Genomic DNA, 57,168 nt, shown 5'->3' with positions numbered 1-57,168 from the left:
CAAATACTGAGGACATCTTGGCTCTCCTTTCTGTTAACAGGCCATGCATCTGTCCCAGAGTCACCTTGTAGCCACCAACAGCTATTGGCTGTTGGTGGTGCATGCCCGTTAGGTACTCACCAACAATCCTAACCACATCCTGCCTATGCATCGTCTCCCACAACCCATCAGTAGCCAACACCAGGAACTTATCCTGTGGCCTTAATCGGTGGTAGGTTACCTCTGGCTCAGCAGTGAGGTAAGGAGGTGTATGATAATTAGGAGGGATGAACTTGGTATATTCGTTGTCATTCAACTGGTCTGGGCCAGATTCTATCACTCTCTTTTGAAGGTCAATGCTCCATTTGAACTTTACGTCTCCAAAAGCCCTAAAAGGCATCAGCAAGCCAAGCAGCCGATCCTGTTTCACCACACTCTTGGCCTCATTCTTTGGGTGTTCCAATTTTAGCCGTTCCAGTTCCCTCTCATTCTGAGCATTGTGGTCATTAGAGAGAGTGACCGCTGACCAAGAGCCGTCCTCTTCCTGCACACCCAGCATGGCTCTGCTATCGCCAGTATTGGCCACATGAAGGTTGACACCATCCACATGGGCCACACAAGCGGTGGCCCCAGAAAATGCTACTCGAAGCACCAGGTAATTGAGGAAAGAATTGGGATCACCGACTTGAGCCTCCAAGGAGATGTCATTATCGAGCCTCTTGAAAGCATTAATTAGAGCCTCCTTCACATCAACATCAGCCGACTCCCCTGTGTTGAGGTCTATAAGCTCTTGCCAGTAAGTCCTCAAGCTGTTGAAGTACAATTTGGAGGCCTCCTTACTGAAGTAATCGTTGGGGTGCTTGTGCCACTGTAGAATGGGTAGCAGTGCCCGCCCACTCTCCACTGCATTTTCAATCTCTAGCAAAGTCTCGTGTGGTAACAAGGAGACAGCAATATAATAAAAGAGTCTTTCACTGACTGCTTGGGAGCAAGCACAGCCTGCGTGGCCATCAAAAACCCCCAGGAGCATCCCTCTGGTCTGCAAGCAGGTGGCTGCACTTCTCCGATCCTCAATGGGTGCATTTGCAGGTAGCTGATTGCTGTCAAATCCAAGGACAGAACTGACATTTTTGCCATCAAATTCTGGTACTTTGAAACTGTATTCGTTGGCTTTCAGGATGCTATTGACTTGTGGGGGTGTGAGGTAAAATTTCTGAGGTGTGGAAGCGTATCTCCTTCCATGGGTGTACTGCCACCAGTTCTCCTTTGGCCTGCAAAAGGTCGCATATGCTGGATGGGGTGCATACCTCAGGTGGCTCTGAGGCATGTAGGGGGGTGAGCAGCAGAGGTGTTTGTGGTGGCAGTAGCATGCAGTGCCATAGATTCTGCTCAGTTCACAGTTCCGAATCAGAGGAAACAGCAGCTGAGTTGGTGCTGGCATGGCATCAGAGAACAGCGGCAGGCTGGCACTTCTGACTGGGATGCCTACAACACAAATTACACAGGCACACACAAAGAAAAAGTTATACTTCAGATTACTTAATCTAGCTTTGCTTTTACAGCGAATATTTAGCAGGTGAACCTACTTACTAAGCCCTGTGCTAGGAGGCACTGTATTTTATACCCACATCACGTATTATTTCTACAAGGTATATTCTGCTGAGCACAGTTCCCAATCACTAATGGAGCCAGGACTGAATGGTAGTCCAGCTTTACTTTCCTCTTTTCATCGTATTTCTCTGTGTAGCACAAACTGTGCACCATGCATAATAGATTTAGCTGGGAGAGCTGAGGAGATGAATGTTACATAACACTATGCAGTGGCAGTCTACCTGGCCAATCACCCTTCTCACTCTCCATCCTTAAAAAAGGCCTTGGATCTTCCATACTGCTCAGGAAACTCTCTCCCATTTACGAACATCCTATTTCTAGACCTGTGGTCAACTGTCAGCATTAGATTACACATGGCTATCACCAAAAATGTCTTAGGATGCACCCTCAACATAAGTATATTCATGCACCACTTTTAAGTTATACACATAGACTACTGTATCAACATAATGTTCATTATAACATGCACAAACATTTTTACATAATGAATGAAGAGAAATGCCAATGTTCCCTTCCTACACCCCAGGGAATGGCCTTGCAAATAACCCTTTCTAGACCACTGCACCAATCTGGTGAGCTTAGGGACACAGGTCTTCCACCAACCTATGGTGGAAAAGCTGGCTCACTTCTTTGGGCCTCGCTTTCCTAAGATGTAATGGAACACATCGGAACAGATGCTATCTAAGGCCCCTTCCAGGAGTCTATGCCTTTATAAGTGTTTGTTGGAGTAAGGCTCTGAAATCAAATGCAGGTTTCATCTATTCATTAATTTTACTGTGTCCTTCATAAAAAAAGTTTAAGTATTTTAGTAGCTCCAAAACTGGAAGTAACGTAGTCTCAGTTCTGGAATTTAGTTTACTTGCTAGCATTTTTTCTGCTTATCAGCCATAAGGGAAAGCTACAGAAATATTACTTTCATCAATTATGGATCCCAAATAGAATTCACCACTAGAAAAATATTTCCTTTTCCATTAAAAAAGAAAAGTATTTGTCCTTGGGAAGCAATAAACAATAGTAAAATAATACCCTAACAGTCTAAGGTTTAGATAAAAAAGGTACAGAATTATAATCTATATCATATCACTCAGCATATGACACTGAAAAGATTTTGTGGGGCATTTATGTAGAAAATTTAATCGTTTACCATTAACCCAGACAATTTATGCAAGAAAAAAGTCTTCCTTCTTCCTCAATAACATTTCCCCTGAATTCTTAAGGTACTGCCTCAAAGTATTCACTTGGCCTATAAAGAAATAAGCTTTACAGATACTTTATATAAGAAAATAAATATAGTAAACAAAAATAAGGAAAATAAAACCAAGTGAATCTTATATCACCTATTCCTTCCGAAGGTTAAGCCCATTAAGGAACAAAAAATTGACAAACATCACAGAGTGTTAGCTATATATTACATTATTTTTTGCATACCCCCTTTTGAAGAGGAATTAGAGAAAAAGTGGTAAGGGGGGGAGCAGAGAAAACCAAACACTGAATAATAGCTGATCCTTGTTTGCTTCCGTAATAAGCGGTGCATAAGCCAGCCATACAGAGCCCTTTTTGCAAGTGATAGAAAGCACTGTTATTTTAACTGCACTACTGAAGAAGGGATTTGTTTACAAAATTGAAGACAAGAGCAAGCAATAAAAGGTAATGAGTAGAATTTTGGAAATAAGATCAACAACTAAGCAAGCATTCTAAAATGCATGAAAAATAGAAATTCCAGAAGAGCAATCCAACCAATTAAATAACAGTACTTCAAACTGAATACCTGAAAGTCATCCAAATTAAGTGTACATGACTGAGCCAGGAGATACGCTCAAATGCTGGGCCTCAAGATACTGGTTTCCAGACATAAACCAAATCTCTTGTTAGGTTTGCACACAGAAAGCACATTAACTCATTTCATGCTCTGTATAAAGATTTTCTATTATTAAAAATGTAAACAGATGCTAATCTTAATGAAAAGAAAGTTTCTCCGTAACTTTAAGTTTGTATTTGTGCTTACTTTAAAACTTAATCCTAGAGGAAGTAAGTATGTTTCTGATGGAATGTAGACTGAATCAAAATACTGTGTGTCTCTGGAAAAGGGGTTTGATAGATATATAACAGGATTTCATTATACAGGGTGGGGCAAAAGTAGGTTTACAGTAGTTCTTATGGGAAATAATAATGATTAGTAAATAACAACACAAGAACAAACTCTGTATTTCATGTATTCACACCGTAAACTCACTTTTGCTCTCACCCTGTACGATGTCTAATTAGGAATAACAAGTCCAGGAACTGTACTTTCCTTAAATTGCTTTGTTTTGAAAAATTTGCTGCTTTTGTAGCTGACTGCAAAATGAATGAAATACTGTGGCAAAAGAACTAATGGGTCGTGCAGTAAATGCCTGGAATAACACTGTACATTCAAACAGCGAGCACGAAATGCCCAAATAATACACAACCTTCCTTCAATCAAAGGCTCTCGAGATTGAAAACAAAAGCCAGAGTGAATTTTATCAACTGTACCTTTCACTTATCCAGTTTAGCACATGAGCTGAGCTTGCATCCCAATCCCCCAACTCCCAACATGCCTTCAAAAGGCACATTCTTAGGAAAGAGAAAATTCACAAAAACCTGCTCTGTGATTGAGTGTCCTGTCATCACCAGTACAAGTGATAGTCTCTCTCCAACAGATTAGATATCCCTTAGAAGTCAAAGTACTTTCAAACGTTTTCAGAAACCATACATGAGCAAACACTGAGCATCTTTCTAATTTTCTAAATATTAGGTGATTCAACAACAAAGAACCCATGAAAACAACTTCTGTTGAAGAACTAGCTAAATAAACAAAGTAGAAAGCCCTTGAACAGCAACAAGGTCCAGCTATTGGTGTCTAATTTTCAAATGATTTCTGACCATGTTTCCACTGAAAAGTTCCATCCCGTGATCCTGACCTAGCCATGTTATATGCAGCATCTTTGTCCTGGGCAGATTTTGCCAATTTCGCCAATGACTAATAAGGAAAGATGTACTGCAACCAGAAACTGGAAAGAGACCCATTCTTACTGATGTGCTCAGCAGAGTCTGTGCCAAGAAATGATTCCACTTCATCATTAAACCCCCAGAACAAATTAATTAGGCAATGCCGTCACCGCACCGATCCTGGAGCTCTTTAGCCTTGTAAAGCTTTAGGACAAAAATTAAAAAAAAAAAATCTATACTGGTTATTAAATGTCATAACCTCAGTTTATGTAATCCTATTGCATTCAACACCCTGCATAAAGACGGCGATCTTTCAGCATTTTTTTAAACATGCCTACTAGCCATTTCACAGCTCCCGTTATCCCTACGTGAACGAAGAAACCGGTTTCCCGGGGAAGACGCAGAGCCCCAAGCCAGCACTTGTTTGATCGGTTCCCTTTGTCCTACCTGCAAACTGTACTCCGAGAGGCATCAAGGCTACCCCGGTTCGCCCTCTTTCCCATCTACCTCGCCCCTTAATTCCACCCCGACCCGCCTAAAGCCATCCACACACAGAGTCAGTCACCATCCTTCCAGGGTACCCAACGCAGGTCTTTTTTTAAAAATTATTATTGATTTTTTTTTTTTCTTTCTTCTTAGAGAAAAAAGACCCGCGGGCAGGTCTGTAAGTGAATACCTACCAATGCGCCTGGGCCCGGGGCACACACACATTCTCCTGTCATGACAACACGGAGCCGACAACATCCACAACCCGCGCGGACAGCAGCAGCGACAGCAGCGGCGGCCCATTGAAAGCAAAGCAGAGATGCTCATTAGAGGAGCGGGCGGGGCGGCGGGGGGGGAGGGGGGGAGGGGGGGAAGGGGGGAAGGGGCGGGGGAGGGGCGCGGTCTGGTCCGGGCCGGGGACGCGGCTGGGCTGCGGAGGGGGAAAGGGAGGCCGGGAGGGGGACAAGGAGACCGAACCAACCAGCCGAGCCCGCGGGAAAGGCAGAGGCGCGGCCCACGGCGGGGGGGCCCGGACGCGGGCAGAGGCGCCCGGGCACCAGCCCCTCCATCCAGCCCGGGCGCCGCGCCCACGGGCCCGCGGCAACCCCCGCCCGCCGGGCCCACTGCGCCCGGCTCCAGTGCAGACCGGGGGCGGCCGGCGGGGGGCTTCCCGCGGAGTCACCCGGGCCCCTGGGTGTGTCCGGGGGCGACCCTCGGGCACAGACGCCGCACCTCCTGGGAGCTCGCCCCCCCGCGGGACCCAGCGCCGCCCCCACGGCCCGCGCACACCTGGCGCTCGGGGGCCTGTCCCTGCCCCGCTGCGGCCGCCCGTCCTCCCTCCGCGCGCTCGCGGCCGCCGCGCCCCACGCGCCCCTCACAGCCGCGCGGGCGGAGGAGGGTTCCAGCGGGCGGCGCGGGCCGGAGGAGGGGATACGAACCGGGCACGGCAGGCGCGAGCCGCTGCTTCTCCCCGAGGCGGCGGCCGCGGGCACCACCCGACGCTGCCTCCACAAAGCCCGGCGCCGCTCCCCGAGGCCGTCCTCGCCCCCGCCCCGCGCCGCGCCCCCGCCCGCCGGCCGCCGCCCTCCCGCCGCGCTCGCCCCGCCCCTGCGCCGGGCCCGGGCCCCGCCCGGTTCGCGATTGGCTGCGCGGCGGCGGGGGGCGGGGCGGAGCGCGGGCCGGCGGGGGGCGGGGCGGAAGGCGGCGCGCGCCCCGCGGCTTTGTGACGTAGCGGGAGTCAGACGAGCCCTTCCACTCGGCGCCGGCCGCCCATTGGTGCGCCGAGCCCGCCTCACGTGACCGCGCCCGGCGGGGCGGTGCCTCCCCGGGGACCAGCGCCCTGCGGGCCGGGCGGGGCGGGGCTGGCGGCGCGCCGGGAGGGAGGCGGGGCTTGGGCGGCCGCAGCGGCCCCACGCGCGCGGGCCCCGGGGACGCGCCGCTCCCGCCGGGCGGCCTTCCGCGAATCCCTGGCACCTCGGCGGGGGCCCGGCCGCGGGCCTGGCGGGTGGGCTGGGGCTCCGGGGGCCGGCCGCGGGGGGCGGCGCCCCGCCCGACGGGAGACCAACGCCCCGCCGCCCCGTCCGGTCGGTCGCCCCCCTCCTTTGGCACTTTGCAGACTTTGGGAGCGTTCACTCGGGGGGTGTTTAATGGACACCCCTCGGGTCCCAGGGAGAGGCGGCGGCGCAGGAATCGTGTCCCGCCCGCGGGCGCGCGCTCACGTGTCCTCAGGGCTTTAAACTAGGACCGCGTCGTGGGCCCCGGGCGGTCACGGGGAGGGGCAGGGCCCCGGGCGGTCACCGGGGAGGGGGCAGGACCAGCTGCGGGAGCGGGAGGAACGCCCGGCGAGTCAGGACCTGGCTCCCAGTCATTTCCGCCTCGTGAGACGCGGTTTCCGCCCCCGCGGGCGCGCCTGGGTCTGGGGCGGCGCCGGCAGCCCGCAGACGGGGCGGCGTCTCGAGGGGTCCCGCCGCATCCCCGCCCCGCGTTAGGGGCCGAGGCGTCGCGAGGCTCACAGCGGCAGCCGGGCCGCGCGCCCCCCTCGCCCGGCGTCCCCGCGAGCCCCTTGGGCTGCCCGAGCCTGGGCACTGGCGGGCGGGGGTCCCCGGGCGCGGGCGGGAACCGTCGTGGGCACCGCGCCGCGGAGCTGACCTTCGTGGATCTTGCATTATCTGGTTTTTATGTAGTAAAGGAGGAACTTTATGTACTGAAAACAGTGCCAGGAACCGGCTCCTCCCAACCCGGGTCGTCCCCGCTGCGCCTCCCTCCTCTAGATAAAGGGGCGCGAAGCCTCCCTCCCGCCCCCGGGCCGCCCGGGGCCCGCGCGGCTCCGTCCGTGCGCGGGGTCCGCGGCCTCCCCGCCCCCCGCGAGGCTCCCGCTGCCGCCGCCTGGGCGTTGGGCTCCCGCGTCCGGCTTCCTCGTGTCCCGCGGGGGCCGCTCGGGTGGCGGGTCTGCGGTCAGGCAGCTGAAGCCCGACGCGGGGCCCCAGCCCCCGCGCGCTGCTTGGTCTCGGCAGCATCCTTCTGGCTCAGCGCTCCTGCGGAAGATAGGAATAGAAGCAGTAATATGAATAAAGTAAAAATAGCAAAAGTATTGCATTGATATAAATGTGTATCATGCTAAGAAAGTGCAAAGTAGGTAGTAGTAAGGGTTGTCTCAGTAGGGCTGTTATTAATAGGATAGACGTGTGTCCAGGTCAGTGTGTCTGTCTGCCAGATTAAGGACTCGGGAGAGGAGGAGACCCCCAGGTGCAATATGACTTAGGTTGCGCATCAGTAGACATTGTTAATAGACTGGAGAGTCTTAGGGAAGGGGTGTCACTACCTTTTAGCTCCTCCTCGACGTGGAGACCAGTTAACTGAAGCTAAGAATTCATTTGAATTTTTAAAGTTTCTGCCTGAGACTCAGAAATAAGGTTTATGCTAGGTCTGTCTGTTTTCTGTAACCTTTTTTCTAATGATTGTGAGAAATAGTGAGACTCCAGAATGTCATCCCTCGTTACCAGCAGGTTGGTTCCAGGTACCCCCTCCCCATGGATACCAAAATCCACTATGCTCAAGTCCCTTACGCAAAATGGCATCGAGTGATGTATACAGTTGGCCCTCTGCACCCAGATTCCCAACTGCAGATCGAAAATACTGTTTCCAACCCGTGGTTGATGGTGAAGAGGAAACCCGTGGGTATGGAGAGCCGGCTATGCGTCCACATCAATGACCTCTTCCAGGTTGTCACCTTGGTAGCATATACCTTATTTGACACCTACATTGCCATTATTCAGATCACTTTTAAAATTACCTTTTCAAGTTGTTTTTTGGGTCTGCATAGGAAACTCCAACTTGTTCTATAACCAGCATCTTGGTTTTTATACCAAAATAGTATTGATTCCCTCACCTTATGATTCTTAGTTCTGAGTGACCTGGCTGTTTCTGAAAATGATACCCACTCTCAAATAATTGGTATTTGCCACCACTAATTATAGTCAAAAGAATTTGTCATGAGTGAGGAAGGCAATGCCAAGATATTTCTGGAATCAAAGGTTGCCCAAAGTAATAGCTTTGAAATACTCAGAGGTGTGAGTTTTGCCTTTAGCTGCAAAGTTGTATTACTTCGTAATATGTATATAATAAAGTCCCAGCCCTTCTGCAGAGGAAGTAACTGCTGGTAGCACTGGGGGAGGGGGGGGGCATGATTCTTAAGCATCTCAACCTGGCCTCCGCTCTGGCCTGGCTTTCTTCCTGTCTCGGCGGAGCTCTGTTTGGCCATCCAGTAGGCTTGCTGTTTGTCATCATCACATGACCATCTGGCCAGGGTTGCGGCAGGTCCTTGGGTTTGGTGCTCTGACCCCACGGACTCTTTTAGCCACCAGAACACCTGTTGACACTTCAACATGGGGAGGTGTAGGAAAGTAGCACTGAAGCAGCCCAGGATTGTAGAGAAGGGCAGACAAGGAGAGAGGAAGGGGCCTCAGAAATAGTACGGTACAGAGGAAGCACTGTGTGAAAGTACCTGTTTGTCTGCACACACGCTGCCTGTGACGACAAAAATGCAGGCAGTTCCTGAATGACCCTTAACACCTAGCCGTTTTCTTGCCCTAGAATAAACCTGGAAATGAGCAGGGGCTCAACCAGTTTGGCCTGGTGTTCTTGTGGGCGGGTGATAAAACCCTGTGGGTACTGGAGGTTAGCTGTGATAACATGGAGATGGTCCAGCAGAGTCTCGGTGGTGCCAGCCAGGACGCTTAAAAAAGACCTGCGTGGGGGTTTGAGGAGTTGTCGGGCTGCTGGTTAGTGACCTGCTGTGGCCTTTGCCAAAATCAGCAAGGGAGGAGAGGCTGGCCTGCCACACTCCTCTGTAGCTCCGACTTCGCTGCAGGCCTTGGGTAGGGAATCAGCAAGTAATTATGAAGCACATCAGGGACAGGTACCTGGTTTATTACCATCCCAATGTTGAGAGTCACTTCTTTGAAACTAAGCTCTTTCAAGCTATGCACTGAGAATGGCTATCATCTATAAGAAAGGCATGTGTTCCAGGGCTGGGGCGATCGGGGGCCCCCTTGGAGGCTGCCAACCGCGACGGGTAAATGATGAAGATGCACCTGCATGACGATGCTCTTACAAAGGCGTTGACTTCAGACATGCTCAAAATGGGCCCCCACAGCGGTTTCTATTCCTTTCATCTTGGAGACCAGGAGAAAGCACCAGCAAGCAATGAGGTTCTGGGCTCCCAGCTTCTTCCTCTGATTCTGCTTTTATTTAAAAAAAGTTTTGATTGATTTTTAGAGAGAGAGGAAGGGAGAGGGAGAGATAGAAACATTGATGAGAAAGAAACATGAACAACTGCCTCCTGCACGCCCCTACAGGGGATCGAGCCCCAAACCCAGGCATGTGCCCTGACCAGGAATTGAACCCATGACCTCTTGGCTCTTGGCTCTTGGGAGGATGCTCAATCCTCTAGCTATACCGGCCGGGCTGGGCCCTGCCTTCTAACTGCCAATGCTGTCACAGTTTCATCCACACAGCTTTGTGTAGCCTCACAACTCTACTTAATCACTACCAACGGTAAATAAAATTTTATCCTTAAGGTGCTAACTTTTGGATAATTTAATAAATTTGACTGTTGGATAACTTTTGAATACCACTAAGGAGTTAAGATAATACTTAACATTGTATATGCTGACAGTCTCTGAATTTGGTAATGCAAGAAATGATTATAACTTTAACTCCTTTCACTTTTTATGTTCTTTACTGCATATCTTTACTGCATTGCTGAACTGTAGCCACCTTTTGTCAGGGAAATAAGTTAGGACATGTTTTCCTGGGTTCAGGGAGCTGCCGGCCCAGCATTCAGTCTTCAGATCACAGATCCGTGACACCAGGAAAGCGCTGGGATAAATGACACGGGATCTCATTTGCCACTGGCTAGTACCCTGCCTTCCGATGAGCCCACTCTGCTTTGCATCTGAAAGTTCCATTTCCATTTGGTGTCTGTATAAATCAATGTCCCTATCAATGTTTAAACACACCTTGGCTAAAAAATAATTTCTCAGCTGAGATTGTTTTCTTAGAACAATGGTGTTGACTAATTATTTCAACTTGTTTAAATTTGCAAGTCACGGCTGTGTGCCAGTGGCACTAGAATGTTCCTATGACTTTATTTACGTAGGGTCTCGTGTTATGCCAGTTTGCAAATATCATCAATTTCATCTAAAGAGAGAGCCTCCTCTTTCCATTGACAGACTTATGTACAAATTAATAAACACTTAGGATGCTGACTGTTCTAGGCTTTGTGCTACGTTCTGTCAAAGCATAAAAGGGTTAAGACACAATCTTTGTGCCTTTAAGAACTTGTGGTCTTGCTGCTAGATAAACATTAACAGGAATAATAATGAAACCATGTGATGTAACAAGTATTCACAAAATACTTGAGAAAGGAGAAGGGATTTCGTTTTTCCTGGTGGTAGAGGAGATATGCTAGTGTTGATTTTTTTTTTTCTGTGAATAAAGTGAATTCCGTAATCTACCTTAGAGAATTTAAAACAATTCTCTAAGGGGACATCTCTAATATTTTCAACAGTAAAGATAAATTTTTAAAAAGTCTAGCCTGAAATTATGTACTTACATGTCTTTTTCTGTTACATTGCCCTTTATTTTATGAAGTATGTATTAGTATTTTCTTAAATTGCAAAATAAAACTTGTCAGTCTCAAAGCAGTCTGTATTTTCTTGCATTCATTCCTTTACGGATCCTTGAAATCTAAAAGGTTAGGAGCCCTTGTTAGAAATCAGCAGCTTTCAATCATTGCGCCGCGAGAATTTTTAAAACATGCAGAACCAGACCCTTTAGTCAGGGGCACTGACATCTTTTCCCCTAGGTTGTCAAATAAAAAAATCACAACAGCCAACACAACAATAGCCATCCGGTGTGAGTGAATCAAAATTATACCAATTTCTTTGTCAGATCTGCAAAAAATATGATTTTGGGTGTGCTGCAGAATTTTAGTAATTTATATGCCATGAAATGAAAAGGGTTGAAAATCGCTGTTGTAGTTACATTTGAGCTGCGGTTGGGCCAGAGATGCTCCTGTGTAAAGGGGTCCCTGCTATCTGCCCACCAGCAGTTTAACCACATTGACTTAAAAAAATTACAACTGGTTTGGAGTATTTTCCTTGAGTGTATTTGGGGGAGTGTGGAGTTGGGAAGGCGGGTTGAAGAGAGAAAACCTGTGCCCACAGGGGTACAGAATCTGAACCGGAGCTTTGGAAAGCTGCTGCTGCCAACAGGAAGACTGGTTTTAGAAGGATTTCCCCCCATAACATCGTATGAAGTTTAGATATAATTAGGCTTGATTAAACCTACTTCTAAGTGTTAGGTTAAAAAGTAAGAACCTTTGTATGTATAGGCCCCTTTCCCCCCTAATTTTTTGCAAGGGGATGGAAGCAACACTGGGCCACCAGGTCTGTGCGTCCGAGCAGGGCAGCGATGATAAAATCTTTAATGCCACCAGGCTGAAAGCTGGCTGCTCCGGGAGTCGGCTTCGTTTCACCTACACTAGCAAAGCTTTTTATCTACTTGCAGAGGGATGCCCCTCAGGAATTGAACCGTACCCAAAAATTGAGGGATGCAAGCAGAGTGACAGATGATAAGAGCACTGAGTAATATCAATAGGCGTTTGACAGGCATATAGGGATTCCTCCCTCTGAACTCGGGGGCCCTGATCTTACAGCTGCTCTGTCCTGAATTTTTCCTAGCATAAGTACTTTAAGAAATGATCAAAGAATTCCTTGAAAACTTGCCAGACGGCACTTGCAAATATCAGGTTCTCAAGCTACAGTGGGCTTGGAAGCGCTCCCTGTGTATAGAAAGGGAAGGGCGCTCGGAGGTCAGGTGTGCTCCCTTCAGATCCTTGCTTGACACCTTACTCCTGTTACTTACAACCTTGCTAATCCTCAGTTTTCTCCTCTTTACAATGGGAACAACAGTTCTTACTCTGTCGGGCTGCTCTAAACAAAGTAATAAGCATGCAACAAGCACAAACTACTACCATTCTTATATTTTAGTTTTTTATTATTGCTATTTCCTTCTGGGAGTAAAGCCTCTCTCCCGCCCCTTCTCTCCTCCTCTGTGGTGCACTGTCTACCATCTTTGAGTCTGGAGGGTCCCGATTCAAGAGAGAACATGTGGCCTGGCCAGGGTTGCTCAGTGGTTGAGCACTGACCCGTGAGCCAAGAGGTCACAGTTCAATTCCTGGTCGGGGCACATGCCTGGGCTGAGCTGTGGGCTCGATCCCCAGGAGGGGGTGTGCAGGAGGCAGCCAATCGATGACTCTCATCATTGATGTTTCTATCCCTCTCTCCATCTCTCTGAAATCAATAAAAACATATTAAAAAAAAGAGAACATGTGTACTAGTTGACTCTTTCCTTGAAACAAAAGCATCTGTACATGAACAACAAAAAAAATAATGTATATAGGGCAGGTCATTTACTTTGGTTAACTGTCATATATTTAAGCAAATTAACCAACATTTTAGATCAGAATATTCCTAGACAAAATCATGTGGAGAAAAATGTTAAGTATTTAAGGAAATTATACATTCTATTAACAACCCACAGACTTCCTTCCCCACAACCTTCAGCAACTCAGCAACAGAAATATTGGAAGGAGGTAACACACTAGTGATGATGGGACAATGGAACACTACACATCCTTTCTGTTTCCTGCTTTGCAAAAAACAAACAAACAAAAAGAGAGAGAGATCCGTGACCTCTAGGGGTAGGACCATGACATGATCTGGCACACGGGTGTGCTTGACACCTGTCTGTCCTGCACGACCAGCTGAGCTGTTGGAGATTGAGACGGAGACACTATGAGGGCCCCTTTATGCCCACACTCCTGAGCAACACATTTTGTAATTAAATTAAAAGGGGGTCACCCAGCCTGGGTGGCTCAGTGGTTGAGCATTGACTCAGGGACCAGGAGGTCTGTGTTCGATTCTTGGTCAGGGCACATGCCCTGGGCTGCAGGCTCAATCCCCAGACAGGGGCGTGCAGGAGGCAGCCGATCAATGACCCTCATTATTGATGTTTCTGTCTCTCCCTCCCTGAAATCAATAAAGACATATTAAAAAAAAAATTAAACGGGGGTGAAGAGGTCACAAGGTTCTATCTCTTCCTCAGAAATGTTGAACTGACCCAACCTTGAAGAACACACTTGTGAGTCATTCATTCATTCAGCCAATTTCTGGACACCTACTGTGTGCCAGACCCTGTTCTGAACACCGAAGATCAAACAGGATGGAGCCCCTGTTCTCCTGGAACTTACAAACTCGAGGGGAAGAGAGTGCAGAAAACGCCCACAGGCACTCATAGCCGGGCCACCGCTTTCCCGGCTGGGGGCGCCCCTGGGGTGGGCCTCGTGGCTTTGCCCCTTTGTCACCACGCTTAGCGCTCGTTCAGAGACTCGGGGTCTTCTCCTTCCATCACACTAATTAGAAGCAGCAACTTCCAGTGAAAGCCACGAGGGTTTCTGGCCTCTCGGAGGTGACTGGCATGGCTCTGGAGATGTATTTTTGTCCTGCAGTCTCAGGTTCATGTCCTTCTTGGTGGCCAACAAGGAACCCAGCACCCGGCCACCTCCGTGCGAGCCCCGTGCTGTCTGCGATACTTGAGCGACCCGTGACTCCGACGTGCTGAGAAGCCAGCCTTTGATTCAGAGAATGGAATGTGCTTTGAGCACGGGGTTTACCTGCTGAGGGCTTTACTCTTTCGCACATTTAACTTTTTTTCGGGATGCCTTCTTATGTTTCAGTGTAGATTTTAATGAGCCAGAAAATCTTGGCTGAGGCCAAAACCTGGGTACTATTTACGTGCTGGGAAAGCCGAGAATGACCTTCAGGCTTCTGCAGGCTGGTGGTTTGGAAAGGGGGAGGGTTAGCTTTAACCTTCACCCCCCCCCACCCTCCGCTGCACCCTTGAAAAAAACACGCAGTAAATCAAGCAGGGCACACGAGGTGCTGCATGTCAGCTACGGAGTGGTATCTAGTATCGAGTCAACCCGTGTTCACCTCTGGACGCACTGCATTAAGTAGAATGAGTTTTCTCTCAACCAACCCGCAAAGATCACCCATTAATTACAACCGGAAAAGTAGTATCTTTACAATGGAGATACCTGCAGATGCCACCATCAGCAATAATGGTGATTTCCTGTTCTTACACGAATTAAAAGTAGTCACTTCCAGTTGAGCTGATCTCATGCCCTCATCAGTGACGGTGATGACTGACGGACAGTAGGTCCTCTGTGAGAGGGAAATACGCAGGGTCACCTCCGTGATACTCTTGCCAAAGGGTGTGTAACCGGAACCTAATCAGGAGGAAAACAGCAGCCCCACCCAGATGGTGGGACCTTCCCTTAGGCAATTGGCTTGGACTCTTCAAAACTATTAATGCTGCGAAAGACAAAAAACAGGAGAGAGAGAAAAAGGGTGTGAATTCTGGAGATGTGGCAGCTGAGTGATGGGGGTGCTAAGTCCAAAAGTGAAGAAAAGGCGAGCAGAGTTTGGGAAAGGAGAGGAGCAAGGAAGAAACATCTATTAAAGGCTGTTTGGGCCCGGATGGTGCGGCTCAGTTGGTTGGGTGTCGTCCGATGCACAGACCGGTTGTCGGTTCGATTCCCGGTCAGGGCACAGGCCCGGGTTCGGGCTGGATCCCTAGTAGGGGGCGAGCAGGAGGCAGCCGATCAATGTTTTGCTCTCACATGAAGGTTTCTCTCCCTCCCCCTTCCTTTCTCTCTAAAAAGCAATAATTTTTTTAAACTGATATTTGGGTGGAAATTGGAGAAATTCGAATATAATCTTTTTACTAGATAATCCTTTTGTATTGGTATTAAGTTCCTTGAGTCTGGTTGTCATGAAGGAGAATGTCTTTGCTTTTAGGAGACACGTGCTGAAATAGGTGCGACGCGATGAGACCTGCAACTTTCAAATGGTTCAAAACAAAGTAAACATATATGGAGAGAGAAGACATGGCAAAATAGTAATTGCTAATCTAGGTGAAGGGAATGTGTGTGTTGATTGTATCATTCTTATCTGTAGGTTTAAAATTTTTTAAATAAAAGGGGGGGGAGATAAGGAAAGTCTATCTGAGGGTAATTATAACAGAAATCTAGAATGAAAATGTGAACCTAACAATAACAGGCCTTTCAAAGTGAAAGGCAACAAGCATTTGAGGCCATGGAAGAACTATCTGGAGCGCACTGATTCACGCAGAAGCCCAAGTGAAGTTCCGATTAGGAGACAAAAGCCACGGGTATTTATGAGGACGGGGAGGGGAACCATTATTTCAGTGGAAGGAAGGCGTTTCTATTGGTGCAGGTAACGTAGCGATGTTTAGTCTAAGGAATGCCTTTAACTCTGTCTGCTAGGCCTCGGTAGACACAGCATCTGCTTGTTTTTCCTGCGAGCTTCTTTGGGACACAGTGTTGCCTGGGTTACCTTGCTCTGCTTTAAACATTCCCAAGGCTTGAGGCATACGATGGGAAAGGCAGTTTCCTCTGGGGTGGCAGCTCCGGCTCCATTTACTATTTTTTTGCAAAAGCCAAAGATGTGAGAAAACACACACACGCGCGGTTGAGTTGCCACACCTCCGAGGAATAAACCGGGGATGATGGATGGAACTTCGCGGCGGGACTCACGAGGGTTTTCCTTCTGGTGCGGCCTCTGTCACCACCAGCCGGAGCTCTCCGCCTCATGTCCTAGGGCTCCCGTAACGAACTAGGTGGCCTGAAACAACAGAAATGCATTGCCCCACAGTCTGGCTGCCAGAGGGCGAAATCCAGGTGCCATCGGCTGGCCCCGCTCCCTCTGAGACCGGCGGGGGAAGATCCCTCTTCAGCTCTCCCGCGCTGCTGGGGATTTGCCAGCGGCCCCTGGCTCGCTCGCAGCTGCGGCCGCTCAGCGTCTTCCTCTGGGCTTACACAGCGTTCCCCCGCCTGCGCCCGTCCCTGTTGGACTAGGACTTCAACCCAGCGACCTCATTTAAGCTCGATTACATCAGCTAAGACCCTATTTTTAAATAAGGTTATACTTAAAAATACTAGGCGTTAAGGCTTTGACATATCTTTTCGGGGGACACAATCCAACTTGTAACACTCTCCATCCATGTTTCTCCAGCTCCCAAACGAGGGCAGGGATGCAGCCCCGGCCGGTGTGGCTCAGTGGTTAGAGTGTCAGCCCGAGGACGGAGGGGTCCCGGGTTTGATTCCGGCCAAGGGCATGTACCTCGGTTGCAGGCTCGATCCCCGGCCCTGGTCCGGGCTCGTGTGGGAGGCAGCCCATCGATGTGTCTCTCTCACATCCATGTTTCTCTCTCTCTCTGTCTCCCTTCCACTCTCTCTGAAAAGCAGTGGGGAAAAAACACCCTCGGGTGAGGGTTAGAGAGAAAAATCTCAGAGGATGCAGTGGAGCTGATGAAAAAAAGTGAAACCTGAGGCCCCTCTGCTCTGGGAGCCTGAGGCTGTGCGTCCACGGTCCTCAGCTGGGATGTTAGCCGGGGAGGGACACCGAGGGAGTCGGGGGGGGGGGAGTCCCAAGTCCTTACGAAGCAGGAGAGGCGCCCACTCTTGGCCTCACAGGCGGTTTATTTTGCTTATCACGGCTCTTCTCTTTGCCCTTGTTTTTATGTGTCTCAAGGATCGCTGGCCGAAGTTTTTAATTGTACAGGTAACGGGACATTCCCATCCTGTGGCCCATGAAATTACATAAAATAAGGTGCTGGCATTAAAGAAAAATGATCATATCACGGGTGACTTCAGAAGGTGGCCGGGCCGCCGCTGGAGCAGGTTAATGACAGTCAGGACTCTTCTCTGCCAAAAGCAGGCAGGCCGGGAGGCCAGGGTGGGGCGGGGAGGGTGGCCTGAGACAACGGGGCGGCCGAGCCCTCTCAGGGGCCGCCCCCTGCGGGCCAGCTCTGGGTGCCCGGAGGAGTCCGCTGAGGCCCCGGCGGGGGCAGCAGCGACGGAGACGAGGACAGTCCCCGCTCTCCCGCACGTCCCTGTGCTTCAGAGAGGAAACTGCCGGAGCCCTGGGAGCGGAGAGCGCCGAGCCGCTTTTCTGGTGTACAGGACGGGCCGGGGCTCCAGCGACCTGAGCCACACCGGCCAGGGCAGGACTTCTCTGGAGCTTAAAGCCGTCTACAGGCGGTTAAGTCACCGGGTCCATAAGTTTAGTGCCTATGTTTTCTTCTATGTAATTTATTGTTTCAGATCTTATATTTAGGTCTTTGATCTATTTTGAATTAACTTTTGTACATGGGGACAAACTGTAATCTAGTTGTCTTCTTCTGCACGTTGCTTCCCAGCTTTCCCAGCACCACTTATTGAAGGGGCTTTCTTCACTCCATTGTGTGTTTTTGACTCCTTTGTCAAGAATTATTTGCCCATATCCATGTGGTTTTATTTCTGGGCTCTCAATTCTGTTCCCTTGGTCTGTCTGTTTTTCTACCAATACTATGCGGTTTTATCATAACTTTGTAGTATAATTTGAAGTCAGGTAGAGATCACATTTTCTAATGCAAATTTTTATTTGCTGAGGCAAGATTTATCTCAGCAGACATACCTCAGCGGCATGGACCAGTGGTATACGACACATTATTAGGGACACAAGCCTGATGTAGGTTTCTTCTAAAGGAAACGTTTGCTGGAACGATCCCTATACTTTCTATAACATGCAAACTTATTGGTCCCTCATCAGTTTCATTTTTGTAGGTTGAAAATGTCTTTGTCTTCTTTGTGCTGCTTAAAAAGTTGTCTAATCAAAGTTGGCTTAGTGCTTGGTCCTTCCTGCAAAAAGCCAGCTGGGGTGTTTGGATCTACCAGGGGGCAAGTTATAATACAGTCACTTTCCTTTCAACACATCAGCTGGGATATCTCTTCTGGGAGGAACCAAAAGGCTTTAATTTTATGAATCATCAAAGCTTTTTCTGATACATGATGTAGAAAAACCTTTTCTTTCAGGATGTCCCCAAGTGGCATGTACATGGTGTGCAAGGAACAAAGGAGACTATTCTCAGCAAGGAACAAAGGAGACTATTCTCAGTTGCGTAACGCCCTGTAGGAACCCTCGACCTGTAAAACGGGCACCTACTTTGTGGTGTTTAAATAAAGCGGAATGGTGTTCTTTTTAAAAAAGCTGCTTTACAGTTACCTTCCTGTCAGAATTCCAATTATTCTATGATTCAGTGGGTATATATGTCTAGCTTTTCAAAAATTCTTTTTTTGGGGAAGAATGAGAAGTTTTTTGAAAAGTCTGTAATGGAAACATTTATATAATAATGCTGAGCTGCATCAAATACATTTCATTTCATTATTTGCAATACAGTGTTTTAAAAATAATGTTCTGAATTGAGCCTTATGTATAAAAGTGATAAATGTATTTTTTTTGGTGCATTTGAAAACACGGTAATTCACTTCTGCTTAATAACTAACTGATAATGGAATACTACTCAGCTATAAAAAAGGGAAGAAAAAAAAAGAATCTTTACTTTTTGTGGAAGCAGGATGGACCAGGAGAGTATTATGCTAAGTGAAATAAGCCAGTCAGAGAAAAACAAATATCATATGATCTCACTAGTTTGTAGAATCTAAGGAACAAAATAAACTCATGAACAAAATGGAACCAGAAGCATGGATACGTGAATCAGACTGGCCAGTGCCAAAGTGGGAGCGGGTGGGGGTGATTGGATAAAGAAGGTGAAGGGATTAGCTAAAGAACATACATGCACAACCCATGGACACAGGCAATAGTTTGGTGAAGGCCAAGGGGGGGTCAAGGAGGGTGGAGATGGGCAAAGGGCAGGGCAAAGGGGGACACCTGCAATTATAACATCAAAATTTTTTAATTGAAAAAAATAAAGAATTAACTGACATCTATGGCAGGGTTGAGGGTATTCAACATTCACTTCTCTCTGTCCTTTATTTTTATTTATTTTTTGAAAATATGTCTTTATTGATTTCAGGGAGAGGGAGAGGGCGAGAGAGAAATATCAATGATGAGAGAATCATCGATCAGCTGCCTCCCACACATCCCCAACTGGGGACGGAGCCCACAACCCGGCATGTGCCTGGAACGAGAATCGAACGGAGGTCTCCTGGATCCTAGCCGACACTCAACCGCTGAGCCACGCCGGCTGGGACTCTCTGTCCTTTAGATGAACACTTCCATAGTAGAAGATGAATCAGTTTGATATTTTTTATATGCAAGGAATTTATTTTTCCTAATTTTCACAAAACCTGAACACAGGCACTTTCTATTTAATCTGTAGCAGAGACTGGCGAGCTGCTCAGGATAGGAGACCCACTTCCACCTTCTGAGCACACAGCAAGACACATATCCCAGCCCCTCAGGCAGATTGCAGGGGCCTTGGGACTAGTTCTGGCCCAGAGAAAACATTCAAAAGTGATGCACTCACCTTCACTCCTGGCCCATAGAATCTCTCTGCTCCCCAGTCCAACCAAGTGCCAAAAGGATCCAGGCAAAAACACTGAGGCCCAGTGACGAGATGAACGCACCAATCATAAACATCCACAATGTCGAACTTTGATTGCGAGATAAACTTACATTGTGTTAAATCACTAAGATTTTGGAGATTTCCATTTTTGTGGTTGTTTTTAATGGTAGCTACTAATATGTCACCAATTGTCCTCTGTTCTGTCTCCTGCTCTCATTTCCTAGCTCCTATGTCTTTCTTTATCATGTGAGTAGGTCTTTCCGACTGATAGCTCTCCAACTGGACTCTGTGAATCCCCTTCAGGGGCTGTCTCAAAAGTGGGCTCCAGGCAACTCATTCCAGATTTGACCAGAAACGCTCTCTTTTGACCTGTTTTACAAGCGGGTTTCTGCATCAGCCATGTACCTTTGTGTGGGTGGGGAAGGCGCCTTGACTTTGACGGGTTACAGACCATCTCTTTACATTACATTTACTCTCATAGTTTTAGTCACACATATTCCCAAAGTATCCAAATCTGAATCTACAGCACACCTCTCTTCGGAGCCCTCCGCCCTCACTCCCACTCATCTCTCCATCTCCACCCGCTGGATGCTTCAGGGCCACCTCCGCATGGAATTCCGAAACAGAGGCATTATCCTGCCCACCTTTCTTCCGGCATGAATGACATCACCGTCCACCTGATTACGCAACAGAAAATGGAGTTATCCTGACCCCCTTCTTTTCCCTTCCCATATGCAATCAGTCATTTAGATGGAGGTTAGAAAAGTAATAATAGTGTTCAAAAGTACAAATATTGTAAAACAAAAACGGGTGAAAAACACACAATACAAACTTAGCCATATGAAAAACATCTGCTGCTTAATATAGAAGCCTCGTTTAGAATAAAACAAGCTGTAAGAGAGCCTGAGGAGAAGTGGGCTTCATGGTCTTTGAAACCACATTGCCTTTGGCGGGGTTTAAAGTTGCCACATTAAAATAAATGTATAATACATAGTCCAGTATGTCCTATATGATGTAATGTGTGTCATGGTATGTTAGAAAAATGTCACACGCAGTCCCATTTGGGGAGATTGTATTTGCAAAAGAGGCATTACATACTCTGGACAGCGGTCTGCTTTTTAAAAAGTTGTAATGTACAAGTTTTCGTTGCATCCAGATGGAGGAAGGGATTCCATAATTAGCCTTTTTGTTTTTTCCTGAGACGTGACCAATTTTGTAATCCTGTCCCTGTCCCAGGATGTTTCTGTCCTTAGCATTCAGTCCCCAAACCTGAACTGAAACACCTCAGCACCACACGCAGAGCAGTTCGCCTTATCATCGGAGCTGCCCAGTGCTCTGGCGAGCAAGGGGAGGGACAGCGTGAGGAGTGGTGACAGGCAGTGAAGTGAGGGGAGAGGGAGCATTGTGTTCTCTGGGCGCCGAGGTCCTGGGAGCTCACTGCCCCAGGAAAACCTTCTGAAAGCTTAGTGTGCACTACTGCCACCTGCTGTCACCCTGGCTCCCATCAAACAGAGCAAAAGACTTCCCGTCTTTAAGATACTTACAAAACAGTCCCGTTGGAAGTTACAGATGAAGACTCAACACCTCACTTGATATAATGAACGTACTATGAAAGTTCATTTGCTCCACCCACATCCTTGTCAACACTTGGTAGTCTAAGTTTTTAAACTTTAGCTGTTTTGCTAGTTTGGTAATGAGGGGTATCTTTATTTTATTTTGCATTCTCATGATACTAAGGCTGAGCACTTATATATACTTATTTGTCATCTGGAAACCCTGTTTTGAGAGATATATCTTCAGTCTCCTGCCTGTTTTTCCGTTAGGTTATCTTTTCCTTACTGATTCGATGAATTATTTATTCTGAATCGAAGTGCTTTGTCAGGTATATATTTCAAAGTATTTCTTTCTCATATTGAGGCTAGCCTTTCATTCTTATAATGGTTATCAATAGATGCAGAAAAAGCATTTGAATAAATCCAGCACCCACTTATGATTAAAACTCTCAGTAAAGTGGGAATAGAGGGAGCCTCTCGCAATGTAATAAAGGCCATGTATGACAGACCTACAGCCAACATCATGCTTGATGGGCAAAAACCATTTCCCCTAAGAACAGGAACAAGATAGGGATGTCCACTTTCACCACTCCTATTCAACATAGTACTGGAAGTCTTAGCCACAGCCATCAGACAGGAAGAAAACATAAAAGGCATCCAAATTGGAAAGGAGGGAGTAAAACTGCCATTTGCAGATGACATGATGTATATAGAATACTGTGAAGACTCTACCAAAAAGCTATTAGAGCTAATAAATAAATTTGGCAAAGTAGCAGGATACAAAATCAACATCCAGAAATCGATGGCATTTCTATACACCAATAATGAACTATCAGAAAGAGAAACTAAGAAAACAATCCTATTCACTACTGCAACAAAAAAATAAGGCACCTAGGAATAAAGTTAACCATGGCGGTAAAAGACTTGTACTTGGAAAACTATAGGACATTGAAGAAAGAGAGAAAGATATAAACAAATGGAAGAATACACCACGTTCATGGAGCAGAAGAATTAACATCATTAAAATGTCCATACTACCCAAAAGCAATCTATAGCTTCAACATGATCCCTATTAAAATACCAATGGCATCTTTCACAGATCTAGAACAAATATTACAAAAATATATATGGAACCAAAAAGGCCTCAAATTGCCTCAGCAATCTTGAGAAAGAAGAACAAAGTTGGAGGGATCACAATACTGGATATCAAGTTATACTACAAAGCCACTGTAATCAAAACAGCCTGGTACTGGCCCAAGAACAGGCATACAGATCAATGGAACAGAACAGAGACCCCAGAAATCAACCCAACCATTATGATCAATTAGTATTTGACAAAGGAGGCAAGAACATACAATGGAGTAAAGACAGTCTCTTCAATAAATGGTATTGGGAAAATTGGAGAGATACATGCAAAAAAATGAAACTAGACCACCAACTTACACCACACACAAGCTCAAAATGGATAAAAGACTTAAATGGAAGACACAAAACCATAAAAATCCGAGAAGATCTAGCAGTATTTTTGCCGATATATCTCCTAGTGAAGGGAAACAAAGGAAAAAATAAACAAATGGGACCACATCAAACTAAAAAGCTTCTGCACAGCAAAAGAAACCATGAACATAATGAAAAGGAAACCCACTGTATGAGAGAGCATATTCACCAATGATACATCTGATAAGGGGTTAATCTCCAAAATATATAAAGAACTCATACAACTCAACAAAAGGAAGACAAACAATCCAATTAAAAAATGGGCAAAGGACCTGAATAGACACTGCTCCAAAGAGGACACACAGATGCCAAAAGACATATGAAAAAATACCCAGTAGTCTCTTTCACGTCGATGTTTCTCGCTTTCTCTCTCTTCCCGTTGTCCCTCCCTCCCCTCTACTCTCTCTAAAAATCAATGGAAAAAATATCCTTGGGTGCGGATTAACAAAAAACACACATACAGAAGCCATTGTACATTTACACAATGGAACACTATGCAGCTGTAAAAAGGAAGGAACTCTTACCTTTTGCGACAGCATGGATGGATCTGGAAATTATAATGCTAAGCGAAATAAGCCAGCCTGAGAAAGACAGATACCATATGATCTCACTTGTATGTGGAATCTAATGAAAAAAATGAAGTCACAAACGAAACAGAACCAGTCATGGATACATGGAACAGACCGACAGATGTCAGATGGGAGGTGGTGGTGGGGGTAGGTGGTACAGATGGGATGAAAGACGGTGAAGGGACTAGCCAAAGAACATATATATACATAGCCCACGACACAGACAACAATGTGGTCAGGGCCAGGGGGAGGGGAGGGTGGGGTCTGGGTGGAGGGGAACTAATGGGGGGCAAATGGGGGACATCTGTAAAACGTGCATGAAAATCCTAACACGTTTTTCTGTATCTAACCAACGTGAAAAGTAATTCTGTATAAAACTAGTGCAGAATGATTTTTTAAGTGTCTTCTCTGTTTAAATTTACCAGCAGGTGAGTCAACTGATCCTATTTTTTTGAAATTTCCATTTAAAAATATCACACTAATATTAACTTCTTAAATGTGGAATAAGAGTTGAATTTCTTTTATAGGCTTCTGTACAGGTGGTTTTTAAAAATCCTGCTGGTATATTTATTTATCTCTGCAGCCTTTACAAAGGGATTCCTGCAATGTGTCCCTTCAGAAACCAGAGTTTCAAATACCTGACTTATTAGCCTGCCTTCTTTCTCCTCAGCAATTCTCAAGGTTCAGGGAAATGTGTAAGATTCAACTTTGGCAATGGCTGGGGACCTCTGCCCCTATATGCTGTATTTATTCTTAAATGCTATTTCATGGAAGACACATTAATTAAACAGGAAACAGAAACATCAAATGTTTCATTCTATATTTTTAATTCAAAAATGTAAACAACATTTATATCGCATCACTCACATTTAAGTATTTACATAGCATTAACATAGAGGCAGTAAGAAATGTTGGTTTGCAGGTTAATGATCATTAAACTTGAAATATAAGGTGCCTTTCAAGTATGTAGTATAAATGAAAAAGATAATTCAAAAGCTTAATGAAAAAATTATGTAATAAAAAATTATTAGCTACATAACTCAGAACTTACATTAAGTATATTTTGGATCCTACTAGTTTTTCCTTATTAAAAAAAAATACATGCCTACTGTCTTATGAAGCCTAAGTCTGCTTTCAATAAATCACCTTGTCAACATAACATGATGAATTTACAGTGTGTCTGTTATTTACAATCTTTAAACATAACAGGAGAGCAAAACTTCGATAGTGCTTTTAAAATGTTAAGTAATTTAAAATGTATTTAAGAACTATATTGGGGAAAATGTCACACATTATATCTTAATAAAGGCAAATGACATTTCCCAATAATACAGGTAAACAAAGGAGGACTATGTACCAAGTCTCGAGATGCCTATTAATCCAACAGTCAAACTCCACTGCCAAACAGGGTGAGCAATTAGATGAGGCAAACTGGGTCAGCAATATACAATTTTAAATTTCTAAGTAAACTTGAAAACACTTTTCAACACTTATTTATTTATTTATTTATTTATTTTTCAACATTTATTTAACCATAAGATATGCAAAACAAAATGCTGAACTAAAAACTAGGCTTGAACTTGGAATCAATTTTTTCAATGTGAGAAAATGCAGGCAAATGCCAGCTTAAAAATAATGTACAGAGACAGATGATGGGGACTGTTTTGATTAGCACTAAAAGTGTTATACTGAAAGCAGCATTTAGGTTTTTTTGCCCTAATGTCAGTGCTGTCTAATCTATGAGTTGATGAATTAAATACCATACATAACAGAAAACAGTATTTTCCACTATGTCACATTATATATACTTTCAAAGCAAGTTATTTATCCAAAATTATAAAAATAAATCTTTCTGTCAGTTAAAAACAAATAAAAATATAATAATTTGTATTACAAGTTTTAAAAAATATGGCAAACTATCCTGATAATCACGACTTCTTTTGGCCATGATTATAGAGTCTGTAAGTTATCTATTCAATAAATTAAATCAAAAATCTCTGATCCACCAATGTTTTGGATGCTAAATTCTTCTGTCCTACTGTATTCCGAATAAATCTAAAAATCTGGAAAAAAATGAAAACAATTCAGAATTATAAAAAATATAAGGAAAATGAAAGACACGAATCAAGTCTCTAAATTAAACTGGCCTCGAGCTAGACCTCCAGTGAATGGGGCTCTAAGCGCTGCTCACACCTGGCATCCAGGAGATAGAAATTTTAAGTGTCTCCCTACTGGCTTCCTTTCACACTTGCTCAAGCAACTCATGTCCTCGAAAGACTCCAGCATTTCACTGACCCTGACAGAGTGCAGAATGACAGTGGCAGAAATGCTACTCTTTTGGATAGGGTTAACCACATTCTAAACCTTCACAAATTCCTAGTGAGAGTTGACATTTACTTTCTGCTATAAAAATAAACATCTACTTCCAACACTTCCCCCTTAAAAAGAACCCGAGAGAACACTACCTCTTGCTGCAGGTACGTAAGGAAGGCTGCTGAAACAAAACTCTGGCAAGCCAGGTCCACGACACAGAAGAACAGCAGGTCGTAAATAAGGAGAGTGGCTTCGTTTCCGTAGTACAGAACACTGCTGAAAGAATAACCTTCATCTGTTAAAAAAAAAAAGCAATGCATAAGATACGAATTAGAAATTGAGTAATAAACTAAACCTGTGATAAATTTCTGGTGACAAAGGTTGGATATTTAAAAACGGCATAATAGAAACTAGTTACTACTTATAATACTTCATGGCTTACAAAAAAAATAAACAAAGGATATTAAAATTTGCTAATCTGAAAGGTGAGTCAAGGAACTCTGCTCATAAAACCCAGTTTTAACATTCGCACCAAGGGTTGGTAATTGCTAGCGCTGTAAGTATATCAAAGACCAAGTAATGAATATCCTCTGTTTATATAACTAAAGGCTAAAGAATCTTAGATTCTTAGAGTTAAAGAAGTAAAACAAGACCAACAAGGACTAGAACAGTTCATAGTGCGCTATAACCTGTGTTTCAAATAGTCCTCCAAGGTTCTGAGGTCTCCTCTCACTTCACAAGGAGAGGTTTTTTTTACTTTTGGGGATCTGAATGCCCTTTTAAGATCCTGATGGAAGCTACAGACCCTTTCACCAGGAGAAAAAACAAGTACACATACACAAATCTTGCCCACAATATCAGGGAGGTCCAGAGAACCACTGAAACTGCCAGGGACACCCATTAGGAGCTCTTTCATACAAGAGACATCTGGCGTGCTGGTGATGTCCCGTCCTTACCAAGCCAAGCAAGAGCTTATCAGTCACATTAGAAGTGGCACAGACATTTCTTAATGATAAGAAATCATGTTTAGTCACTATTCCCATTACAGATATCTGCAATTTTGAAGAATTTGCAAAAAATGAAAATTAGATGTTAAAAATTAATCACGAATGTTATTCTTCAAGTGTTTTTCAAATATATCTTTTTGATTTCAGAGAGAGGAAGGGGAAGGGAGAAGGAAAGAAACATCAATGCTGAGAGAGTCATTGACCAGCTGCCTCCTGCACACGCCCCACTGGGGATGGAGCCCGCAACCAGGGCATGTGTCCCGCCCGGGAATCGAACCGAGATCTCCTGGATCCTAGGTTGATGCTCAACCGCTGAGCCACGCCGGCGGGGCAGTGTTTCGTAGTTTGCTACTGAATGAACATTCCAATAAAATTGGAATTTGTTTGCTCTCTCTTCTCTGTGTGCCACTGCTTTTGAAATTCAGCCTTTTTACTTTCTTGTAGAATAACTATCTTTTATGTATTTTTTTCTTGCTACATGACATGATAAAATAGAAAACAGAAAACTACTGTAATTCCATGAAGTTAACTGAATTCATTATGTTTCTTCTTTAATAACTACGAACACTTTTTCTTCAAATTTGAAAACAGTAATCAAGTCCAGCAAAGGCAGCTGGAGGTACCGTTGTAAAAGATGCTTTTTTCCATTGGCTCCATGAATTCCATTCCAAGAATTCTTTCAAGAAGCAATTTATCTTTTATAAAGTAGTCCATTTCCTTATGAACCTAATAAAAAAACTACAGTCATTAAAAAAAAATCACATTAAAATAAATATTTACCATTTTTTTTAAAAATGAAAGAAAACAAATAATTAGTGGTACACAAAGAAAATGTTTTTCAGAAAGACAATTTACTCCCCTGGGCTTTATCATAAAATTCCTTTTAAAAATATTTAAAATTTTAAATCCCCTTAGTAGTATTTAGGGCTAGATATACTGGGAATACAACCATAGCATAACATATTTTATAATGAATAATACTAAGATTTTGGTAACTGGCTAACAAAATTCCAGTATAGACATATTTTAAGGTAATTGCCAATATGCTAATAGGGCTGTAAAATCTCATTTTACTTTTATATAACCTACATCTATCCTTAGGCCACAGTATTAATTTTGACAGCAAAAAAAAAAGGGGGGGGATTTCCTATCCTTAGTCCACCACCTTGCTTAACTAAAGAAATAACTGATATTCCTGGTTAACTTTTTAAAAACTGCATTTTAATTCTAGCTTAAAAATAAATGCTGACATACATACATGATCGATGAAAGAGCCAAGAAATTTATTCATAGCATGATATGCTTTTATACTCTGCTCAAAAGTACTTGCTGATGAACTCAAGAGTCTAGCAGGGCCATTTTTCTAATGTGAAAAAGAGACAAGAATAAATGCAAATGTCTTACATTTTTGGTATTTAAACAAATGAAATACTGGCAAAATATATCTTAATTACAGTGCATACAAACCCTTGTTAGAGTCTCATGAATTCTGTCATAGTGCTGTCTCATCTGGCTAGAAATTGCAATCTGAAAGGTCTGACCCTCTGTGTTGGGTACCAAGCCTCTCTGGCTACACAAATTTTCCTGAAAAGTTAAAGGATTTAAATTAAGCCAAGATTATGAAATTTTCTCCTGTTAATAAAAAACAGCAAACATTTTTCTTTTAGTTGGTATCACATATTACAAAATTCAGAAGCCAAGTGAAATTTTACTGAAACTGTACTTGAGACAGAGGCTCCCACATTACCCAGGGTCCCCCATGTCCTCTAGGCCTCACTGATTTCTGTTTGTCAGACTCCCTGAAGGACTCCACCATCTCCTTTACTCTGCCCCACTCTGTAAAAATCCAGAGTTCATCGTATACTGATACTCGTGGCTTTCTTTATGATTAACTTTATTGCTCTTCAATGCATGTCAAACAGTCAAATCTTAGAATTGACTATTTTTATAAACACAAATGGTCCTTTTTTTTTCTAAATACTTTTAAAACACTTTAGTTAATTCCAAAATAAGGTAGTGATATGTGACCCACCAGGTAACGCATGGACCAGATATGCATTCAGGTCTCCTTGACAAGTTGATTCCTAACAACTATAAACATACAAAATTTTGCCCATATATATGGCATAAAATTGGGATCATACCAATTTTTAAAAATATTTTTATTGATTTTTAGAGAGAGGAGAAGGGGGGGAGAGAGCGAAACATCGATGTGAGAGTAGAACAATGATCAGCTGCCTCCTGCATGCCCCCTGTTGGGGATGGAGGCTGCACCCAGGCATGTGCCCTGACGGGGAATCAAACCAGAAACCTTTCGGTGCAGGGGTGATGCCCGACCAACTGAGCCACACCGGCCAGGGCCCCAATTTCTTTTTCATTAAACATTTTATCTTGAGCAACTCTCCATTTCATTAAATATTCTACAAAACATGATTTTAAATGTCTACCTAAGATTTTACTGTACAGGTAAACCAATTTATTTAATATTCTCTCATTTTTACATGTTTTTGCCCTTATAACCCATGACGAAGATCCTGAACCCAGTTAGCTATTCACACTGCTAATTATTTCTTTGAGTTAGATTCAAAGAATCAGCGAGCCAAAAATAGTAAACTTTTAAAAAGTCCTTGGTATATACCACCAAATGCTTTCTAAAAGGTTTATAAAAATTTATCTCAAGACCAGTAGTTTTATAGGTGCCCATTTCACCATATCTGTGATGATATGAAGTAAAAGCTTTAAAAAAAAATTAAGAAAAAAGAATGCTAATTTGAAGGGGGCAAAAACGTTATTTTTTATTATTATTTTTTAATCCTCACCTGAGGATATTTTTCCATTGCTTTTCAGAGAGAGTGGAAGGGAGAGAGAGAAACATCGATGTGAGAGAGACACATCCATCGGCTGCTGCCCGCATGGGGATGGAGCCTGTGACCGAGGTACATGCCCTTGGCTGGAATCAAACCCGGGACCCTTCAGTCCTCAGGCCGACACTCTCACCACTGAGCCAAACCAGCCAGGACAAGAATGTTATTGTACATTAATTTCTTTGATTATTTACGAGCTAAATATTTTTTAGAGGTTTGTCTCTTCTGTTTCTTGTTTATGTAGTTTAAAAAATGTTTTTGCCATTTTTCCACTGAGGTTTTAACTCACTGTTTGCTTACTCTGAGTTTTACCCTAGTCTGCCACACCTCTCACTTATATGACTGTTGGGTACATAAATGTCCTACAGCAATAAAGTCAAGTCAGTGGACATTTCCCTTTGGGGCTCTTTATTCTTTGTGTTTAGCATGTTATCTCCCAGTCTGAAATTCTCTCCTAGGTCTTTACAGTTTCACAGTTTACATTTCACTTTTAAATCCAGGTGTAATTTCTAATAGTTAACCAACTTATCCAGTTAAATGTATTAAGAAAATCATCTTTGAGATGTGTCATTGGCATGCATTAAATTCTTACAAGCCATAGGTATAGTCCCTTTTTCAATAAATCCTCTTGTATTTTCCTCTTAGGTATTTATTTACCAGTTTTGCTTCACCTATCCTTCCAATTTCTTTTTTTTAAAAGCAAACCCCAGATATCATGTCATTTCACTTGTAAATACTTCCATATGTATCTCTAATAAGGTCTTTTTAAAAAATAAGTTTATTTTTCAATTACAGTTTACATTCAATATTATTTTGTATTAGTTTTAAGTGTATCTAATAAGGTCTTTAAAAAGAGCCATCATGGCATTTTCATACCTAATAAGATTAATCTCCCTTAATGTAATTTAATATATAGTCCATTAAATCTCCCAGATTTTTTCCAAAGTTTTTTTATAGTTGATTTGTTTGATCAAGATCCAAAGTCAACACATTGTATTCAATGGTTTTGTTTCTTAAACATCTTACTATCTAACAGTTCTTCCATCACTACCACCACCCCCCTTCTTTCATTTTCATGCCTTTCACTTGTTGGAGACACTGGTCATTTGTCCTGTGAGACATCTCACATTCTGAATTTGATTAACAACTTCCTGTGATATTATTTAATTTCCTCTCTATCCCCTCTATTTCCTGTAAACTAGTGGTTAGATCTAGAGGCTTCACTATATTCAGGTTCAATTTTCTTAAGCAAGAACATTTCATGGGTGATATTATGTACTTCATACTGTGCCATAACAGGAAGAACATATTGTCAGTTTTTCTAATTTTTACTTGTAGTAAGACTGAGCCAGTGCATTCAGATTATGACAGCCTGGTTCCTCATTATGAAGTTCCCTGCACACTCTCCTTTAACTGTTTCAGCATCCGCTGATGACTGCAGCCTGTAGGCACTGATCCGTTAGTCATTACAAAATGGTAATTTTCTAACTCAGAATTCCCTTTACTTTCTTATAAAGGAAGAACTTTCCACATGAATTATTCAGGTTCTCTGAAATACAGTTCATATAGGAACCGCGGGATGAAATTGGTTCTTTCACTTTATCAGTGTTCAGGGTAATGAGCTAGTATCCTAGCAGCCTTCAAAGTAATCAATGAGGATTAAAAAATATATATTATTACAAATCCTAGGTTAAGAACAGAGAACCTATCTTTCAACTTAAAAAGGTATGAAATGCATTCATACCGCTTCTCTTTTAAGATTCATGTTCATCTCGTCCATGTTAGTATCTGCGTGCCCGTGTACCGATCTACCGTGGATGTAATACCCGAAGCATTGGTGGGACAACAGAAACACGGATATCTAGAAGAGAAAACAACGGGGAGCGACTGGCAGCTCGTCTGCAAAACGGTGAAAATTAACTTTTTCTTGAAATTGCTTCATTTCCAAATAATAAGGGTTGAATTCTTGGAAAAGATATAAAGAAGGTAATAAAGTAATAAGGGTAGTGAGGGGATTTTAAAAAGCAGGTGGAAGGGAAAGGAAGAAAGAGGGTTGACATATGAAAACTCTCCTCGGCTGGGCGAACTATTTGGTAGCATAAGGAATTCACAGTTAAGAAACTGCAAATAAAAATGAAAAAAACAAAGACAGTAAATATTAACTTGTAGCTCATTATAAGTTAATCTCTGGAATTAACCACCAGTGGAAATTAGGCTATAATCCAATTATACCAAATCACTTTTAGAGCCTCTTTTAATGTACTCATGACCTTTAAACAGGGAAAGTAACAGTTGCAGGATAAAGTCAGAAAGTACTTACATTGCTCATACAGCATAAATCAACAAACTGTCGAATTTTATCTTCTATAAATCTCTCATAAAAGACAGCAAAGAACACGATCTGAAACATTAAGCCAAGTTCATGCTTATTAGCTCTTAAGATTTAATTTTCTTTTATAGCCACAGTGTAGTATCTTAAGACAAAAGAAATTCCAACCAAGAACACAGTGGCCTCTAACAGTTCCTATGGGATAAAATCCTACTTATCATTTCTGATTCTCTGTCAAAGAAAGAAAGGTTTGGAAACTGTGTTAAGATTTATTGATGGCAATGTATTTTGAATTTTAAAAACTTTTTCTGTGTCATTAAAACAAGACATGAAAAACATGAGAGAAGGAAGAAAGGGTTTTTACAATTTAGTATAAACCACTGTATCAATGGCCAGAATTACATCTTGTTCTGTGATTCTGCCCATCTCCTAAATTCCAAGAGCCATTAGAAAAGTTGCTGTTTTGCAAATTAACCTTCTCAGACAGAGAAGCACATAAAAAGCATATATCAAACATTCTACTTCAACTATAGATAATGTGTTAAATATTCAAATGGAATGGTTTCAGGTGTTTTCCAGATTTAATAATATATAAAGGGAAGTTTTATAAATCAAAAAAGTTTACACTGTAGTCCTTCCTAGATGTGCTTCAGAGAAAGGTAACACTACCTATCCAATTTAGAACTGTCCCCGCTGTCTCTGCCGCCTCCATTCCTAACTTCCACTCCCCTCGCCTCACTCACTCTCTCACCTCCCTGCTGATGCCCTTTGCAGCACCTGTCACATGTGTAACTTGGTCATGTTACAGCGTATCTCTGAGCTCAGCACGGTATCTAGTACATAAAATGCACTCAGATACGTGAACAAATAAATAAAATGGCAGCTGATTATGTTCCTAAATACTCTATGTAGATATTTTTTTAAACCCCTTTAAAGATCATGAAAAATAGCAACATTAAAAGTTTAAAAATTAAAGGATACCACTTAAAAGTTGAAGAAGCTGAGTTCAGGGAACTAAAAGGCATGAACACTGAAGCCCCTGATGAGGCTCAAGGGAAGTCTGTGCAGGCAAACACGCGGAACCGCGACAGGCTGCTGCGGGACCCTGCAGGATGCCTGGGGAACAACGCCGCCCACCTCAGAGTGGCCCAGGGGCCGACCATCTTCCCATTGGAAGGGCACGGCGCGAGGAGCAAGGGCAGCGAGCCGGGGGTGAGGTGGTGGTGCCTGGGGCTGCTCCTCCCTTCTCCTCACCCCTCAGTGGCAGACCCCTTCTCTGAGCGGGCACACTGCTGCCGGGGCGCAAGATGCCAACGCAGTGAGGTGTGGCCATGTGGCTAGGTTCTGACCAAGGAGGTGCTGGCACTTCTGAAAAGGCTCTGTAGCGTCAAGTTTTAACAAGTCTTGGCAATTGTACAATGCAACCAACTAACCCAGCGCCTGGGTTATAACATTAGGCAAGAATCAGTTATTAGTTCTTGTTCTAGAATTAGGTATTGTTGTTGTTTTGTTGTCAGAAATCAGAATGTGGTCAATGTTTGAGGATAATTATATGTAAATAATTATAAAAATAGAGGCAACGTTGCTTAAAGTATAATCTCCTGTTACCTGTACAATTCCAATCACTAGCCAGAGGGCCGCAGACACTGCGTATCTCAAAATGCGACTATAAGGAGGAATGTAGCTGGATGGGTCTCTGGAAAGACTAGAGGACGAATCCATTAACGCTAAATTCTTGAATCCCACAACCTGCAGTTAGAAAAAAAAAAAGTAACTTACACAGACAAGAATGAAGACTTCTCTAGTTTAAAAATGAGATACTCCTCCCTACTCCTTCCCTTAAAAAATGAAAATATTCAAGTTCATACAACAGTGGAAAATCTAGATAAAAACAATTATCCAGTATTTTTAATTACAGAGCACTTAACAAAAATATTTAGCTAGTTCATTTGGCATTTTCTTCATTATGAATAAAGGCAAATACAGCCTCATCACACACTGAGAAAGCTCAAAAGTTTGTCAGAAGAATAAAACTTTCTTCAGAAAACTACCGACGAAAAAACTAACATTTCATGAGATTTTAAGATATGCCAGACACTATGCAAAATACTTTTTATGGTAAAGAAATCTATGTGAGTGACTTTATCACATCCAGTGTTTTCTAAACTTCCTTGAATATAAACTTCTTTCTCATGCAATGCTTTCTAGAGCTTTAAAAAACACCACTACAGATAAAAGTCTGAGGTAGTGTCCACTGTCCTTGGCGCACACACTCTGGTTTAAAAGAGGAAAGAAAGGAGGGGGGGAAGGAGAGGAAGGAGGGGGAGGAGGGAAGGAGGGAAGGAGGGAAGGAGGGAAGGGGAAGGGGAAGGAGGGGGGAAAGGGGGAAGGAGGGGGGGAAGGGCGAAGGAGGGGGGCAGGGGGAAAGGGGGGAAAAGGGGGAAAGGAGGGAAGGGAGGGTATCGGGGAGGCAGACAGACCTAAGGCTAATTGCTGAGAAAACCTGTGGCCGTACAGCTTCCATAGTCCAGTCCCACGTTCAGGACCGAATACTCTTTAATAAGGCACCCAGACCCACGGATAACTAACTGTGAGGGCATTTCCTCATTCATGTGTCCTGTTCAGCTCTTAACACGGAACACAGTTCATAGCAGGGGTTCAGTAACAACGCGGAAAATTGCAACCCTAGAACAGTGGTCGTAATACAGGAGTGAGAATATGAATCATGGAGCAAAGGGGATTTTTCAAAATACAGACACCAGGGCATACCTCAGAGCCATGAATCAAGCAGACTCTGGGGGAGGTGAGGCACGGGTGTTCTGTAAAAGCCTCCCCAGGGGATTCTGCTGCAAGCCAGGTGTTTAAAAGCCACCCCTTGCCTAGAGAAATCAAATCCAAAGAGACAGAAAAGAGAGTGGGGGTTTCCAGGGGCTGGAGAGGGTGGATGGGGAGCTGTTTAAAAGGGTACAAAGTTTCAGATTTGCAAGATGAAGAGAGTTCTAGAAATTGCACAACACTGTGAATGTATAGTTCATTACTGAACTGTATACTTAAAAATGGTTAAGATGGTAAATTTCATGGTATGTGTATATGACCATGATTTTTAAAAAGCCGTTCCTTTTTTTAACAGCTTGAGCAATAGTTCAACCTCTAGAAAACTCTTCTGCTCACATGAAAACTTAGCTGGAATTAAATTAAATTAACGTTTAGGTGGCACCCATACATTGCAAATAGTTGCACACGTCAAACAGCTGTTACCTCCAGCAGGAAGAGGACCACAAGCACTTGGAAGACGGGGTTAGTCTTTCTCACAGTCTGAATTTCATTCCATTCATTTGCTACGAAATACGTTCTCCATATGCTCACGGGGACGGTGGCACTCCGCACGCCACCCTCGCCTGTGGGAGACAAACGCATCAGAGGGTTTCTCACCTCCCTCCGCAAGGGAGCAAAAGAGCCTGGCACGCGCGGCCACCTCGCTCACCTTCCACAGCCCTAAGCACCTTGCCCTTCGGCCGCTCCCAGTCGATGAAGAACACGTCCACGGTGACCTGGGCCGCGAGCTTATGCAAAAACTGCAGAGCCTGAGGACGACAACAGACACCTAGGAGCTTCTGCTCAAACTGACTTATGGAACAAGACTAATTCCTTTTCGTCGTTGTTGGTAATCCTCACCGGAGGATATTTTTTCCATTAATTTTTTTAGATGTTAATTCAAACATATTTATGGCTTCTTAGAAAAAGTTATTCAAGCCAGATTTTCAAAATGAGCTATTATACATAAAAGTAAACTTCCTATGTAAAATACAGTAATTTGTGCTTTCTCTCAAAATCAAACTAAATTCTACACCAAAGATTTTAAAAGTATGTACTTTAATTTTAAGGACTTACAAGTTTATTAGCAGGCCCTTTACATTTTTTAACCTGTCCTTTGAAACCTACCTTCAGAGCAAAAGCACACCCCACGTAAGTGACAAAGCGCTCTTCCTGAGCCGGCACTGGTAGCAAAACAGAGACAGACTTCTGTGCCTGTAACAAAAATTCCACCATTAAACATAATCATGTAAGCTTTTTACTAAGCATAACTTTTAACCCACAGAAAACACACAGAGGAAGGTAGTAATGCTCTCAATAAACCCAGCACACTCAGGGAATGGTGAGCTTAGCACTTGCCTCAATACTCTTGATCAGAAACACTCCCAAATAAAAGTAGCTCCTTTGTAAAGAGCACTTACCAGTTATTCATGCATTGGCATTCAGGTTAAATTAAAAAACTCACTTACTTTGAAGAAAATAAGCCAATAAAGACCTGTTCCCACAGTGATGGTAACAAATACGTTGGCCAGATCACCAGCATAGTATACCAAGAATTTCATAACTGTCTGCAATTTAAAAAGAATTACAGTTGTTACAGACTCAATGTATTTCTACCAGCACTTTTAATAACACATTGCTACCAGTTTCTCAAGCTTGCAGCCTTATTTCCTGGATCGATTAGAAAGACCAACTGCAGCCGCTCCTAGATGCCTCGTGGGCCCTCACCTTTGGTCCACTCCCGCGGCCTGTGTCCTATGCAGCCTTCCCCACCTGTCGCCACCTGAGAAAGCTAGAGCTGCTTCCTAACCGTCTCCCGGTCGGAGCGCCTCTCCTCAGTCTAGCCTCCACGCCGCCAGTTAGCTTCTGACACATAAAGTGGATGGATGGGTAAGCTGTGCTACTCTTCCTCAGTGACTCCTCCCTAAGACAAAATACAAATTCCTGACCTACAGGGTCCTTCACAACCTAGGCCAAAATGACCTTTTCAGCTTCGTCTGCCAATTCCAACCATTTAATGATTTACCACTCCACACTTTCACCTCAAATACTCTGTGGAATGAAATGGGTATTGTTTCATCAGATGCTCTTCCCTGACTCTCTCTGTGAACTCTTGAGCTCTGAGGGTAGAGGCCAAGCCTGTCTCTCTCACTGTCACACGCCCCAGTACCTGGTAGAGGCCAGGCCTGTCTGTCACAGGCCCTAGCACCTGGTAGAGGCCAGGTCTCTCTCACTGTCACATGCCCCGGCACCTGGTAGAGGCCAGGCCTCTCTGTCACACGCCCCGGCACCTGGTAAAGTGCCAGGCACTCAGACTGTGGGCCCTTGGTGACTATGTGTGGAATGCACAGATAAAAATACACCGGTTACAGTCCACTTCTCTGGAAAGCCTTCCACAACTACCCTAAATAGTAAATAAATAGTGAATCAAAGCCCACTCCCAGATTGCCTGGCATACTGGCTTTGTAGTCACGAAGATATCCCACCACAAACATGGTAGATGTTGCTTTTTCGTTTTTCTTAACCAGCTAAATGGAAATATTATTACTGAGTTGCTATAAAAATTAAACGAGCATAACATTTACTTAATGTCTGCCAAAATTTCACCTGTGGAAAATGGGAATAATAATACCCAACTTCATACGGCTATTGCAAGGACTGAATGAATTATACATGTAAAGTTTTAAAATGCCTGGCACATACTAAATATTCAATAAATGATAGATAACAATAAAAACAAAAAAAACAAAACAAAAAATTAAACGAGAAGTAAAACTGAAAAGTTAAGAGAATAAAACATGGGAGAGTATTTTTCAAACTTGAGATAGGAAAGGCTTTCTTAAGCAAGGTCCTAAAAGCACATCATATACTGTAGTATGAAAATTATTCAGGCCTGGCCGGTGTGGCTCAGCAGATGAGCATCGACCTAGGATCCAGGAGATCATGGTTCGATTCCTGGTCAGGGCACAGGCCCGGGTTGCGGGCTCGATCCCCAGTGAGGGGCATGCAGCAGGCAGCCGATCAATGACTCTCACTCATCATTGATGTTTCTCTCTCTCTCTCCCTCTCCCTTCCTCTCTCTGAAATCAATAAAGATATATTAAAAAAAAACCCAACCAACAAAGAAACAAACAAAAAACTATTCAGGTGTGACAGTATCAAAATTAAGACTTTCTGTTAAACACAGGAACACATAGATAAAACAACAGATGGGTCACACTTGGAGAAGAAATTTCAACACCAAAAACCAAAAGGGGACTCATATGTAGAAAATACAAAACAAAACAAAACACACAACACCATTTTAAATAAGTAAGAGCAATTGGAAGTCTAAGAGAAAAATGGGCAATAGATAAACAGAAGGGAAAATCCAACGAGTAGTGAAGCCTATGAAGAGTAATCAGAGAAATAAAAATTGAACCAACAATGACACACCACTATGCCACAGACTGGCAAAAATGGAAAGGCTGGAAAAATACCAAGTGTTGGCGAGGCTGTGAGGAGGCAAGACCAGCACTGCCGGTGGGAGGCAGACTGGAGTGCAGCAATGTGGGAGGGAAAGGAGGTGTGCATGTACCTCTCTAGTCATATACCCCTGAGAAACCCCAGAGTGACTTTTTACTCATCCGCTAGCTGTGTCTTATTAGAAGGACATAAAATAGTCAAAGATAAAAATACACTTAAAAGCTCCTGAGACCATACCTGTGAATCAATCACTGGACTTCCAATGCGCCTCTTCCATCCCGCTGTCTTCAAAAGGGATGCTAAAACAGCTAGCCCACCCAACACACCCAAAGCAATCTAAAAAAAAACAAAAAAAATTTAGGAATTTATGTAATTTCCCTCATCAATGTTCAAAAGTACTATAAATAGAAAGTATAAAAGTACTCAAAAAATGGGAGTGGATGGTATGCTCAAAGAATATAGGAGCCGCCTGGCCGGGTGTGGCTCAGTGGTTAAAGCGTCCACCTAGGATCCAGGCGATGAGGGTTCGATTCCCGGTCACGGCACATGCCCGGGTTGCGGGCTGCAGCCGATCAATGACTCTCTCATCATTGATGTTTCTATCTCTCTCTCTCCCTCTCCCTTCCTCTCTCTGAAATCAATAAAGATAAAAAAAAAAAAAAAGAAAAGTTTAAAAAAAAGAATATAGGAGCCAAACTGAAGGGACCCTCCCAGGGGCCAAATTTGGAACAATTTGAGCAAGACAATAGATAGTAATGGAATATAATCACTAGAATAAATAAGTATCCACTAGTCCATACTGATTTAAATAACTAACTGATAAAGAAATCAATGTGGGCAAAAGAACAGCTTTTCTTTGAAGTAGAATTCCAATGCAGAAATATAGAAGAAATGATGGAAACAGAAAATTACCACCACACAAATATCACAGTTAATACTTTTTACAGGAAAGAATTGTCAATAGATGCCAAAATTAGAGGGCAAAAGGATAGTAAGTGTGATATCTGCATAACCCCAAAGTATCTCTTCCTAAGATATTTATCAATTATAAATGGCACATACAGTAGAGAACTCTGCAGATAATCATCTTAGCCATGTGGTCAAAGTTAGTATCAGTAATGACATACTGACATGCAGTATCTTCTGACATGATTCCCTGAGAAGGGCATAACATCATCTGTGGTATCTGTTCTAAAACTACATTTAATCGTGGGAAAATATCAGATAAACCACAATAATCCACCAGTTCTCTCACAAGTGTTAGGGTCAGTCATGAACGACAACGAACGACTAAGAAACTGTCACAGATCAAAGGAGATGTGACGGCTCAAAGCAATGTGCAACCCTGGATTACATCCTAGAACAAAAAAGACTAGTAAAAAAAGTGTGAAATTCAAAGATGAGTTAATAGGACTGTATCAGTATTAATTTCCTGACAATGATCACTGCACTATAATTACATGAGATGTTAAAATCACAGGAGGCTGGGTGAAAAATATGATGCAGATCTCTTTATTTGGACCACTTTCCTGTTCATCTAAATTTTTTTATTTAAAAAAACATACTGTAAATATTTTAACAGTTTAAAATAAACTCACATCTGTCTGGATATGCGCGTCTCCTTGATTCATTTCATATTTGACTGAGAAAGAAATCTGATATTTAAAAGAAAGCAAATTAGTCATACCGAAAATATATAATACAAACCTACTTTTACTATAAAAATACATTTGTAGCTGGATTTTACCATAAATGCCACATTTTTGAAGTATCAATCTTACTAGTTGACCCTTACACATAAATGGATATGCTTTGGGAATTATTCACGCTGCTTAAATATCCCCTTTGAACACACATTAAGGAAAGAGGGGTTCATCAGGAGCTAGGTTAGGTTCATTAACAGCCGTCAATCCAAACTAATCAGTTCATTTTCTGATAGGTTTACGGAACTAGGAATATGACAGAACTTACGTATCAAGAATTTAGCAACTGGTGAAACAATCACACCCTAAGAGGCAGATTAATCGAAGGGCTGAATGAGAGCCTAGGGACACCGCTACATTAAAAGACAAGACGAGAACCACCACCACCAGTGAAAAGTGAGAAACAGGGCTGGGAGAGGCAGGAGAGGCAAGGTCCTGGGTCGGACCAGGGTCAGAGCACAGGGTTTCAAGGTCAAGAGTTCAGTGTCGAATGTGTTAAGAAATAAAGCCAGTGTATGTGAAATTCATTGCTGACCTTCACGGAGCTTTTTCAAAGAAGCACAATGGCCCATTTGTTTATTTTTTCCCTTCATTTCTCTTGCCCTAGGCGACGTATCGGTGAAGATTCTACACGAGAGGTCCAGTATTTTGCTGCCTATGTTTCCTCTAGGACTTTTATGGTTTCATGTCTAAGTTTTTTACCGATTTTGAGTTTATTTTTGTGTATGGTGTAAGTTGGTGGTCTCGTTTCTTTTTTTCGCATGTACCTGTCCAATTTTCCCAGCACCATTTATCGAAGAGACGGTCTTTACTCCATTGTATGCTCTCGCCTCCTTTGTCAAATACTAGTTGAGCGTAATGACGTGGGTTGATTTCTGGATTCTCTGTTCTGTTCCCCTGATCTCTATGCCTGTTCTTGTGCCAGTACCAGGCTGTTCTGATCACAGTGGCTTGGGCCAGATTGCAAATGGTGGAAGAATAAGTGGTTGGAAAATCAAGGAAAGATACACAATAGCAAGCTGCAAAGCTAACAGGATTGAGGAAGCATTTTATCGTTTAGTTATTTTAGTCTGCTTTTAAGAAGGGGCAACCTGAAGGTGTTAAAGCAAAGGAATGGGATTAACAGAGAAGCCGGCTGAGACGGGTGAGGGTGAAACAGGGCACTGGGAAAGTCTGCAAACAAGTAAAAGTAGATGACTAGCTAAAGAAAGGAGAAAGGGCTTCCCCCCTTAGAATTAGGGGCGGGAGACAAGGATGATGAAACAGGTGCTGCAGTGTCAGAGAGGAAACCTGAGGAAATTCGCACAGGGTAGTCTCAATCCTCATAAAACACGAGGGAAGGTCATCTGCTGTTGGTGGGAGCGCGGAGAAGTGGCGAATGCCTAAAACTAACACACAGTTTCTGCAGCAGCTGCCAAGAGGAATCAAGAAACGAACTGTACGTTCTACATTAGAATGAATTTAAGGTGGACCTTGTGAGTACAGTTTCATGATTCTCTCAACTCATTCTCTTATTTTCCAATTTGTCAAGACTTAGTTTGGAATATTTTGGACAATAAAAGTACTTAAAGAAAAGATCCAGAATTATTTTATATAAATAAATATACTTATACTCTTGGTTACCCGAGAGTGATCCCACCAGGAAATTTTGACCCAGGCAGTCTTTCGTCAGAGCATACTTCTGGGTGTCATCCTAGTGCAGTGTGCAAAAGCCATGGCAACGGAAACTAACTTTAACAGCAGGTCAGGCAGAACAGTGAGGACATCAGTCTTTCAGAGGAAAGTTATGCTGCGTGCAGTCTTCTTGCTCAATGAAAGCCTAGCTCCAATAGCACCAGGCTACAAGCACAAGCACAGCAGGGAGGCCAAAAGCACTCGCTGAAGAAACAAGAACACTAAAACTCAGCAAACTCAAAGAGTGGAAATTAGAAGCTATTAGTGAGTCTGCTGGGTGAGGGATGCTTATCCCCGTTTTTCCTGTTTTCAGAGAGGGAAGGGGACAACTGCTTAATCTCTGAGGAAAAAGAACAGTGGGGCCCCTTCTGGTTTGTCTCTATCTGTCTTCCGAGCAGAAACGTTTGATCCACTGGGCGAGGCTGAGCAGGAGCTGAGCACGTACGGCCCCGCCTTTCCCAGGCCGTTCTCCGGGGTGCAGCCTGTCCTCAGGGTGCACACGGCCTCTCCCCCATACAGACCCTGCCAGGCAGGAGAGGCCTTTAGTTCTGTGGTTAAGCTTAACTGAGATGGGGAAAGAGCAGAAAGCCCACTCAGCTGTAAGTCCAAACTGCATTCTCTAGTTCATTTTAGCACGACTAGTTATAAAGCTCATCCGTTTCATCTTTCTGCCAGTTGAAGTGTGTCTTGAAGTGGGCAAGACTGCCCACTGGAAAGTCTGAGTTCCTGGTTTAATTAGGCAAGCAGACAAAATCTTTTTTTCTTTTTAAATTAATTATTTTATTTTGAGAGAGACAGATCAATTTGTTGTTCCACATATTTATGCATTCATTGGTTGATTTTTGTAGGCCAGGGCAAGGAGAAGACAAAATCTTAACAGAAGCAGGGTGGCCAAAGAGAAGAGCAGCAGAGAGATGCTCCCTCTCCGCATCCCCCAGCATCCTGAAAGGGATGCCCGACTGTTGGTGACACTGTCTACAAAAAACTTATTCTTGCCTTTTTAATACTCAGGCTCCATAAGAACTCACCTCTTACCATTATTAGAGAAAAATAATTAAGATTTGACTATATAAAGAACAGTGTTCATGTAGAACTTGAGAAAGGACGAATTGCCTTTTGACCGCAAGGTAACTGTATCCCATATTTAATGCACACACAGGCACAGGTTAGTCAAGAACTCACCTTCACAAACTGGCTGCTGGGATCTTTGACATCAATGTCACTGTAGCCAATGGTGATTAAGGGAGGGTAGATGTTTCCATTTTTTGTGTTGGGTACAAGGCGGATGCTGTTTGAAAGAAAATACACTTCTCGTTATAAGTACATGTAGGCCCTTAAACATATACTTAACTTATGGTTTCTTTTGAACTTAATCTGGACTTAACATGGAGGTGAAGACAGAGGAGGCCTGCCTACTGCAACCACCTGGCAGGCTCCTTCCCATGTACCCATTTCAGCCCACTGACACTCGCCCTACCCTCCACCCCTCAACCGGCTCTAATTCAGCAGGTCTAGAGTGAGTGAGGCTTGTAACGTGAATTCTGACGAAACTCCACAAGCTCGTTGTAATTGTCTTCTTGGTGTCTCGCCTCTATCGGTGTAACCTCATCTGCCACACAGATATCTAAAACAACCTTAGGTTTTGTTTCCGTTAAGTTGTCTTCGTTGTTTCCCTTTGATTATTGGTAAACGCACTCTTTTATGATATTCTGCTTTATGCTTTAAGCCTAATTTAGCGTGAAAGACATTTGTTTACCTCAGTGATATCTGTGTAGCAATTCGAATGAATCTTGGCTGACTTTCTAGGTCATTTTCTCGCCCACTTAGTGCATCCACTAGGAAAATGCGCCGAGTTAGAAGCCACTTGCCAGAGTTACTGTCTTTAATCATAAAAAGAAAAAATGGCATTAAAAATACCTTCAAATTGTTCAAGGTGGCTCTCAAGGAGAAGCTGACTGGATAAATTTAACACACAAAATTGGTGCATTTTGTAAGACGATTGCAGAAAACACTATTGCTGTAAGAACTTCCCACTAGATTTCCCAACTTTATGAATGTTTTCTGACTGATTGGACTTTTCATCACTTTGGAAAAGTGATCCCTGCACATTTCCTGAATAAGCAGAGTTTTATAATATGGGAAACAATGAAAGAAACGAATTTGTCCAGAAAGCAGCTCCTGAACAATTTGAAGAAGCCCCAGGTTACAGTTCTATTAATTTTCTCAGGACACTCTTTTAGCAATAATATGATTTCTTAACAATAAGCCTGACACACTTTGTAAAAGTTTCTAAATATACCGGCAATCTTATTGTTTTACTTTTTAACATGCTATATAAAACCATACAATAAGAGGGAATCTATGACCTTTCTTACAATCCATGGTTTATTCAGTTATCAGGTTGTTTGGTCTATTTGTTGGGTTCAGCTCAGGGAAAGAATGGTGTGCATGGATGTCTTACCTTGGTTCACAAATTTCTTATTGTGTTGAAGATTTAGATTTAAAACAGGCAGAGCCCAAATATATTGGTGTTGACTGTCATCGGTATATTCAAGGTATAGATCATAAAATATAGGAGTGGGAAAATCTGTCAAGATCTTAGAAACAGGAATCAAACACTGGAAGATAAAATTAAAAATAAAAGCATCCCAACTGAATATTACAACACATATTATCTTTCAAAGGCTATTTTTAAAAAAATTTCATAAAATGTTTAAATTACCTTGTTGATATGCATTTCCTTGTGCTTTCTAATACATGAGGCTATAGATGATTTTTTTTTTAAAATAAGGACCAAAAAAACCTAACAGTAAAGAACTGCCTGGCTCTTGTCCTACAACCCAGCTGAAGAGGGCATGCCTTCACTCTCAACATCACGGTACAGCAGTGAGACGGGATGTGGCCCTAATTCTTCCTCCTGATGTACAATGCTGTCTATGACTTGGCCCCCTAACAAAGCCAGGCTTATTTCTCACTGCTCCCTACCAGTTTAAAGTCCATTCATACTAATCAGCGTGCAGCACCTAAATGTGCTATGTGCTCTTCCATGTCTCTCAAATGCTACAAATGTTGCTCCTGCCTGACAGTCCCTTTCCCACTATGTTCTCCTGGCAAACTCATATTCATCCTAGAAAACCAAGTATCACTCCCACCATGAAGTCCTTCTCTGCTTCCTCAGGAACTGACCCCTGGTGTGTGCCAATATGGTACCTTGTCCATACCTACAGACTAACACTTAATGTACTCTTTGCAACATTTTGTCTATATAGCTGTTTACTACACTGTGAAGCACTTGATAGGCAGCCAAGTTCAAAGGAAAAAGCATGATTTTTTAACTTAACAGAATATTGGCTGCACAATTTACCTGATGCAAGACCTTTGAGTAAATTACCTAATTTCACCGAGCACCACACTTCCTCCTCTGTGAAGTACAGATAATATGCATTTCACATAGTATTTCACGGCCCAGATAACAATGATAAAATGCTGAACACACAGCAGCAGGCACTTAACAAGTGTTGATTCTTCTGGCCATGGCAGACATATAACATTCTGTTTTCCTTTTTTTTGGGAAAGAATATATGTCATTTCTGATAATAAAAGTGAATTCATGTTTGTGATATAAAAAAGAAAATCACACGTAATCCCACCATCCAGATATAACCACGTTAAAAATGTTTATTTTCTTCCAGTGTTTTCCATGATACTATTTTTCATCGTGGCTTTAACGAAACTGTAATCACAGTTTTGTTCTATGGTGAGTGTATATGCATTTAATCAAGAAGTATTTTTGTAAACTAGTGAATGTTTGATGGCTCATACTACTCTGTTGAACCATACTGTAATTTCAAAATGGTCACCGGAAGGAGGGCGGTCAGGAGGGAAGAGGAAGGAAAGTGTGGAGGGAGGGAAAAGACAGCACTATTACTTGTTACTGGGAGTAGGGCGGGTAGACGGAGGGGGAGTAACATTTTTATTAAGTCACTAAAAATAAAATAACATTTTTACTGTATTCCAAAATTCTCAGAAGTAGACGCTGCTTTTAAGACCTGTATGCCTAAGGTGAGTCAACAACCGATTATGAAAATCTAACATCACATGATGTATAAAACTCTAAGGCAGACACGGTGCTCTCTTCATGCTAATTCATATAAGATTTTCTGTACCCAGGCTAATAAAAAATTACATCAATCAGTGAAATTCTTCATTACTACTCAAAACATCTCCAGTTTCAAACATTCAAAGATTATTCCAATTATACTAATGTTTTGAAAATGAAACTAAAATACAGACTATTGGATACAGTTCAAACTGTAACTTACGTTTTGTTGGTAGGTTGTTCCAAAAGAGTAAGCAGCATTTAATCTAGTTTCTGTGTCTGGACAGAGCTACAGCAGAAGGATACAATTGATAAATTTCTCTCACAAATGTTTTCCTGGCTTATAGTCAAGAATTCTCAAGTCCCAACATGGATACACACTTTATAGAACACTTATTTAATGTATTAAAGGTAGGAAAAGAGAACATCTTTATTTAAATTAAAGTCATAACTTAAGGTGGTTTCAAGAAATTCCAATTTAAAGTACAAGAAAAAAATCAACCATAGCATGTAACTGATGCTCCATTCAAGCAATAAACTAATCTTTCCTCAGGCAAAAGTAAGGCACATTAGTGATTCTTTAGCTAGAATCATGCTCACCTGTAAAACACCACCTTCTAAAGTTTGCCACTTGAGAAAATTTCCTCTTACATCATAGGAAGCAGCAACAAACTTCATTTTTGTATTCTGATTAAAGAAAGATTGGAATAAAATAATGTCACATACTCTAAAAGCAACATACTGTTCTACAAAGAAATTTTCATTGATGACTGACCCTTTCTGTTTCCAGAGATCAAATATTAAATTCAATTATCTTTATTTTGAAGCAAAATTAATCTATAAATCTCTACAACTGAACACACCTAAAATAAATGGACGGTTTTTGTTTGTTTGTTTTTGGCATGGAAACTATTGTTTCAGAATTGAGGGGCAGTGCTAGTGACAGATAACCTCCATTCAAACCTGTTACACAGGGGAGGGAATAATCTATCACTTCATTCTAGAGAGTCAAAAGATTGGAGGTGAGAATTTGGACCTGTGCAGTGCTGGGGAAATAGGATAGAGCCCTAGTCTGTGTCTGGAAGCACTTCTTAAATGTGTAGAGATATAGAGGGACAGATTGTTTTGCATCTGCTGATGAGAACTGCCCTTCCCTTCCCAACCCTACAAGTATATGTGCTGCCATCACCACATAATCCAGACATATGCATATATGCACTCAAATAAGACAGCTAAACTCTATATTGTTTAGTTCTTATGAATAGCTGATACTTAAAAATTTAAAAACCTAAAAATGCAATAATTACGACTAGTAATGTTCTTACTACTTTTCAAGTTGAAAGTCAAAATGTAGTTATGCTTGTACCTGGTTTTGCCCTTTAAAACTGAAATTTGTAGGAAGAGGTATAGTACTGAGGACCTGAGGTGCTAGTCCAAGCTGATCTCCATAGAACAGCCACGGAAGATTCTGTCTCCTATAAACAATTACAATTGTTTTAACAACGGGGAAGCAATATTTATACTAATATTTGTGAAAGTAACTGCACTTAAGTTGGTCAAAATGACAGTTCATCCATCAGAATATCCTTACCAAAATGAAATAGAATGAACAGTGCCCAGGCCAGCAGTATTGTCAAAGACTAACTGAAACAGTCGACAGGCATCGTAAGTGGCAGAGTAAGAATTCATGTTCATCACACACATATTCCCAAGAGCTTGGCAGGATGTCAGATTGGCATATACCTACCAGACAACAAGGAAACAGAACACGGAGCTTAATCTCCTAAGAAAAGCTGATGTAATAGATTATGCTTGGTTTTAATTTTACCTATTCCCTTTGCCTTTCGATACCTTTCCTGAACATTTTCTTTACATATTCTCTTTCAATCCCCTAGAAAGGGTTTATTCTTCTCATAGAATAAGACTAAAGAGATATATCTACTTAGAGAGAAAACTTTTATGGTCTGGGAGGGGGGAAAGGTACAATTCTTCAAAATTATATAAAACTATTTAAAAAAAATTCAAACCCAACAAGCAGCTGCTGATGATTGCAAATACTTTGTAAACCATTCTGAAGTGAAAGACATGCCCTGCAAACAAAAAGAGGAATTTTAGTTTTAAGTTCAAATAAAAGTTCCTTAATACTACAGCAACCAGATCCTAGCCTGCTCCGCCCCAAGCTCTGCCGGCATAGGGTCCTCACTGCTTATCAACTAACTACTCCTCAGTCGTCTACTCCTACTCTCTTGGATTTGTGACCTCTTCAGGTCCAATTCATTCACACTTCCCGTTTTATATCCCAGATGCTGTCATCACCAGGATCTGTTGCAAAAGCTCTAACTCTTCGCCACCATGCTCTCCTCTTAAATGAGGCACCTGGCTGGATAGGGATAGTCCTCATTTCCCCAGCGACTGCCATGTATAGGCACTGTGAGGAATGTATTATTATTATGCCCAATTTCCAGACAATAAAACTGAAGTTTAGGAATGTCAACTAAGTCCAAAGATACAAAGCGGATGTCTGGTAAATGCAGGATTGAGTTCTATTCTCTGGTGCTCCTAACTAAATTATGCTGCATTCTTTGCAGGATCTATATTGGATCTTTCAGCTTGAACATTCTGAGATGCACTGAAAAAGGAGTGAGCTAAGGTGGAGAAGACAATAACTGAACTTATGAATTATAATGCTGAGTTGTCAGTCTAATGTTCCTTAGACGGATAGTTTCTCTTTTAAAGTGATTTACACACAAATGTTGCTCATTTTAGTCCCAAATTAATTACCAAAGAAGCGCGGAAATATTCTTAACAATGAAACAAAAAATTTAAACATACTCACAAGCTCTCCATAACGTGCAGCTGAAATGATAAGTGGAGGAAAATTTCCTGTGTTGCTGAAACATAAGCCCCCCGTCTAAAAAATGAATGAACAAATAAAACAGTTTATAGAACAGTATGAATAATTTAATTTCAAAATATATATGTTATCAATTTGATTAGCCTTACTAAAATGTTAGGTTCTAAACACGCACAGGACCTGCTGGTTTTAATGAATGTTGGCTCGCATCGGACACACCTGTCAATATAACAAAAATAATATTTTAAATGTTAATGAGTTATACTAAGCCTAAATTTAATCAAGAACTTATCTTCCAAAACACTAGATTAGATTTATTCAGCTAAGCAATTTCTTGTAAGAAGTAAACAAATTAAAAATATTAATACTGATTTGAATAGTTTTATATCACTTTTAGTATTATAAGGCAAATTATAAATAAATACAATTAATAATAGGGGAGTATTCTTTTGAAACCACATGGGATGTAAAAAATAAATAATACTGAACAGCAAAGATGAGTAAATCGCTCAATTAACAAATGAGCCCAACAAATGCATATAAATGAAATCCAATCCATTTTTATAAGTACTTATATCAAATATACTTTCCTTATTTTATCTGCTACAAAGCAAAAAGGTAACATGCTGAAAAGAAACATGTATCTATTCCTTATCAAACCTACAACCAACACTTTTAAAGTCCATTGGTCATCACAGTTTATTTTGGGAAAACATTTTTCATTAATGAGTAACACAAAGAACAGAGGGCACTGAACTAGTGGGGACACTGATGGTGTAGATGGGTGTTCGTTACTTGCAAGACAGAGCTAGGGCATGGCACTGAACTCTAACCACAGTAAGCAGGATGCATTATATATTATGTTACAGAGTGTATGCAAATTACATAACAAACAAAAATAGCTTCTGAAGCACTTACTCTGTAGCGCTACGCTAAGAATTTAACATTTATTTCTAAGCTGTGATAACAGATGATGAAGTGGGTGGTATATCCCACTCTAAAGACAAGGAGATTGACCTATTGAACTATCCAAAGTCAAACAACTGATAAGAGACAACATATGAACGCTATTCTGTCTCATTCTCTAGGCCATGGCTTCTTTAGCTGTTAATGTCTACTTCTATCCTTCCTTGGGTTATGTGAGGAGCAAATGCTATAGGACAGTACTTTAAAAAGGTACAGATTCTGCGTAAATATAAAATGATATTAATGAAGCCATCAGGCAGCACACTGCTTACCTGTTTCCTAAAGCATTGGCTACTGTAAAAGAGTTTTCATTCCCATCACAGAGCTTACAAGCTGCTTGAGACAACAATGCTCCATTTGCATCTCTTTCCACTAAACAATTTAAAAACAGAATTAAGATGTAACTCATAATTAACATCTAAGCTTTTATATACTTAGGAAAACTCACTCGTAATTCTAATAATTCTCAAAATGTTATTTGCATTAAAAAAATGTTAAGCACCTCAATAACACAGAAAAGTAAAACCCTCCCCACTCACAGAGAAAAATACAGAAACTAAATTTCCAAATCCTCACAGCAAAAATTAGTATTTTTTCTTGAAAAATTTCCTTACCTCTTACCTGTATGCTCCTGTTACACTGGGAATGAGGAAAACAAGCATTTTTACAGACTGCTGTTAAGTTTCTGCCACTTAGAGGGCTTTTGATAGTATCTATTAAAATTTTAAATTCACATACCCTACACCACTACAATTTCATTTTTAGATACCTAACCTACTGAAACACATGTACACTGTATAAGGATACTCATCAAAGCATTATTTGTTAGAAAACAACCTTAATATTTAAAATAGCAAAATGGTGGTTTATCTACACTATGAAATGCTACAGGGTGGGTTAAAAAGAATGAGATAGGTCTAACAGCTCACACTGCTAAGTGAAAAAAGTGTGCTGTGAAACAGTATTTTGTTATGAAATATTTATATAAAGACACCACTTACATTTCCTGTGACTACAATGTATATCTGTATGTTAAAAACAGGAAAAAAAAATTCTAGAAGCACACACACACAATACGATAACAATTACTTTGGGGCAGAAGGAGTAATAGAGACTTTGTGAAAAATGGTCAGAGACCATCAGTCCCGATCATAATGTTATCCAGGAGGTTTTGAGGTGTTAAGATTTTGCAAGGTGGTAAAAACAACTGTAGCAAAAGTAAAGGTGAACAACTTATTCCTCCCAATCATCCTGGCTCAGTAAATGGTGACTCCATTTGACCATTTTCTCAGTACCTATATTTAAAAAATTAAAACTAGAAAGTAAATCTGCACGTCCTGCCAGCTCTCTGTTCAGAGTCTATCCAGAAGCTGGATTATTCTCTCTACTTCCATAACTGTTACCTGGACTGACGCTATCATCTGTACCCTGGACTTCTGCGACGGATTCCTAATGAATTCCCCAGGAAGAAGCTCATTTAAAAACTAAATGTGATCATTTCACTTCTCTGAAAACCTTCCGATGATCTTCCATCTCACACAGGTTAATTTCCAAGGTAACGATCACAGCCCACAGGGCCTTACATGATCTGCACCCCGTCACCCCAACCTCTCAGACCCTCTGCTTCCACTTTCCTCCTCTGCTACAGCCACATCAGTACATTGCTGACCCCTGACTATGCCAAGTACGTGCCCGTCTTAGGACCTTTGCACTTGCGATTCCTTCTGCCTAGAATGTCCAGGCATCTACACGGCTCTGTAAGAATCTACTTCTTACCTAAAATATGGCCAGTGGGGCAGTGGCACTTTCCTTCTGCAGTTAAACCACCAGGGCAAGAAATGCAGTTCCAGCCATCTTTGGTAACACCTTTCTAAATTAAAAAAAAAAAAAAATTATTTTCTCCCTCTTAATCAACTTTTTCCTCCTTAATTAATCGTGTAAGTCCAAAAAGCCACAATACGGTATAATCTGCAGTTTTTATTCACATACATAATACACAAATGGGCCACATAGAAATTTCCTGGGTAGCCAATTTGTGCTTATATTCCAAAATTAAGATATACACTTATAACTATGTATTGACTGCTATTAACTCTGGGCAATAGTTCTCTCTTCTTCATGATTTTCAGTTCAAATGCGTCCTTGCTTTCATAATTAACACCATCATTCAGTTTTTCCATTTACAAAGATAAAACAACAAAATTCAACAGAATTCAGTAAACAGTCAATTAATAGTTTAGTCTTACTTGTCTTAAAGTAATTATTCTAATTTTTAATACTTCAAGTACATTAGCTTTTAAAAATTAAGTTATGATTCAAAATAGTTATGGTATATAACTGATGTGTAAACAAAGTTGTTAAAGTTAAATTATGAGGCTATTCCCTTCTATCCATTAATAGTTTGTACCAGTAAAATATGACATCATTCAAAATTGGGCTTATTATATGATTTAGAAAAACCTGAGATAAAAATACAGCAATTATATTACAAACATGAATGTAGCCAAAATTAATAGAGAACAGTGGTAATAAAAAACAATGCCACAAATTACTTTACATTTTGGTTGAAAAACTGGGTCTTTCAATAAATGCTCCTATATTTGGTAGCACATTTACATAAGACTATTTAAAAATTAGGACTTCTTAGCAATGCCACTGAAAAACAAGTCTCCTTTGGCATCACTTCATAATAGTGGCTACTTATAAGGTCATTATTTCCAAAAATACAAAAGTATCAAAATGATCATCAAATATGTAAGCACCAGCCATAAAGTAGGACAACTGGTAACTTTATATTAAATTCCCAGATTCAATGCTTCTTTTAACACAGACAATGAGAAGAAATATTACTATAAAAGTCAGAAGTGGCACACGCTTAATTATCCAAAATGACTGAAAATATATTTCTGTTAAGAATCACCATATATAATAACTATTAGCTTCCTAATTTTCCAAAAATGACATAATGAAATGACTAAGAGAACAGCAACATATATTATTTAACCTACTTAATAATGCAATTGACATTTCAAAAACTTATCAACTTAATATCATTATGAACATGAATTATATAAAATGCTGACACAGAGGTCTAAGACTTGGAACTCAATTTGTACCAGGCGAAGGATACACATATTCCAAATTGCTCTATATATGTATCATTCATCTATTTTTCTTTATAACTAACTGAGTTACTCTATGAGGAAAAGTAAAAACACACATTTTCACAGCTTTGTGGGTTTTTTAATTTCAGAATTTAAAAAGCAATATTCCTGTTTATTCCAAGTGTGCATAAAATTTCACTAACCTCCCAAAACTTACTCTAGGAAAAAAAAAAGTTAGCTTTATAATGTTAATGGCTGTGGGAAAATAGTAGTGTACAGTATTAAGTGGTAGTTTAAAAAATAAATTTAATTTACTACTTTTTACAGTAAAATTATTTAAAGATAACTGCTTCATACCATGTCTTCTGGGCACTTTTTACAAATAATATCAGCTCCTCCATTATTAGAGATCATCTGAAATCCTGGTAGACACACACATGAAGTTCCTAAAAAGAAGAGAGCCAATTTAGACCTTGGTAAATAAAAATAAAATTCCAAGACAGGAAACTTTTAATAATCCTTAAGATCTAGAGAAAAAGTGCGGTAGTTAAGAGAAAGACTCTGGAACTAGTACTGCCTAGGTTCAAATCCAGAAACATACTCCTTGGGTTCTAATTTTGATTCTGCTACTTAGCTGTGTGACCTTGAGCAAGATACTGAACTTTTTTGTGCTCTGGCTTCCGCTTTGGTAAAATGGAAAAAACCAATTCTTCCCTCATAGTTGGTATGAACATTATATGTAAAGGTCTTAGGATGTGTTAGGTACATGGTTGGTATTGTGCTTGCCACTATTTTTAGTGCAAGCATAATAAATTATTGAACTAACACACTACTGATTAACTGATATGTAAATTTCTCACTTCTATTTCACCCAAACACACACACATGTTCGATAAATTTAAATTTACTTTGTCAAAACAAAACCTTATTAGAAAAGTTACATTCATCCCAATAAATTACCATATTCCTCTGTTTGCACAGATAGTAAACATTATGAGATAATCGCCGCTCAGTGTGCTGAGTAGGTGCGGATGTCATTTTCTAAGGAAGCCTGAAGTGGAAACAGCACCCACAGAAACCTTCGCAGTAGAACACATATACCTGGGTTCATAATTATGAAACTCACACCATATACTTTAGAGTCTGCGAAATTCTTTCTCATCACCTGAGGAGCCTGACCCGTCCTACACGATGACTTAAATGGGGATATGTCAGATTTGACGATGGCAGAAATTTAACACCATGGGTGTGACAAAATTGAGACTGAAAACATCTTAGACTTTAGAATATAGGAGAAGTCTTATTCTAAGCGGTTTCCGTGAGGGGAACCAGGGCCAAATATGATGGATATTTCAAGCAAAAATAAAATAAAATAAAATAATAAAATAAAATAAAATAAAAATTAAACTTAATTTGAAGAGACTTTAAGGGCAATTAGTAACATTCAATAATAAAAGTGACAAGTCCTAAGGAAATCCGTAATATCATGGACACATCCTATCGTGGAAACACATAGTTCCAGGCTCAGGGCGGAGAGACGCGTGTTCTTCCTGTTCCCAACTGAGGCGACAGAGGGGACGTCACAGCCTCACCTGGGCTTCATTTTGCTTATATGTAAAAATGAGAAGACTGCACCTGCTCAAGGTTAAGGCCCCTTCCAGCTCTAAATTTCTGGGATTTGAAAAGTAAGATAAACGGTTATCAAAGTCCGAGGGCCAATGTGCATCCCTTCCCCAGCCTGTCCTGTCCCCTGCTTCCCGCGGCCCGTCCTGTCCCCTGCTCCCCGCGGCCTGTCCTGTCCCCTTCTCCCTGTCCTGTCCCCTGCTCCCTGCAGGCTACCCTGTCTGTCCCCTGCTCCCTGCAGCCTGTCCTGTCCCCTGCAGCTCAGATGACTTCTCCATTGTTTCTACCTCGACAGGCAGCTTTCCAGGGGCTCCCTGAAGGCCCTAGGCTGAGGAGGGGGGGGACTGGCGCCCGCTCGCGCGCGGGTGGCGGCCTGGGGGTCCCCAGACAGGTGTTCGGGCGACGTCGGGGACCGGCCCGGGCCCGCCCCTCCCCCTCACCGTGGGCGGCCCGCCTCTGGTCGGCGCCGCAGCGGGCGCAGGCGAGCGCGGAGATATCGAAGTACTGGTTGTGGCCGCAGGTCTCTGGCTGCCGGAAAGGGAGGGAGAAGCTCTGGGCCTGGGAGACGCCGGGGAGGACCCACTGGAGGAGCACAGTCACCACAGCCGCGGGGAAGGCGGCCGGGACCGCCATGGCCGCCCCTGCGCCGCGGCCGCCCGTCGCCATGGTGCCGACGCCCGCGGCTGCGCAGTTTCCAGCGCCCCGTCAGCCCTTGCGGCGACTCTGCAGAGCCGATTGGTCAACTTCGGCCTGAGGCTCCGGAAGTGTCTACGGAAAGCTGCTTGGTTGCTAGGTTACCAAAGCCGCGGGAAGCTGGTTGGTCGTAAAAAGAAAGAATGCGGGGTGAGCCCACCTTGGGGCCTGGGAGGTCCCACCCTGTCTTTGAAAACCTTTGTTTCAAACGCTGGGACGGGAACCGTCTGCGGGACGGGAACTCGATTTGGAGGTCGGAAGATAAAATAGCACCGGAAAGAAAAATACCAGATTGCATCGCACAAATTAAAAGTATTTCATAAACTGTTAAATGATATATACGTCAGAATTCATCCAGATTAGGTCATTTCGTGTTAAAGGATTAACAGTCCAAAAAGTATTTGTCGAAATACGTCTGTCGGAAAAGTAGGCAGAACGCTGATAGGCAGCGCTGGGAGACTGGCTCAGAAACCAAAGAAAGGTATTTCCTGCCAGACCTTTCTTTGCGTTTCTTTCCTTATTTTGAGCACAAAAAAACCGTGTATATAAAATGCGATAATATTCGCCCCTCTTGTGAATAAAGAAGGAACCTAATACTTTTAAATCAAATTTATAGACATGGATGTTGTCTTTCAAAGTAGACACCCATGGAGGCTGTTAGCCCCCCCAAAACATTTCAAAGTTACCTTCAGAGCCAGTTTACAGGTCAACTCTTTAAGGGAATACTATTTCTTTTGAATCCTTTTACAAAAAAGGAAACTGAAGATTAAAAAAGTTACATTATTTCGGAAGTGGTGAAACTAGAATTTAGCTCCATTTGTTATCTCTGAAACCAGTTATCTTTTCAATCTATTAAGCATTTTTTGTGTGGAATAATTTGGCGTATTCTATAATGGGACAAACCTGTTGTTTTTATTTAACAAGATGATACCGCCATTATATACCACAGACAATGGAACTATGTTGGGCACTGCACCTAACAAAACTGCTCCCAAAGAGCTAAATAGAGAGCTTATTTGTAGCAGAAGGATTCAAAATAGATAAATTTAAGGTAACTGTAGGTACTGTGGGTTCAGTGTATGAAGTGCCCACAAGGATAGCAGAAAAAATGTTAGCTAAAGCTGTTAAGCATAAATTGGGACCATATCAGGGACACTTTTGCTGCAGGCAATGGATCAGATCGTTCCAGCCAGCTCACAGTGCCTGCAACCAAAACAAACACAAGAAGCCTGGAGGCAGGTGGCTCTTGGAGTTTATTCAATGATGTCCGAAAGCTGTATCTGCAGTTGCAGTGTGATTGCCTTGTACCAGATATCAACATTCAGATTTAAAATTGCAAGAAGGAAAGGAGCGGAACCAGCGATGTTTCCTGTCTCTTTAATCAGGAAAGCAAATGTTTTCTCTATGAAGATGGTGGGCTGCTGTTATTCGTGAATAGGACCATAAAATCAGACGCGAGGCGGCTCACCAGCTCCCACGGAGCAGGCCTGCAGCGCGCTCTCCGCGTCTCAGTTTTCACCACCGGCCTCTCGGGTCTCACGTTTCAAAACACCCTGAGACGGGAACAACAAACGCAGGCGGAGAGTTATTGATGCCTATAAAATTGAACATAGCGTGCATTTAAGCCCCCTGGGCGCTGGCGTTGTATTTGGGGAATATCTAAGGGTAGTAAAGCTAACACTTTGTTTACGAAGATCCTTTTAGCAGCTGTTTACACCACACAACTGCGCAGTGCTGTAAAAAAAAAAAAAAAAAAGAAACCGCCACCTTTTCTCTGCTTTTACATCTCTTTCCTTAACTCCTCGACGTCACGAACGTTCCCGCAGCGTCCGGAAGCAGCTCCTTATCGAAGCTTCACGTCATATCTACGATTAGTCTCAGAGTTTTGGGTAGGACGCCCCCTTCCCAGCGGGGCCTCCCCGTTAGCTGGGAACTGAGCATGCGCAGAAGCTCAGGCCTCCCCGTTAGCTGGGAGCTGAGCATGCGCAGCAGCTCAGCTCA

The 57,168-nt window shown here is 42.3% G+C and overlaps 2 protein-coding genes across 5 annotated transcripts in view; both read right to left on the bottom strand.

Annotated features, from left to right (window-relative positions):
• Nucleotides 1–6,078, bottom strand: part of PDP1 (pyruvate dehydrogenase phosphatase catalytic subunit 1) — an 8,611-nt gene extending 2,533 nt beyond the window's left edge. The window contains exons 1-3 of one of the 3 annotated variants that reach the window (XM_087825275.1): nt 5,985–6,060; nt 5,241–5,275; nt 1–1,464 (exon numbers count right to left, since the gene is read on the bottom strand). The exon at nt 1–1,464 is cut by the window's left edge and continues 2,533 nt beyond it. In XM_087825275.1, the coding sequence (XP_087681401.1) occupies nt 1–1,464; nt 5,241–5,271 (1,495 nt within the window). In that variant the 5' untranslated portion in view covers nt 5,272–5,275; nt 5,985–6,060. Of the gene's footprint in view, nt 1,465–5,240; nt 5,388–5,984 lie in introns of those variants that run through there. The other 2 variants (XM_087825276.1, XM_016209122.2) reach the window with 2 other exon arrangements.
• Nucleotides 6,079–24,761: 18,683 nt separating this feature from the next.
• On the bottom strand, nt 24,762–55,140 carry TMEM67 (transmembrane protein 67). Of its 2 annotated transcripts, XM_087825273.1 has the most exons (28): nt 54,915–55,140; nt 53,209–53,297; nt 51,524–51,617; nt 50,020–50,119; nt 48,931–49,000; nt 48,764–48,838; nt 47,955–48,017; nt 47,519–47,670; nt 47,294–47,402; nt 46,528–46,614; nt 46,151–46,216; nt 44,290–44,446; nt 43,585–43,708; nt 43,011–43,116; nt 40,050–40,106; nt 38,689–38,787; nt 36,456–36,554; nt 36,115–36,201; nt 35,657–35,756; nt 35,431–35,570; nt 33,781–33,921; nt 32,164–32,244; nt 31,588–31,704; nt 28,447–28,563; nt 28,238–28,342; nt 27,603–27,705; nt 26,125–26,267; nt 24,762–25,722 (listed from the first exon to the last, which is right to left on the bottom strand). In XM_087825273.1, the coding sequence occupies exons 1-28, from the start codon at nt 55,138–55,140 to the stop codon at nt 25,642–25,644; spliced, it is 2,988 nt and encodes a 995-aa protein (XP_087681399.1). In that variant the 3' UTR covers nt 24,762–25,641. The 2 variants fall into 2 exon arrangements, with proteins under 2 accessions (XP_087681399.1, XP_087681400.1); XM_087825274.1 differs by lacking the exon at nt 32,164–32,244 and having other exon boundaries at nt 54,915–55,113.
• Between the last annotated feature and the right edge of the window lie 2,028 nt (nt 55,141–57,168).

Source organism: Miniopterus natalensis, chromosome 16, assembly GCF_054644295.1.
Source record: "Miniopterus natalensis isolate mMinNat1 chromosome 16, mMinNat1.hap1, whole genome shotgun sequence".
Taxonomy (NCBI): Eukaryota; Metazoa; Chordata; class Mammalia; order Chiroptera; family Miniopteridae; genus Miniopterus; species Miniopterus natalensis.
Note: the sequence above shows the minus strand (reverse complement) of the source record. Positions and strands in the feature narration are given on the sequence as shown.

What these genes read in the sequence shown, in the direction of transcription:
- TMEM67 (XM_087825273.1), bottom strand. Translation starts at nt 55,140, where the DNA reads ATGGCGACGGGCGGCCGCGGCGCAGGGGCGGCCATGGCGGTCCCGGCC. An exon ending in GCCAATGCTTTAGGAAACAG is followed by an intron (nt 49,001 to 50,019) that starts GTAAGCAGTGTG and finishes TTATATTGACAG; the next exon opens with GTGTGTCCGATGCGAGCCAA. An exon ending in TAGAAGGTGGTGTTTTACAG is followed by an intron (nt 46,217 to 46,527) that starts GTGAGCATGATT and finishes CTTCTGCTGTAG; the next exon opens with CTCTGTCCAGACACAGAAAC.